This window comes from Arachis stenosperma, chromosome 1, assembly GCF_014773155.1.
Source record: "Arachis stenosperma cultivar V10309 chromosome 1, arast.V10309.gnm1.PFL2, whole genome shotgun sequence".
Taxonomy (NCBI): domain Eukaryota; kingdom Viridiplantae; phylum Streptophyta; class Magnoliopsida; order Fabales; family Fabaceae; genus Arachis; species Arachis stenosperma.
Genome location: NC_080377.1, coordinates 116,928,149 through 116,989,096, shown reverse-complemented (window position 1 = coordinate 116,989,096; position 60,948 = coordinate 116,928,149). Strand labels below are relative to the sequence as shown.

Below are 60,948 nucleotides of genomic sequence, written 5' to 3'. Positions count from 1 at the left end.
AGCTGGCATGGTCCCTACCTCTGAGGGCTGAGGCAGCCATTCCATGAAAGCCAAGTCAACTCAATTCTTTCTTCTATTTGCATTGTTCTTACACGCTTGTAGTTTCTTCTCAACCACTTCCACCACCACCTTCCAAAACCCAATGACCCCTCACTTTCATAATTGCCTTCTCAATCTCTTAATATACACTCCTTCTATTCCCTATATATATATATATAACTTTGCATGCACATCATCACTCATATACTTCTCTTGGCTTCTTTTGCTTCCTTCTCTCTCTATATACATATTTGCCTCCTATTTGCCAACCAAATCAAATTAAAGGAACCATAATTAATATGGGGATTGAGGTACTTATTATTAATAGTGTTCTCCTTGTAGGGTTTGCGGTTGCTGCATCCGCAGGTAACTTCAACCAAGACTTTGAAATTACATGGGGTAATGACCGTGCCAAAGTCCTCAACAACGGACAGCTTCTGACGCTGTCCCTTGACAAGGCCTCCGGCTCCGGCTTCCGTTCCCGGAACGAGTACCTGTTTGGAAAGATCGACATGCAGCTTAAACTTGTTCCTGGTAATTCAGCAGGCACAGTCACAGCCTATTATGTAAGTATATAATATATCCTTAATTAGCCTGCATTTATGTGTGTATCTTAATTCATAAGTTAACCATATATGCATGCATCTGATTGGTTGCAGCTAAGTTCACTTGGTGACACTCACGATGAGATAGACTTTGAATTTCTGGGGAACTTGAGTGGTGAACCATACACTCTGCACACGAATGTATTCACGCAAGGGAAAGGCAACAGAGAACAACAGTTCCATCTATGGTTCGACCCCACCAAGGACTTCCATACTTATTCTCTTCTTTGGAATCCTCAAAGCATCATGTATGCATATACCATATTACCATCTATCTTCTCTCTACTAATATTGATTATTATTAACTATAACTATATATTATTATCATCAGATTCTCTGTGGACGGCACACCAATAAGGGAATTCAAGAATTTGGAATCAAAAGGAGTTCCATTTCCGAAGAATCAAGCAATGAGGATATACTCAAGTCTATGGGACGCAGAAGATTGGGCCACAAGGGGTGGGCTTGTGAAGACTGATTGGACCCAAGCCCCATTCACAGCCTCATACAAAGGCTTCAATGCACAAGCTTGTGTTTGGACCTCTTCTTCAGGCTCCTCTTGTTCTTCAAAACAAGGCCAATCATGGTTCACTCAGTCACTTGACTCAACTGGGCAAGCAAGAATCCAGTGGGTTCAGAAGAACTACATGATCTACAATTACTGCACCGATACCAAACGTTTCCCACAAGGCCTTCCTCCTGAATGCACCCTTGCATGATCAACACGTTTCTTATCATTTCTTTGCCCTGTCTTGTATAAATTGAATAAACCAAAAAAAAACCTAGGATCTTCCGTTTATATTTTACATATACTTTATTTATTAGGCATTCTACTCTCTGCAATTCAGATTCGTTGTAATTTTTGGTTATGAATAATAAACTTGTTTAGATTGTTAAACAACATTATAAAAGAAATGTGGACTATGTTTACGAATTAACGGCTGTTCTTTCTTCTACAAGTCAAGGGTCAAATAAACACATATTAGAAGTAGAACCATGAGGTAGATGATGTTTTATCTACGTTCTTGCTTGGTCAAGACTAAAGATAATTCCTCCAAATTAATGTTGGCATATAAACTTGGCCGATTGTTGAGTTTACCTACATATATTTGAATGTTTCAGTACAAATACAGATCTAAGTAATAAGACGACCAAGTTTAATGTTCTAAACCTCTTCTGTTGCTAAACACAGTGACACAACCTCAACACAATGCAAATGAGATTCTTTGATGCCTTAGCTCGTAGCAATCACAATCACAATCACAAATTAAATGCAAAATAGCCATCACCATAAGCTATTATTATCCGGTTCATCATTCGAACGTGACCGTGGATTCATTCCATTGAATGAACTCGAGAAGAAAGCGAAAACACATGATGAGGAACTGGGAACCAAAAAGTTATGCTTTGACCAGAAAAGAACGAATTTATGTACTACTAGAAGTTGATATTACACACTGCGCTTTGTTTAAAACAAATTCTTCAATGGTTAGACACTTTTGAGATTATCACTAGTTCTGCAATTCTGTGATTGAGCTCAAGATTGAGAGGAAAGAAATGTAAGAAAAACCTTAAAATAATGTAACTATAAATCTATGGGCCATGAACACGACATAAAAGAAGAAAATGATAATTGTAAGCTCTTCCTACAATATCTATAGCACCAAAATTGAATTTTTATGTTTATGTTTCGACAAGAGAGGGCTACTTTTATTTACAGAGACAGAAACTCAAAACACCTATAAAATCAACTGCCTCAACATAAGAAAGTTATCACATATTATCTTATAATTTCACCCAGTGGAAGAACCAGAGCACTGCAAATCCAAATGCGCTTTACCTTAACACACCATGCCATAGGTAAACCGGTTGATTTCATTACGACCGAGGAATCAGCACTCACCTTTTCCGCAGACCCTTTCGACCTCCCTGTTAATCATCAGAAGCAGGGTATCATTCAAATAACACCAACACAATTTAAATCAGAGAACCATCATTCTCAATTTCTCATCAGCCTTAAACATAACACAGTGGCAAGTAGGGACGCAGCTGATTGACTCTTTCACAAAGCCCCCCATGCAATTTACAAATAATACAAATACTCTAATTACTATCCACATCTTTCAAAATGGCTCTCACAAAATTATTCTGGCTTTGATGCCGAATTCGCAATAATTTCAATTCTCTCTGATAATTGAGAGGATGAACAAGAAAACAACATAAAAATTTTGAAAATTAATAAACCAATAAAGCTTTTATCCTCCTCTAGTATGACCAAGTGATGTCTTTCAGCCACAAAACATAAGGAAAAGAATCAATGCCAAGCACTTGAAATCATTTCACTAGAACAACAAACATAGCATATCAAGCAATGATAGTGAGAAGTAGATGAACTACATATTAAACAACATCGCAATCTTGAAGGCATGGCCTCAACTCCAAGTCAATTTGCTTTCACTTGGTGCAGAAATCAATTATCACAATAAACTCCCAAGAATTTCATAATAATGACAAAAAAAAAAGGAAGACAATCATGTCAAAACAAAGTCGTATAACCATACGAAGCAAATCATGCAGAACGAGTTCTTAATTTCTTCAGTCTTTTGACAGATCCGACAACACCCTTAATGACCCTCCTCGCCTTCTTCGCTTTTGGCTTCTTGGTAGGAGAAAGCATCTCCCTGATAGGACCTGGGGGCACACCCTTTTTGAGTGCACTTCCTCTGGGAGCAGCAGAAGGAGGCAACCTCAAGCTCTGAGGAGGTAAAGGAGTGTGTGGCTTCCACACCAAGTTACTTTTCATGGAAAATCTTACCTTCTTGGCGCTCTTCTCCCCATTCATTGCCACAGCAGCGTCATCATCAGCATCTCCACCATCAATTTCAGAATCCTGGGACTTCTTTCCTTTCAAATTTTTTGTTCTCTTCCTCTTCTTAGACATAGCTCCAGCAGATGTAGAATGAGGACTATCACAGGCACTTGCAACTCCATCATCATCTAAACCTTCTTCAGCAGCAACCTTCTCAAACTGCTTCTGGAGGTTTGACATCACAGCCTCATTCAACAGTAGAGTGCCCTCATCATCAACCTGTTTGCCATTCAAATCCCCACCATTCTCATCAGCTACATTTTCACTGTCATCCTCTGCTTTGCCACCCTTCTTCTTCTTCTTTGCTTTCTTAACACCACCAACCTTATTATCCTTCTTACACTTCTTCAACACCTTACCATTAGCAAGGTCCTCACCCTCCGCCTTGGCCTCCTGAGCATCCACCTCCATGCCATTACAAACGGGAACCGAAATTGGGACTTCCTCATCATCATCCTGATCAACAGAATCCGGAATTGAGAACTCAAATCCAGAGGCGGCAGCATCCTTCTCAAGCTTCAAAAACTGTTCATGAAGCCCAAACAATACCTTCCTATTCCCTTGACAACACCCAGGATCTGAACCAATACCATAAAGCTTACCAGAAAACCCCATAACCAAACCCACAGTCCCAAGAACCGCAACATCGTCCCCCGAAGCAACCTCCTCGCCAGCCTTCCTTGCCTCCAACAATCTCCTCCCATTCTTCAGCAACACATCAAACAAGCCAGACTTAATCTTCCCTAACAAAACCCTATCAGGGACCCTCCCCATAACAGAATAAAACGGTGCAAACAGAATATCGAGAACCTCAACTCTAACAGGCAGAAACGGCCTAAGCTCCTCCAGAAAAACAGTGGCAAAATGGTAATTAACGCCATTACTACCCTGAAACTTATCCTCGGCGGAGAAAGTGCCCTTGTCCAAAACGTCGACGTACCGGCGAACAAGTTCCAAATCCCAGGAATTCTTTTTCAAGAGAGAGAAGAGAGTAGAAATAAACCTGCGGATGAGAAGGTAGAACTTGTCGAGGCGGAGGGCGTCAATGGAAGGCCACTCGCGGCGCATGGTGAGGAAGAAGGTGGAGAGGTACTGGAGAGAGAAGGGGATGGAGGAGAGAGAGAGGAGGAGAGAGGAGAGGCGGTTGGCGAGTTCGGCCTGAGGGAGGGGCTTGTCGGAGTGCCAGAAGCAGTAGAAGAGACCCTTCCAAAGCTTCTTGGCGTCGTCGTCGGAGAGGTGGTCGGAGAGGGAAGGGAGCCATGTTTTGAGGAGAACGCGGAGAGCCCTGTCCCGGGTGGTTTTGTTGCAGCACGCTAGCTGCTTTACCAGTGAACGACCCATTTGTTGCTCGGAATCGTTCTCCATTGGGATCGGGGGAACACTTGGAGATGCAGAAAACCCTAACCTAGTGGAGAGACGAGATTGACGAGCCCAGATTACAGAGGCCAAGAGGGATTTTGGGGGGTTTTTAGGGATTTAAACTTAGCTTTCGAAAAACCCTAACGCAGGGAGAGAAAATACTCTCTTTCTTTTCTTTTTTATGTTTTACTTTCTGAATTTAATTTTGATGAGTTATAAGATAGCTACACCAATAAAAATAACTTTTTATATTTGACTGCGAGAATGATAATTCAAAAAACGAATATAATTATATAACTACGTAAAATAATTTATACTATCAGTGTATTAAAATTAAATTTATTTTTTTTAAAAAATAATAAAAATAATATATTTTTATATAAATACAACAAATTATATTTAGAGTGCTAATCAAATTTATTATTTTTAATAATAATTAATTAATAATATTTAAAAATATAAATTTAAAATATATTATTAAATTATTAAACTAAAATAATTTAGATTAATGATTAAAAATAATGATAAAAATAATAAATTTTACTGATTTTTTAATTTTTCTTGTAATCTATTATTTGGATGTTGTAAGATATCTTTATGCGTTCTCTGAATATTAAAATTAGTATCCAATTTAATTTAGTTAGGTAGTAATATTATATAACATAGTGTTCAAGGTGTACTACTTAAGAAATTCATAAAATTTCCCGTATTGTAAACAAGCTGATATATGCGCTGGCCGAGATAATATAAATGTATGTTTAATTAAAAAAAAAGTCAATAAATCACATGAGAAAGACAGTTTTCCTCCAAAAAAGGCGAATAATATACATTCCTTTAGGAAATATCTATACACATTTTATTTTTACGAAACAAAAAATGAGAATGAAAAGGAGGAAGCACTATGATGCGTGAGGCACAAGTTTGTTTGATGGAGACACTAGGTAACTCGTCTTTGATGAGATAGCATTATTATCATTATCACTGAATGGAATAGGTCTTGAAACAACTGGCTTCCATTTCCATATAAGATTAGCATACTCAGGATGATCTACAAAGGGATTCCGATTATGCTGATACATTTTGCATATTCTTTCATTTCTCAACTTCTCTTCCCTCGAAGGGGGATCCACTTCGTTCCACTTCAATAATGTGGAAAGCAACCCCATTTCCCTGTTCTCTGCACCAAACACAATTGTTACTTCCCTTTCGACTTTAAGGTATAGCATAAATTTACCTTGCCCAAATAAGTAATGAAAGCTAGAGAGCATCAATTTTCTTTCCTGAAATACTTAAGCATCAATTTGACAAAATGACAGCACAAGATATAGTTAAACAGATTGAGAAGATATTTTCTTTCAGAAGTTACTATTTTTATTTTAACTTATTATAAAAGAACTAAAAACAATTCGAGAAATGAAAATCGAATTGTATTGCTTGTCATATCAGATGCCAAGTTTATTATTACACTCACGGATAAACAAAAGATGATAAAATCACTATCTAATGAAATGAATACCCTGGGTTGACAAAACCAAACACACAAGAAGCAAGATAAACCACACTGAAATTTTGAGAAACGTGCAAAGCATATACATTCCCCCTGGGAAACTTTGGTCAGCAATCTAAGCATTGCAGCTGAATGAAAAGTTGAAAACAATAGCCCAACCTACCAACATTTGGAGTATCTGAGAGGCGAAGACCTGGATTTCCCCCCGGTTGCTGAAACCCATAAGCGACTGCCATGTACATTAAAGCCCTTGCGATATCCCCTCTAACCTGAGGTTAATTAGTCTAACTTCAGATGTATATCCAAAACAAAATTTGAATAAATATGTCCATATGAACTGACATCACAGGCTCACAGCTAACTGGAAAACAGACTGATATAAGTACTTAATTCCCACCATATACCTATATGATCATCCTTTAACATCTGATATTAGCTCTCCAGGTACCATTCGAGTTACTCATGAACATCAATTAGAACGATTTTAATAGAAATCCAATGTGTCCAACTAAAATGGCTAAGCTCAGGTGCTATAATTCTGAAGTGACAAGACTACAGTGACATACGGGATATGACTGTACTGCCAAGCCAGATCTCTTTTCAATTCATTACAGGATCAGAAATTAGCTACAATTTGCTCAAAAAATACAGAAAAGATTACCCTTGCAGGCGGTGCCCACCTCTGCTTGTCTGTTTCAGTGTCCAATGCAGCTTCTTTGTTTGCTGGACTCAAACATTTGTTTGAGCTAGTCATGCATTCACCATAATACTTATTTCCCCTTGATGAATTGACTGCAAGAAGATCTCTTTTCAATTCATTACAGGATCAGAATTAGCTACAATTTGCTCAAAAAATACAGAAAAGATTACCCTTGCAGCGGTGCCCACCTCTGCTTGTCTGTTTTCAGTGTCCATGCAGCTTCTTTGTTTGCTGGACTCAAAATTTGTTTTGAGCTAGTCATGCACACCTAATACTTATTTCCCCTGGATGAATTGATAAAAATGCATAGGTAAATAAGATTGGTGAGAAACTAACATCCTACATGGAAAGTCCAACAAATTGTTTAGTTGACTCACTATTCCATCCCTGCGGTTTTCCTGACAATCGTTTTGAGACAACTCTCAATGAGTATATTTCCACTCTGCACAGAGCATACATGAAAAATCAGTTACATATCATAAACAAAAGACATTACTAAATGAAATTACAAAGTCCATACATCCCCGAAGAAGCTTCTGGATTATCAATATCAGCAGCATCAAGAATCTTGAGGGCATCCCACACCTGTAAATTAGATTGTAATAATTTCAGATCTACAGATTTTGAATGAAGTGTCGTACACAATTAAGAGGCGGAAGGACCTCTTGATAGGACAAGGAATGGTGAGGGGCAACGATGCTGTTCAATTTCTTCTTGAGTAGTTCACCTCTTAAATGCATGACAGGGTAATAATAAGCATCAATGTGCTCGCAGGCATAAGAAGTAGAGGAAGCTGGATAGGCAGAAGGTGCAGCAACGAGATTGAGAGAGAGCAAGTAAAAGGAGACAAGTCTAGAAAACCATCTCCACCAAATATCACCAAAACATGTTAGCCACCACACTTGTACCCTAAACGAAAGGTAGAAGTAGTTAGCTTCACAAGATTTTCAGAAATGTTTAATTTGGTGCGGATCTCGAAAAAAAAGAAAGATCAAACCTGTGGTGAGTAGTGGAAGTTGGAATGGCCGTGTTTCGAAGGGTTGACGTGGCAGAGCAGTGGTGGAGGATAGGGTTTGCGGTCGGTGGTGAATGGAGGTAAGGAGTGGCCATTGTCGGGAAGAGGCGGGTCGAAAATGAGGGAAGTGGTAACGGTTTAGTGCCATTGATGCTGTTCCTCATCTTCAAGGAATACCATTATCTTATCGGTACATCATAAATTAACGGAAACTCCTAATCGCGGTTTTTTTTTTTTTTTGGTCTCTAACAATTAAATAACTGGTATCTTGGCCTGCTAGTCTACGTGTGTGTACAAATGTTCAATAAAGTCAACTAGAATCCGTGTATTTTGTTTCAAAAGAAAATTAATTATTACTATTTTAGTCGTTAGTGAGTTAATTATTCTATTAATTCAAATTGGTTGATATTTGTGGGCACTAGATTTGATGGTCTCAGAACTTTTTTATTTAATTATAAAATTATTTTTTATTTTATAAATTATTATTTTATTATTCATCTATTATGTTTATTAATAATCAAAATAAAAAACAATAACAAATTAAATTTTCATTAATCGTAATAAACTTTTTTGTCATTCCAATCGATAAAAAGTTTATATTTGATTCGTGAGGGTTGTGAAATCGTATTTATTTGAAAATCAATCGATTAGATAATTAAAACAATCGATTGAATTTTAGGTTTCGCAAAAATCACTCGATTGGTCATATTACCCAATCGATTGAACGATGACTAAAATGTTGGTTTTTTAAAATTCAATCGATTTCTTATACTACCCAATCAATTGAATACTCCAAAGCAGGTCTCACAATTCAATCGATTGAATTATGTACTACGCCATTTTCAATTTTCTTATCCTTTTTATAAATTATTATCTTATTATTCATCTATCTTAACTTTAAAATTCTATCTTCAATTTTTAAGACTTTATTTTGATTTAGATACTCTAATCTTATCTTTTCTTTAATATTAACATTATAAATTAGTGAATAATCTATCACCAATTATTCAATCACACCCTTAGAATCGTCTATCAATCTCTTTATATATCATGAGAGAGTGGTGCATGCTTATGACTTGATGCCTGGGTAGTTATAATGTCTCTTGACTTATCCTTTTTTAAAATCATGTATTGGTTGGTAATGAATATTCTTATTTTTGATCGGAAATTCGTTGCTTGAAATGTTCCTTCTTTTTGAGAAATTCATATCAAACACCCCAGCTGGAAATACCGGTGGTGCAGGGATATCGGTGGTGCACGAGATATTCAATATTCCCTGTTTTAACTACTTTTTATGTCTGCTCAAATATTTTATATTGAAATCCAATTATCCTTCTGTGCTCTTCATTGTGCAGAATGGCAAATTGCCGAGTGATGCTGGTGTCATCTCCGGAGCTGTGAAACAGATGTTCGATATATTGGAGACTTAGAATGCAGAGCACAACATGAAAGTAACGTTATTAGAGTTTTACAATGAGGAAATAACGGATCGTGTGCATCTTGAGAAAACGATAAAATATGAATATGATAAGTCTAAAAGTCCTATTCCTCTAATGGAGGATTGGAAAGGAGGCTTTCATTGTTAATCTAGAAAGAATTGATTAAAAATTTGTAATATATATACTTCGTATATGTCTTAACAATATATGAACAGATTATTAAAATGCTTTGATATGTATTGCATGGTGTTTTTTTTCTAGTCGAGATTCAATAGAGAGGTCAAATCTTGAACAAATGAAAAGAACATAATAAAATGCAAACAAATAAAAAGATATAAATTTTTTTTACATAAATTAATTATATAAAATAAAATATAATTCACAAGAAATAAAATTTGTATGGCATTGTTGTTGAAATAATAAATGAAAATAACATTACTTTATCATTAAAATATGAGTTTTTTAAATTAAAATATTTCTATGGTGCATAGAAATAGAGAAAAATTATAAAAGATTTCAAGGGCAAATCCATATTGTTTTGATGACTTCAATCAATTGGGTAACACAACCAATCGATTGAATTATGAGACTTCAGATTGTTTCGAAGCATTCAATAGATTGCGTAGTATAAGCAATCGATTTAAGCAATCGATTGAATTTTAAAAAACTCACATTTTAGTCATCGTTTAATCGATTGGGTAATATGACCAATCGATTGATTTTTGCAAAAACCATGCTGTTTTGCAATTTTTAATCGATTGTTTTGTGATAACCTGTCGTCCAATCGATTGAGTTATGACCTGAAATCCAATCGATTGATTTTCAAAAAAACATTGGACGAACGTCACGGATCATATATAAACTTTTAATCGATTGGAATGGCCAAAAAGTTTATTACGATCAATGGAATATTATTTTTTATTTTGATTGTTAATAAGCATAATAGATGAATAATAAAATAATAATTTATAAAATAAAAAATAGTTTTTATAATTAAATAAAATATATGGGGTTAATTTGTAATTAAAATTAGAAAATGACTATTTAAAAATTATTATAAAACCTTAAAAAATATGTTTTGTTATAGGACCATTTAATGGTCCAAACGTTATGGGACCATACCCTTAGCCATATTTGTGTAGAGCTATCTAAGTGTATTTGACAAACACGTTGAAAGATAAAAAGTAAGTTTAGATTTCTTGAAAACTTGATCATTGGTTTGACAAATTTTTTATTCATGAACGCAGAAGTGATTTCGCATTCAAAATCATCGTTTATAAGAAACAACAATTTTAGGTTTTTGTGTTTTACCAATAAACTTTTAGCCATCAACATTTAATCTTTATTTATCTTTTACCAACTTTATCCTTTATACATGTTATTAAATTATTTATGAAATTCTTATCATTTATGTTTATATGAACTCTCTTTTTCTATTATTTTATTTTTATTTTTTGTTAATTATTTGTTTGATATTATACATTTTTATAATTGTGATTTTTTTGCATTATTTTTTATTATCTTTTTATGATATAATTTATTGATCCTATTAGATAAAGTAAATTAAACAAAAAATTAATCGTAAATAATAATAAAAAATTATAACATACTAAAAAAGAGTACTAAAAGTACTAAAAATATACTATATAAAAAATATTATCAAAATTTTTTAATTTATTTCAATCACTATCAAAATAAATATTTAATTTTTTTATTATTCTTAGTACTATTTAAAATTTATATTTTTATAGTTTTAATTAAAAATATATTTGTCAATTTTTATATGTTATTTTTATTTTAGTATATAAATATTAATTTTATTATAAAATTAATTAATAAAATCTATTTAAATATTTAAATTAAAATAATAAAATAATATATAAAAATTATTTAAGTTGATGTCTATTTTAATAATTTTTTATCTGAAAGTGATTTTAAATAGAGTAATTTAAATAATATTTATTTTATTATAATTTATTTTGATATAAAATTTATCAAATATAAATTACTTTAATATAAACTTACTTTTCATCAAAATTAAATTTATAACCTCAATTTTACAAAAATTTCTGTTTATAAATCGTAATCTAAACACACTTAATTCTAATTGTGTACCCAAATTAACTTACAAGTCAATTAAGCATTTTTTAAAGTTTATTTATGGTTAAAGTAAAGGGTAACCTGAAATGAAAGAGAGGTGGGCTGCTGAATAGGTGGGATGGTCATGTGAGTAGGCGTGCAACGTGGACTATTGAAGAGGTTCATAGAATGTGACAAGAGCAGCCGAACCAATATATTATTATTAGGCACCACCATTACCATAATACTAAGAATGAATTAGGAAGAAATGAATTAAAGTAGGATATATAATAGGGATAGAGAGAAGCCAAACCCTCTCCTTGGTAACACTAACACATTCTGGAGTGTGTAATGCACCACCGCAAGACGCTTGGCACAACGTGTTTTCATATACTATATACTATTAATCGGTGTCTCTCTTCTCTTTTAATTTCTAGCTCCACCACAACCATATCATATATATATATATAAAGACATTCACACATTAATTATATAACCGCTTTTGTCTCATCGCCATATGGATTGGTGGCGTAAGATCAGAAGAACTTGGTCTGCGCTCTCTACAAGAATCAAGCTTCGCAAATCTGGTAGCTAGCTCCTCCTCTATTTATCTATAGCAATCTCTTGTTGTTATTAATTTTGAATTAAACAATTAAGCACATTAGTATGTCTTTGAAGGAGTACACAACGATGGGGTTGAATACGGCGGCGATGTTGGGTTGCTGAAGTTGAGAGATGATGTGCAAATGTGTGGGTACAGAGATGTTGAAGTTATGTGGAACATGTTGAGTATAACTCTACACCATGATCAAGTGGAAGCCACCAACTCAACTACTACCTGTTGCAACCGTAAATCCATTTCCACTGCTTTAATTATTAATTTCTGAACCTCTGTGTATGACAAAGTTTTGCAGTAGAATATATGTATAGTGTACAATGTATTTTTCTTGCAATACATGTATTTCTTATAGTAAGTAATATATAAGAATAAGGATAAGAAATTAAGAATGAAACTTTTGTTAATAAGAGGGAGAAGAAAAAGTTGAGTTTGATTGCTTCGGTTCATAGCATCTCCATTGTTTGTTATGACTTGCGAAGTAGGTGCCGCTGGGGTAGGTTGGTACTCCCACCAAGTACAGTGTATGCAAGTTACAAGTTACCAGGAGTGGCAACGGAGCGGGTAGGGGCGGGTTTTTGTTTTATCCAACCTGCGGGTACCTGCTCCGCCTCTACTCGCCCCTATAATTATTAAAATTCAATAAATAAAATTAAAAATTTCAAAATTTATATAACTATCATCACATACATAACATAAATTAAAATAAAAATTTAAATATGATACAATATTATTAATTATTTACTAATTATTTTACATATATTATATATATTATATATTAAAATTATATATATTATATATATAGCGGAGCGGGTATTAGCTAAATCCAACCCTGCCCCGCTCCTCCAAAAACTCGCCCCGTTAAAAATCCCGAGCAGGTAGGGATGGGGTGGGTACCCGCGGGTTCGGGTGGTATTACCATCCCTACAAGTTACAACGCTTAAAATGACTTTACTTTCGTCTTTTCTTTAGGGTGGATACGGGTCGGTTTGGTTCGAGTTCAAGTGAAATTAAAACCAAATCGATTAAATTTTAATTGATTTGGTTTGGTTTAAATTTATGTTTTTTTTGTGCATGTATCCGAATTAAATCAAATCGATTAAATTAGATTGGTTCGATTCGGATAATTGGGTATCCGATTACTTTAAAATTTATTAAAAAGACTAAATTTTTATTTTAAAAATTTAACAAGTACAATAAATATTTAACATTAATAGAAATAATCCAAATATATTAAATATCAAAGACATTAAAAACTAAACTCATTAAAATTCAAACATACTAATAGTGAATAATCTTTATCTAATGAAAATACAAAAGTGCAATAAAAAACTCACAAAAAGTTATATATATATATATATTTGTTTTATTTAATTAATATATTATTAGATTCACGGATTGATTTGAGTTTTGCACTCTTAAAATTAATATCCAAACCAATAATTAACAAAGATTATTGATTTGGTTCGAATTGGACCCAATTATCGTTAATTTCAGAACCAATTTATTCGAATTCAAACGGTAATCAAAATATCTGGTAATCAAAATATCTATTATCCATTCTTCAACGTTCCACGCTTTATTTATTTTTTTATTTATACATATTGTTGGCACAAATATAAATATGTAATGCAATGAAGACATGAGAATAACCAACTGTGATTTTTTATATTAAAATATATATTAAAAATAATTATATTAATTTATATTTATACATAAATACATAATAACTAATATTTAGTGTGTATTTAATATTTTTAAAAGATAATTATTATTTTTTAATATTAGTGAAAAATAGATGTTTTCAATTTTTTAAAAAAAATAATGTGAATAATTATTTTTTAATATAGTTTTTGTATAAGAAACTTTTAAATTAATTTGTTTATGTTTTAATTTACCTTATATTATGTTTTTTAAATTAACGGTGATTAAATTCTAATCTTTTATATCAATTTTTTTTTTAAAATTAAGTTGATAAAAAATGACAAAGAGATAGTCATACTTATATGAAACTAAAAAGTATTACAAAATATTGTATGATAAAAGGAAAAATCTCGTAGCAACTATGCAATTAAATATATAAAGGAAAATTATATGATACTTTCTAAGAAAATCACCATGGTATATTGTCTCTTATGTGTCAATAATAAAATTGGAGCATATTTATTTTAACATTAAAAAAAAGATTAAATTAAAACAACTGACTTCAAATTTTAACATCGCAGGATTTTTACAAAATATTGCAAAATATTACAAAATTTTGTATGATAAAAGAATAAATCTCGTAGCAACTATGCAATTAAATATACAAAGAAAAATTCTATGGTACTTGTTACGATGGATAATCAGAAATTAATGGACTGGATTTGTTGGACTGGTCCAATCGTCTGATGGAGGAAGTCTTCGACTAAGTCCATGTCAGAGAGCCTCTATCTGACTTGTATGTATGAAGGAATGGGGGGTAGTACATATAAAGACACTCCGATGCTTAAGTTAGCAAGAGCCTAAGCAGGTTTAGAGAATATTGGAACTTAGAGATACCTGAAGGATGTTATTGTATTTATAGTGGTGAACCAATAACCACCATTGGAGTAGTTTCATCTTTTAAGGAGGATAACCGTCTTTTTATCTTAAGAAAGTTGAGATATGGCTCCTGGAAGTGGGTTGAGAGATTTTAAGGGCAATTACTTATTTGAATAAGTGTTATCTGCCAGCTAATCTTCGATCCCAACTTTCTTGGAGTGAAGTCTGTGTTGAATCCGACCTCTTGGGAAGAGGTCGGTTGCATGGGGAGGCCAATCTATGGATTTAGCATTTTTTTATCTTATTTGGACCTGAGCCTTAGTATTAGGTCAGGGTATGAACAGTGCCCCTACTCGAGTCCGATCTCTTTTACTTAAGAGTTGGATTCGAGTATTTGAACTCAGGCTTGTAGCCGACGTGAAATAGGAATCGATGTGATTAAAAAATTTTCAACTGTCGCGTCTAATCAAACATCGCGTCCATTAGAGTTTTTCGTATTTACACGTGGGGTGGCAGTTACATTGGTAACGGTGCCTCTCTTTAAGGATCGCGTCAATTTACTACTATGCCCCTAATGTGTTTATAAATGCTTTTTCCTCTCTTTCTTTGTTTTCTTTCTGAAAAACTTTTTGCCTATACTCTCTGTTTTGAAAGAAAACTTCTTCCTTCTTTGAGTACCTTAGTTGCTGTCGCACCTGTCCTTCTTCGCAAGCAAAGGTCAGTTCTTTCTCCTCTCTTCTCTTATTAATGAATACTTTTGTTTGTACGTTTTGTTTAGAGGAGCATTTTATAGCGTGTTCGTAGTGAACCGGACTGTAGGCCTAGTGACTCTGTTTTATTGAAGAACTTACTTAGGCCTTTTTAGAGACCTGTTTTTTATCCTTCCCATTTTTCTTTGTAAGTTTCGTTGTCTTTTTACCTACTGTAGAGGATGTCTTCTATTGAGTCCCTTTCACTATGGGTGGACGTTATAGTTCTCGGAGAGGAACCCTTAGTGGACACCAACTATCTCTCCGAACTTCGCGTTCATCATAGTATTTGTCTTTTAGAGGAGGATGAGTATAAGTACGAATTGATTGCCCTGGGTCCTGAAGACTCGGCCTGTTTTGGGAGGGCTGCTGATGCTGGCCCTCATTTCTTTTTCATCTATGAGAGTCTTTTCACCCGTCATGGGTTGTCTCTTCCTTTTTCTGACTTTGAGATAGAAGTTTTGAACCATTGTCGAGTTGCCCTTACTCAGCTCCACCCCAATTCTTGGGGTTTTATGAAAATCTATCAACTTGTCAGTCGAAAGTTGGACTTTCCGATCTCCACCAAAATCTTTTTCTATCTTTTTCATCTGATTAAATCCTTCAGTGGGTAAAATAATAAGCAGCAGTGGGTGTCTTTCCAGCCCATCCAAGGTCGGAAAGTTTTCAACCTTTTTTATGAATCCTTTCATGACTTTGAAAACTTTTTCTTTAAAGTTCAAGTCGTAGACGGTCACCACCCCTTTTTCCTGGACCAAAATTCTTCTCCTTGTTTTCCCCTTTATTGGTTAGAGGCCTCCCCTGTGGATAAATATGCCGTGGATGACCTGGACGAGGTCGAGGAGGCGGTTGTGGTGTTTCTCCGAGAAGTTTGGGAGAGTGCCCCTTATCTGGACACAAAGAAGTTCCTCCAAGGGTCTTCGGGCTTTGTTCGGGCCCATATAGGTAGATTTGTTGTTGACTTTCGATAATTTCCGACTTGATTTTGGTTGCTTCCGACTTTGAGATCTCTTCGAGTTACTATTTCCGACTTCTTCTGATTTGTGGATTAATTCTTTGTTTTCCTCTTTTTCAGAAATGGTGAAGACAGCTTCTAACTCCTCTTACCAGAAGGTCCAAGATGCCAATAAGAGGTCTCGGACCCGAGTTGACGCCGCCAAGGCTGCTGGCACTCTTCCTTCTAATTGACGTTTGATTATTGGGGCCCGGCCTGTGAGCCCCTTGTTTTTTAAACAATTTGATATTTTTGTTTGTTGTGGTGGTGGTTTGCTCCTAACATGTTCTGGCCTTTTGTGGCCGTAAATGAAATTAGAAATACCCTTTTTTGGATAAGGGTTTAGTATATCTTTGGTGCATGCATGCCTTTTCAAGTTTTTTATGAAAACCCCCTTTTGATATTTTTTTGTTTTTGAAAAAGCCTCTTGTCTGGGCGAGCTGTGTTTTGTCTGATCTATTTTTTGGATTTTCAAAGACTTGACACAGCTTCTGCCTTTTCCCTTTTATCTCTTTTTGACATTCCTTATTTATTCAAATTTTCCTTATTTGAATTGTTTGTAACTTAGGTTATTTTCGCGATGCATTTCCATTTTTCTCGATTTTTCTGACTTGTGAGTCAATAATTTTCCGAATTTATCATGATCTGCTTTCATAACCTCTTTACACCAACTCGTACCTCGTCGTTTTATCCTAACGACCTGCTAGGTCGGTTCATGGGATTTTCACGTTTTGTCGAGTTTAAGTCGGCACGTTTCGTAGAAATAATAACTTAATGGAATTTACAAAGAGATGTAGAAAAAGATCTTTATTTATTTTGCAAAGGTACCTTTTGCTACCAAGGGTTTAGAAATTGTTGCCCCTTAGCCTCCACTTTGATGTCTCGTTAAAAACCCCCTTCAGGAAAACCCTTTCTTTGGGAAAAAAACCATGAAGTCGGAAAAAGAGTACATCAGAGAGTGGAGTTTGCTTTTAATTATTGTATCTTTTCATATTACAAGCATGTCACAACCTAGGTAACTCGGTGCCATTTAAGTCGGTCACCTTGTAATAGCCTTTTCCTAAGACCTCAAGAATTTTGTATGGCCCTTTCCAATTAGCAGCGAGCTTTTCTTCCCCATACTTGTTAACTTCAATGTCGTTTCTGATCAAGACCAAGTCATCAGGAGTGAAGCTTCTTAGAATGACTTTCTTGTTATAACTATTTGTCATCCTTTGTTTCAATGCTACTTCTCTTATCTGGGCTTGTTCTCAGACTTCAGGGAGTAGCTCGAGTTCTTCTTTGTGCCCCTGTATGTTTCTAACCTCGTCGTAAAAGCTCACCCTTGGACTTTGCACGTTGATTTCAACTGGTATCATGGCTTCTATGCCATAAGCAAGTCGGAAGGGTGTTTCCCTTATGGCAGACTGAGGTGTGGTCCGATAAGCCCATAGTACTTGAGGAAGCTCTTCAACCCATGCTCCATTTACATCTTGCAATCTTTTCTTCAACCCAGCCATTATGACCTTGTTAGCCGCCTCGGCTTGCCTATTTGCTTGTGGGTGCTCTACCAAGGTGAATTGATGCTTGATCTTCAAACTGGCTACCACGTTTCTAAAGGTAGAGTCGGTGAATTGAGTGTCATTATCAGTGGTGATGGAGTGAGGTACCCCATACCTTGTGATAATGTTCTTGTAGAGGAATTTCTGACTTTTTTGGGCAGTGATGGTGGCCAATGACTCTGCTTCGATCAACTTCGTGAAGTAGTCTACCCCCACTATTAGGTATTTTACTTGTCCAAGTGCTTGGAGAAAGGGTCCTAATAAGTCCAATCCCCATTTTACAAAAGGCCATGGAGAAGTTATGCTGATGAGCTCCTCGGGGGGAGAGACATGGAAGTTCGCATGCATTTGGCATGGCTGGCACTTCTTCACGAATTCGGTGGCATCTTTCTGCAAGGTCGACCTATAGAACCCAGCTCGGATTACTTTTCTAGCTAACGACCTAGCTCCAAGATGGTTTTCGCAGATACCATTATGAACCTTTTCTAAGACTTCTATTGTCCTTGAGGTCGGGACGCACTTTAACAATGGTGTAGATATTCCTCTTTTATAGAGGATACTTTTAACCAAAGTGTAGTTTTGTGCTTCCCTCTAAATTTTCTTGGCATCTTTTTCCTCTTTGGGTAGGACGTCGAATTTTAGGTATTCTATTAGTTGGCTCATCCATCCGATGTCTAATCTGGAGACTTCAAAGACGTCTTGCTTGGCCTCTGCTTTTACCACAGAGGATTCTTGGAGAGTTTCTTGGATCAAGCTTCTATTATTCTCCCTGACTTGGTACTTGCTAGCTTGGAGAGGGCGTCCGCTCTGCTGTTGAAATCTCGAGTTATATGTTTGACCTCGGTTTCTGCAAAATACCTGAGATACTCCAAAGTTTTGTCCAAGTACCTCTTCATATTGGGATCTTTAGCCTGATACTCTCCGTTTATTTGTGAGGTCACCACCGGAGAGTCGCTGAATACCACTACTTTCGTTGCGCCGACTTCTTCTGCCAGCCTTAACCCTGCAATTAAGGCTTCATATTCTGCCTGATTGTTGGAAGTTGGAAATTCAAATTTGAGGACAACTTCTACTTGCGTTCCTTCTTGGTTGACTAATATTTTTCCTGCACCGCTTCTGATTTTGTTTGAGGATCCATCTATATATAGCTCCCATGTAGTGGAAGCTTCCTCTTTATCTCCTGCATATTCTGCTACGAAGTCAGTGAGACATTGGGCTTTAATTGCCGTCTGAGTTTTGTACTTTAAGTCAAACTCGGATAGCTCTACTGCCCATTGAACCATTTTACCCGCAATATCTGTCTTCTGAAGGATTTGTTTCATGGGCTGGTTTGTTCGAACCCTTATAGTGTGAGCTTGAAAATAAGGCCGTAACCTTCGAGAGGCTACTATTAAGGCATACGCAAACTTCTCAAATTTTTAATACCTTAATTCAGGGCCTTGTAGGACTTTGCTGGTGAAGTACACGGGATGCTGCCCGACCTCGTCTTTTCATATTAGAGCTGACGCTATAACTTTGTCGGCTATGGACAAATACAGGACAAGTTCTTCCCCAACCTTAGGTCGGGTCAGAATGGGAGGTTGGCTTAAAAATCTTTTGAACTCCCGGAATGCTTCTTCGCACTCATGAGTCCATTCGAACTGGCATCCTTTTATTAGTATGGAGAATAGTGGTAGGGATCTTAATGATGATCCTGCCAAGAACCTGGAGAGGGTGGCAAGTCGGCCGTTTAGCTGCTGGACTTCCCTTAAGCAAGTCGGGCTTTTCATTTCTAGGACTGCTTTACACTTGTCAAAATTGGCTTTGATTCCCCTTTGTGTAAGCATAAATCCTAAAAACTTTTCTGCCTCCACCGCGAAGGTGTATTTTACAGGATTTAGTCTCATCCCATGCATCCTTATGGTGCTGAAAACTTGCGAAAGGTCAGCCAGGAGGTCGGCCTCATCCTTGGTTTTTAGTAGCATGTCATCTACATAGACTTCCATTATATTCCCAAGATGAGGTGCAAACACCTTATTCATCAGCCTTTGGTATGTGGCTCTTGCATTCTTTAGCCTGAAAGGCATAACCACATAGCAATAGTTTGCTTTTGGCGCGATGAAAGATGCCTTTTCTTGATTCGGCTTATACATCGGAATTTGATTATATCCCGAGTATGCGTCCATAAACGACAAGTATTGATACCCGAGCTGGAATCTACTAAGGTATCAATGCTTGGAAGTGGATATGGGTCTTTAGGACACGTCTTATTCAGGTCGGTATAATCGACGCACATCCTCCACTTGCCGTTTTGCTTTTTGACCAGCACTACATATGCCAGCCACGCCGGATATTTAACCTCTTTGATGAAGCCAGCTTCTAGGAGGGCTTGTACTTGCTCTTCCACCACTTGAGCCTGTTCAGATCTGAGCTTCCGTCTTCTTTGCTGAACAGGCCGCGATCCGGGGTATACTGAAAGCTTATGTGACATGAGTTCAGGATCTATCCCTGGCATGTCGGAGGCTTTCTAGGCGAAGAGGTCAGAATTTTCCTATAGGAGCCTTATAAGTTCCTGTTTCAGATATTCTTTTAGGTTGGCTCCTATGTTGGTATTTTTTCCTTCCTCTTTTCCAATCTACACCTCTTCAATTTTTCTCCCGGGTTGCGGTCGTAATTCTTCCTTAGCTCTAACTCCTCCAAGCTCTATGGTGTGAATCTCCTTGTCCTTTTCTCTCAGGTTTAGGCTTTCATTGTAGCATTTTCTCGCCAGTTTCTGGTCTCCCCTGATGGTTGCTATCCCCTCTGATGTTGAGAATTTCATGAAAAGGTGGGGAGTGGATACCACTATTCTGAGCCGATTTAGGATAATTCTGCCTATTAGGGCATTGTAGGCTAAACCCACATTGACGACTATGAAGTCGATGTTCAGAGTTTTGGATTTTGCCCCTTTTTCAAAGGTGGTATGTAAGGGTATGAATCCTAGTGGTTTTATTGGTGTGTCCCCCAACCCATATAGGGTGTCAGGATAAACTTTTAACTCCTTTTCATCCAACCCCAGCTTATCGAACGCTGGTTTGAATAGGATGTTGGCTGAGCTTCCTTGATCTACCAGGGTTCTATGAAGATGGGCATTGGCAAGGATCATGGATATCACAACTAGATCATCATGTCCAGGAATAATTCCTTTCCCATCTTCTTTAGTAAAAGAGATGGTAGGAAGGTCGGGAGCTTTGGCCCCGACTTGGTAGACTTCCTTCAAATGCCTCTTGCGGGATGACTTTGTGAGACCGCCTCTACCGAATCCTCCCGAGATCATATGTATATGTCTTTTTGGGGTCTGTGGTGGTAGATCTCTTCGGTCCTCGTCGTCTCGCTTTCTCTTGCCATGATGATTCGACCTTTCTACGATATATCTATCCAGCCGACCTTCTTTGTCCAGCATTTCTATCACGTTTTTCAGGTCGTAACACTCATTCATTGAGTGACCATAAATCTTATGGTACTCACAGTAGTCGCTACGACTTTCCTCCCTTTTTGTTTTTGATGGGTCTGGGGGGGAGGTAGCCTTTCAGTATGACAAATTTCCCTGTAGACATCAACTAGGAAAACTCGTAGAGGAGTATAGGAGTGATATCTTCTAGGCCTTTCCGGGCCGACTTCCTCATTTTTCTTGGGCTCTCTCTTTCTCTTTTGACGAGTGAGAGTGCCCAGGTCGCTAATTTGGCTCTCGGAGCCTGGTATTTTTTTCCATGTTGATGTACTTCTCAGCTCTTTCATGTACATTACTCAAAGAGGTCGGATGCCTTTTTGAGATGGACTAGGAGAATGTGCCTTCCCGAAATTCATTTACTAGGCCCATGATCACTGCCTCCGTGGGCAGGTCTTGAATCTCTAAGTACACTTTGTGGAACCTTTCCATATAGTCTCTCAAAGGTTCCTCGACCTCCTGTTTTACACCCAGGAGGCTCGGTGTATGCTTTACCTTATCCTTTTGGATAGAGAACCGCATGAGGAACTTTCATGAGAGGCCGTCGAAACTAGTGACTGACCTTGGAGGGAAGCTGTCGAACCACTTCATCGCTGCTTTGGTGAGAGTTGTCGAAAAAGCTTTGCAGCGAGTAGCATCAGAAGCGTCGACCAAGTACTTCCGACTTTTGAAATTGCTTAATGGTGCTTTGGGTCAGTGGTTCCGTCGTAGAGGTCCATATTAGGGCTTTTGAAGTTCCTTGGAACCTTTGCCCTCATGATGTCCTCGCTGAATGGGTCCTCTCCTCCTAAGGGAGAGTCTTCTCAGTCGCTGCGAGAACTTTGACTTTTAAGAGCAGACTCCAACCTTAAGAGCTTTTCTTCTAGCTCTCTTTGTCGCTCGATCTCGTTTCTCAAGTTTCTCTCTGTCTCTCGTTGTCGCTCCAGTTCTTGTTCCAACTGCTCCAGGTGCCCTTGGTGACCGTGGAACAATCCCATGAAATCAGCTGCATGGGATTGTCCCTCCTTTTTGAATTCGCGCCCTTCAGAAGAGTTTGCCTTTGGGTCTTTCAACCCAGAGGTGCCCTCTCTATGCTGGTTGGTCACCCCTTGATGGGTGACTATATCCGCGTCGTGGTTTCCAACGTCATGATTCTCTTGCTTAGAATCGGACGCTATGTGGCCATCTTCGTGTGAATCGTTCGCCATTACTGGTTGATCTCGCAAGTCTCCGGCAACGGCGCCAATGTTACGATGGGTAACCGGAGATTAATGGAGTGAACTCGTTGGGCTGGCCCAATTGTCTGATGGAGGAAGCCTCCGACTAGGTCCGCGTCAGGGAGCCTCTGTCCGACTTGTATGTATGAAGGAATGGGGGTAGTACCTGTAAAGACACTCCATTGCTTAAGTTAGCAAGAGCCTAAGCAGGTTTAGAGAATATTGAAACTTAGAGATACCTGAGGGATGTCAGTGTATTTATAGTGGTGAACCAATAACCACCGTTGGAGTAGTTCCACCTTTTAAGAAGGATAACCGTTCCTTTATCTTAGGAAAGTTGAGATATGGCTCCTGGAAGTGGGTTGAGAGATTTTAGGGGCAGTTACTTATTTGAATAAGTGTTATCTGCCAGCTAATCTTCAATCCTGACTTCCTTGGAATGAAGTCTGTGTTGAATCCGACTTCTTGGAAAGAGGTCGGTTGCACGGGGAGGCCAATCTATGGATTTAGCATTTTTTTTATCTTATTTGGACATGGGCCTTAGTATTGGGTCAGGTTATGAACAGTACTTTTTGAAAATCACCACGGTATATTATCCTTACGTGTCAGTAATAAAATTGGAGCATATTTATTTTAAAATGATAAAGGAAAAAAAGATTAAATTAAAACAAATGATTTCAAATCTTAACGATTTCAAAATGAGAAAGTATAAGGAGCCAATGGAGTATCTATACAATGTGTATAATAGGAGTTGAGGAATGTTCGATTCAGTAGGATATTAGATGTTTATTATCCCTGGTACCCGGATGGTTATTCTGGATAGTATAGGTATATTGTGTTTGAGAAATTAATAGTATTTTATCTTGGATGTTCATTTTTTAACTTATATTAAGCTAAATAAATAGCCCATTATACACATTGTACAAATACTCTATTAGCTTCCTAACGGGATTCTTTCAAAATTTTTAGTCATGTTGGAATTGCTACATCAGTAGCATCATCATAAATAAATGAAAATAAATTATTATTATTAAAATTATATTAATTTAGTAAAATTAAAAAATATTCAATAAAATTATTTATTATATCATTTCAATAATTTTATCAAATTTAATTTTAATGAATATAAAATTAATTTATATATTTTATAAACTAAAATATCAATTCTTAAATCTTTTATATTAAAATTTATAATGATTAATTAAATTATTTAAGTTTAATTATTTATTATAATAAAAAAATAAAACGAGAATTTAAATTATATTTGTACAAATAACAACGCTAGAAAATTTATGCAAAATCAATAGATTAGAGTCAAGTATTAATTTCTCGTAGAGCCACATTTTTTTGTCATACTAAAGATATAACATATTCAAATTTTTTTAGTCAATTTCATTTAAAATGTAAATGAGATACTTATATATCTATTTAATTTTTACGATAGACTATTGAATAACTAAAAAGACAATGTTTATATTTTATTTTAGATTATTTTAAAAAGTAAAATCGATTTACATAATTCATTTAAATTTTATATTTTAACAAATTTTTAATAAAAAATATGAATTTTTATTATTTTAATTAATTTTATAATATAATAATAATAATAATAATAATTATTATTATTATTATTATTATTATTATTATTATTATTATTATTATTATATTAGACATTAATAGACTTTTTTAATATTTTATTTATATTATTTTATTTATCTTATTTATAGTGTAAATGAGATATATTTATATACATCTTGTTTTTATTATAAATGGAATAAGTAATATTACATAAATTAATAAATACTCTTACAATAATATATTTTGATAAATAAAATACTTAATTTATTTATTTAAAAAGATTTCTCAAAATTTTTATTATTATAACAAACTATTGTTTAAATAAATTTAAAATGTATTAAAAATTAGATTAATATGATGAATTTATTAAAATGATTTAATAATAATTTCTTTTTTCCTGAAAATTATGCAAATGGATTTAATGGTTACTTGATTAATTTCTCTCTCTCACGGACTTGATTTAACATTTGAGATTATTTTACTTTAATTTAATTTTTTTCATTAAAAAAAGTCTCCAATCTTTAACAATTGACGGCTCAATTTTATGAAAATGGAGGGTATGTGTGTGCTATACTTTGATATGGATTCATGGGGACTAGACATATATGTGGGACAATTTTTTATCAGTGTAATATAAAAGAACTCGGACCGTACGTGTTCTTTGGCTTTAAATTTTTCAATAACAAATCGCACAGTTCGATTTGTTTGGTAAGAGAGGTAAAAATTCGGATAATTGAAATCGGACCCTACAATTTTGTAACTAAGAAATGTGATTGCAATTCGCATGGTCCGAGTTCGTAGCTGAGAATTTGAATTGGGAAACAATGAACTCGGACCCTCCGTTTTATGGAAGGGTTAAGACGAACTCGGATGGTCCGAATTCGTTTCTTTTTTTTTGGTCCAGGTTAATCTAGTCGAAGGGTGCGAGTTCGTTAAAGATGGTGATATAAAAGTGTGAAGTGAACTGGTGGGAGCTTAGTGGCGTCTTCCTCCTTCTTGATCGTCTGCTTCTTCTGTTTCTTCTATCTGGTTTTTTCAGTTTTGATTTTGAAAATCTAGTAGCTAAGGCTAAGGTTATGCTTCTTTTGTGGTGAGTGAAAAAAATGAGTGACAGAGTATTACTAAAAATATACTATTTTGGTCAAATTTTGTTACAAACGATTGAAGGAGTAAAATTTATTTGTGAAAACCCACTAGATGTTATTATTCCTTTTATTGTCTCTTTTGAAGAGTTCAAAGGTGTAATTTGTGAAAAGATTGATTCTGAGAGGGCAAGAAAGATATCCTGTATTCTATACAGATATCCCATACCAGTGTTTGGTGGATTCGTCCAGTATCAAACCAAATATATGACGGACAAAGCGAGCATGTAGGAGATGTTTTCAATGTATATTGAAAACCGGTCTCAGATCTCGTTCATCGAGTTGTATGTTGAGTTTGAACAATCTGAGGCTGACCGGAATATTCTATGGGAAGATTATAATAGTGACAGTGAAGAAGAGTTCGAAAGCAACTATGAATTTGTTATTCCAGATAGAGATGAAGATCAAGGTGACAGAACCATCGCCCCAGATGTGACAGAAGTGCCAAATGCACTCGCAAACGAAGTGCCGTTTGAGGAGCCATCATTCATGCGAGTTTTAGACTTGGAAGCCATGCATGTTCCGGAATTTCTGGAATATATGACTGCAGGTACGTAATCGTGGTATTAGTGTTTTTTTTTAGACATTGATTGAGTTATGAATAATTAACTTTTTATTTAGCATTATTTAATCATCCGTAAATGCTCCTCCACCCTATCGTTGTACCGATTCGGAGGAACTAGGTACCACATGTCAACCTTCTTAATTTCTACAAAAAAAAACATAATAAATTACTAGTCAGATAATTAACAATTACTAACTTACCATCATCAATCATTTTACTGAATTCTTATATAACAAATTCTTCTACCTTCTAAAATTATTTAATTAATCCTTAAAATTATTCATAACTGCAAATAAAAATCATTACTAATACATATATTCCTAATCAAAATTCTCAACAATATTACAACATCTAGAATAATATCTAATATTAATTACTCATTTGTTAAACATTTTTTCCTCAATAATAAAAAATATTAACAATCAGTATATGCCATCATTCATATTCTAACAACGGTAATAATTAACTTGCTAATAATAATTACTACAATTAAAAAAATTTAAATATTGTCATAATAAAAAATCTAACATGCCTTAATTAAAATAATCCTATTAATCATTCAGTATTTACACTTTCTCACAATAACAATAACATTAACATTTAACTTTATTGATAACAGTTATAGTTAATTTTTTTAAAAAATATTTAAATATGATTAACTTACACATAATTATACTAAAAATTAATAAAAATTTAAAAAAATTACATTCTCTATTGAATAACCATTCTGTTTACTTTTTTTTTTATTACAGTCGAAAACTAACAACAATAATAATAACGAATTTCCTAATAATAATATTTATAATTAAAAATCTGTAAAAAAATTTTAGAAAAATCTAACAAATATTAAAAAATTAGTCATAACCATTCTATTTATATTCTTCATCTGTATTTTTAACAACAATCATAATAATTAAATTTTTAATATTAATAATTATAAACATAAAAAAATTTATAAAATTTAAAAAAATAAAAAAAACTTACGTAATCAGGATCACTGAGATAATGAATAATATGAAGCTCAGATCGATCAACATCTTTAACTTTATATTTTTTGGGCATGATTATTTCTCTTCCACCATGCAAAACGTAGCTACGCAGAAAGGAAGAAGGAGGTGACTCAAGCTGAGAGTGAAATGTGAGAGAGTGAATTGTAATCGGATGGTGAGAGAGGGTTGAAAATCTTTGTTTGTTTTTTAGGGGCATCGTTTCGGAAATCAGCAAGAGAGCGACGCGTGTGAAGTGTGGCTTCAATTCGGACCGTGCGATTGGTGTGATTGCAAATCCAATGGTCCGTGACCTATATGAAACTCGGAGGGTTCGAGTTGCAACCTGCCCTGAACCAAATGCACGCTACTCGGACCGTGCGTGTTGTGCGTGGAACTCGGAGGGTCCGAGTTGTTTCACCCCTGACACCACAATTTTGTGAAGCACTCCCCACTCCCATTTCAGAGTCCTACACCTTCTGTGCATCCATATGTAAATTAAAAAGCGACAATTGACCTATAAAAATAGTATGTTATGTTAATTTTCTTAGTAAGCACCATATAATCTCTCTTATTTAAAATGGTGCCCGAGATTTATGCCATATATTAATTTGATTTCTGGAATTTTAGTTACAATATTATCATCTTTGAGATTAATCTCCGAATATCATATCGGTCTCTCAATTTTTCTCGACGGTATCTTAGCAAATAAAGTAAGGTGAAGCACTTCAGTGCCACACTAGACACGGTAGCGTTTGGTGGAGAGACAGAGACAGAAAGACTGAGACTGAGAGACAGAGACTAAGAGACAGGGATTGAAATAAATCTCAGTATTCTGTTTGGTGCAAAATGGGAGACAGGAGTTGAAACAAGAATGAAACTCTAATTTAATTTGCACAAAGGATAAAATTGGAATTAATTAATTGAAATGAAAGTATTTTAGGTATAAAATGTTATTAAAGTTTCAGTTTCCATCTCTAAAAATTTCAGTCCCCTGTGTCCCTACTTTTTGGAGGTACTGAAATACTGAAATTTTGGAGACAGAGACAGAAATTTTAGTACCAGTCTTTGAACTAACAAACACGATACTGAGTCTCAGTCTCTCAATCTCTGTCTCAGTACCTGAAAACAAACACTACCTAAGGTAGCGTTTATTTACAGAGACTAGAACTCAGATTGGGAGACAGAGACTCAGTATTATGTTTGTTGAGCTAGAGACTGGTACTTAAATTTCTGTCTCCGTCTTCAAAATTTCAGTATTTCAGTACCTCCAAAAAATAGAAACACTGGAGACAAAAAATTTTAAAGACGGGGACAAAAATTTTAATTATAATTTGTATCTAAATTACCCCTATTCTAACTCAATAATTCCAAAATTACCCTTAGTGTAAATCAGGGTTTCTCTATCAACCCTCGTAACTCCATCTTCTCATTTTTCTTTGTTCTTCAGAACAGCCACTGCAGCCTCTAGAGCACCATCTCAAGAGCAGCCACCGCGTCATTGGCCTTGCCACTGATAGGTAAGTGATTTGTCGCTTACAAGTTCATCTTCGTATCCCCCATCTTCTCATCTCCTCTTTTTCTCCTTCACAGAAAAATCAAAGAACGAAGCTGTCGCCTCTCTCCGGTTGCTGTCGACGTCAATCATCAACTCCTCGTCCTAACTGCTCTAACCCAGGTTAGTTCTATACAAAAGTTGTTTACTTTACTGATTCCTTTCATTGTTTTCGTCGTGCCCTAATTTATAGATTTGTCGTGACTTAGCAATGGGACTTTTATCTTCTTCTGATATTCAGTTTGATCTGTGGATTTAACCATTGTTTGTGTAATGCTTAAATCAAATTTGTTTGTTTTTGAAAGGTGTATTTGTACTCAGAACCTCTTTGCTTGGTTTGTCATTATTTTGTTAGTGGTGTGAAGTAGTAGCACTGAAGTTGAAGAAATTATTTTGGTCCTTCATTCTTCTTCATTTCAATTTAAGTGTATTCTTTGACGAGAATGAAAGCCAAGCTAACTAACCCATTTATTTTAGCTTTATAACAGCATTAGTTTATGATGTTTACTTCCTTTTTTTTTTCTCGTAAGAACTAAGAACTGAACAATCTGGGATCAGTTGTTAAGGTTGGTCAGTTTGATACCAAGGTCAGTGATTCATTTTGGCTATTTTAGTAAGTTTCCATGTCTCTGTTTGGTTTTTAATACTTGTGGATTAGTGCAGCTTCAAACCTCTATGGGTGCAGCTTTATATATAACAGCATTTTGGTTTATATATTAGAACTATTGCTAGGTAGGCTACAATTCTTAACATATCTATTTGAAGAAAAGAATGTTTGTTCTCTAAACTGGTAAGTGAAATTGTTGAATGTACATGATATGGCTTAGGTGATAATGACGACATAGTTATTTGTGTCAAATGTGAACCACTTCACATTTTAATTACCAAATCTTCTTTTTTGCCTTTTGAAAGACTTTGATTTGCTTAAAGTACCTGAAAAAGTCACTTTCAGTTTACTGATCTTGCTATCTAGGGATATTATTGTTTTTGAATAATTTACTTTTTTGTAAGGGTAAGAAAATTATCTATGGGACCTTCTTATTCTGACTAAACATAACTATCAAAGTGGTTGTATATTGCGGTCTGCATTGATGATTTAGCCGTGAAAAGGCAGTTTATATGGCCTTCATTTTGGCAATTGTGTGGTTAAATACATGGCTGGAAATGGTTTATATGCAAATTGGCTTGTTTGGTGCATTTAAATTTAGTATAAGAAATGGAACTCTATAAATGGTTTTTGTGTGGTTAATCTCTTTCTGCTTACTTAGTCAACTTCTGTACTTCTGTTTATTGAGTAATCTTGTACTTCTATTTAGGCCAAATCACCAATCTTGTTTTCTTCACTGAAATTCTTGATGGCCTTCTCAGTCTCCTCTATGTGTAGTTAACCAAGCAATACTTAATTTCTACAAGAAGATCTGGCGTCAGCCATGAAGCCATGGAGCATCTTCTGCTGGTTTCCATATACATAGGAAAGCTTTTGTTTGTTGAGCATATCAGGTTGGTGGAGTTTGAATCACTGGAGAGGACAACAGTATCATTTTTCAATTTCTTCAAACTTTTAACATATAATCCACTTGCAAGTAGTGCTATGAGCAAAGCAAATCCTATAAGAGGCCCTGCAATAGTTTGAAAGTTTTTGTTGGTTTTGTAAACCAAAAATGTTTTTTGCATGAATGGTTTGTCGAAAAGGGAGTGGAACAACATGTATGGTTATTAGACCATCAATTTAGGTGGCTTAATATTTTATGACAGTAGTCTCTCTGTGGATCACAATTCTTACAATTGTAAATTTAAGTCTTCCTTGCTTCTTTGTTGGTGATTTCAGCATGAAGTTTTTTTGTTATCTAATCATTATATACTTAAAAAAATACTGAAACATATACTCAAACTAATTTATACAATTTGTCATTTGCCTGTTTCAATTCAAGTGTCAAACTACAACTTAAACAATAATACTATGACCAGGACAATACAGACTACAGAAATAAAAAGTTGAAAGACTGCTAACAATTTCAAAAATACATCATTATACAGATTTTCAACTCAGTCAATCGACTTCAAACTGGAATTCAAATGACAAGATCGATCATCTGCAACTTCAGCATGTTGGACACTTGGACCTGCCTATCTAAACCATGTGCAACTTCAAGTCATACATTCACAGCTTCCTACATTAGAAAACCATATAAGTAGATCAACTCACTAAATCAATTTTATTAGACTCTTATATTGATTATTGCATACCATAGAAACTAATTTTGGATTTAACAAGTTTTGGAAAGTTAACTAGATTCGTTATTCTGTAAAATGTTGAATAGTAAGTTAAGACCAATTCAATTAAGTGAGTTAGTCACTTGTTTTATGAACCTTCGGGTAGCTACTAATTGGTAACTTATTAATTGGTAATAATATTAAGTAACCATAAGTTATAACTGATGAAAAGTTAAGCAAGAAAGTAATTCAGTTATAATTTTTTTAGGGTAAATAAAATTAAAAGTCAAGAACTGAGGTAGCTTAATTATTTCAACCATTGCAACTAGAGATATAATAATAGAATGCCATAAAAGAAAAAAAAAAGAGAATTCAAAGGGGAATAGGGCAATGGCAAGTAGTATTTAATTTTTACACTACATCAACACCTGAACTAAGTTAACTTGAGCAGTTTCCTACCAACCTCAATTCCCCAATTTTATTGTATTAAAGACCACAAAAGGTCACAGGTTCATGTGAATATGCAAACAAATTAACAGACAAAGGCAAATTAGGAAAATAACTATTTCACTTTTCTAAAATAATTTTAAAATTTTAAGCAATTCTGAACTTGGGAAAACAAAAAAAGAGATTCGAACACGCAAATACAGCAGGTTCCAAACACACTAGGCTTCGTTCCTACAATATGCAAATAAACACATAACAATCATACCTTCCATAAGTGGACTCCTAGACTTCTATGTGTGCCAGAACATTAGATGCAAATAAATACTCCAAGACTTGAAGACCTGATATTCAACCAACCCAGTAGAAGTTTACATTTTTATTCTCTAGTTTTAATAGAAAAGAGCAAAAAGAAAATATAGTAGTGATATAATCCACAAAAATCTTGGGAAGGAACCAACTAGCGAAAATATAACTCTTTCTATACCTTTTTTCTAATAAGTCATTAACTACAACATAACTCTATCTATATACCTTCTTCATTTGGTTAGGTGGCTTTATCAAGAATTGAATTTAAGAAAAATGTGTTGTAGAATGCATGTTCATAATCAAGACTCAATATACCAAATCAGATTAAGTCAACACATGCCAAAACAGATATCAATATTGTACTTCACGAACTTACCTAGTTCGTTGAGAGACAAGAGACACAGCTCCGAAAAGATGGCGATGGTGGCGGCGCAGACCCGGAAGCACGCAATCCGCAACAATGAGAGGACCGTTGGAGGCTTCAAGACGCGATTGTGAACCACTGGAGACAGGCGCGCCGTTGTTGCTCGGTAGTATTCGGCTTTTCTGCCGGCGATGGAGAAGACCGAAATATTTGGGGAGAGGAGACAAGAAGAGGTCTGGAGTGGGTTACGGTGACATTTCTGAAAAACTGAAATCTGGATTTGGGATTAGGGTTGCATACAAAATTTAAGAGTATAATTGTAAATTTAATAATTTTAGTATCTAGTTTTAATTCAAACCAAACAAGATAATGATACATAATTCAATTTTATACACCATTACGCCAAACACAATACTAAGATTTTTTTAAGTTCTTGTCTCTCACTATCTCAGGTAGCGTTTGGTGGAGAGACAGAGAGAGAAAGACTGAGACTGAGAGACAGAGACTAAGGTAGCGTTTGGTGGAGAGACAGAGACAAAAAGACTGAGATTGAGAGACAAAGACTAAAAGCCAGGGATTGAAACAAATCTCAGTATTCTGTTTGGTGCAAAATGGGAGACAGGAATTAAATCAAGAATGAAATTCTAATTTAATTTGCACAAAGGGTAAAATTGGAATTAATTAATTGAAATGAAAGTATTTTAGGTATAAAATGTTATTAAAGTTTCAGTCTCCATCTCTAAAAATTTCAGTTCCCTGTGTCCCTACTTTTTGGAGATACTGAAATACTGAAATTTTGGAGACAGAGACAGAAATTTTAGTACCAGTCTCTGAACTAACAAACACAATACTGAGTCTCAGTCTCTCAGTCTCTGTCTCAGTACCTGAAAACAAACGCTACCTAAGAGACCGTGATTGAAATAAATCTCAGTATTCTGTTTGGTGTAAATGGGAGACAGGAATTGAAACAAGAATGAAACTCTAATTTAATTTGCACAAAGGATAAAATTGGAATTAATTAATTGAAATGAAAATATTTTAGGTATAAAATGTTATTAAAGTTTCAGTCTCCATCTCCAAAAATTTCAGTCCCCTGTCTCCCTACTTTTTGGAGGTATTGAAATACTGAAATTTTGGAGACAGAGACAGAAATTTTAGTACCAGTCTCTGAACTAACAAACACAATACTGAGTTTCAGTCTCTTAGTCTCTGTCTCAGTACCTGAAAACAAACGCTACCTCAGTTTCTGTTTTTCAATTTCTGTCTCACAAACAAACGCCACCTAGTTGAATAATGTTATTTATTTTTGGCGTCTAATAAAAATAGATACAAAATCCTTTTGATACAATACAAAAGATGTAAAAAAAAAAAAAACAAAAAAACAAAAAAACAAAAGACGCCAACATATATGAAAACAACTTGGCATCTATTTTTATTGGATACAAAAAACAAACGATTTCGTTTTATTAGCGTTTAATGTGGCATTAGAATGATAATTCGTCACTCTAATAACTGAATTACTAGGAAAAAAGGGTAAAAAAAACTACTATAATACCCAAAATTCAATTTTAGAGACGATAATAATGTAATTAAAACCAAAAAAATAAATTAATATATAGCAAAATTCTGATATATCACTTTAGGAATTTATTCCAACTATCCATTCAATTGAGAATAAAATCTGTCAACACAATTCATGCGTTTGTAATGGTTTTACTATAATAATAATTTTCATTACTTGCTGAGTAGAGACTAGAGAGAGCAACCAGGGGAAAGATGAGAGTAGGAAAAAATAGAAAATGCATCCTTTCAATTTTTTTAACAATTAAAAGAGTAAAATGTGATTTTTTACCATTAATTTTATAAATAAAATAAAAATAAATATAAAAGAAAAAATAAAAAAAGACACACTAAAAAAAATGGAGATAATCTATTTTCAAAATAAATATATATAGAAAGCACTATTTTCGGTTTATACTTTGAATAATTTAATACAAGAGCATAAGAATAAGATAATTGCTAGTTGCAGGCATTACAGATGGTGCTGAAACTAAATGCAATTGGTTCGCTTTGTCTTGCGTGCCGCTCTGAGAAACAGAGAAGTGGAAGAGAAGAAAATGGATGATCAATGATCTTGTCAACTTCTTGCCACTTATGTGGTTGGTATACAGGGAATGGGCCCCACGTTTCTAACTTTAAGCTTTTCAATCATTGCCATTTTCAATTAAGGGTGTGTTTGGCAAACACGTGGGGAAGGAGAGAAGTTCGTTTGAACTTCTTGAAAGTTTCACTTTAATGTTTAATAATTTTTATTTTTTTGAACACAGATTCTGCATCTGAACACACGTTTAGGATAAGCTAAAATTTGTAGCTTCTGCGTTTCACATTCATGATTGCTGATTACCATTAGAAAATCAGGTAAAAAATTTATTTCTTTTTTACCAACTCTGCCCTTCATTTTCTTTTGATTCTATAAGAATGATACCAATAACTATTATTTCTTTATAGTTTTTTCGTTCCAATTATTTTTTATCAAAATTGTTCAGATTTGTTCAATATTTTAATATTTTTATGATTTCTAGTACTCATTCTTATATTTTAATTTTTATGTTTTTTATTATATTTTTTATTTATATTTTTTATTATATTTTTTATTTATATGATAAATATTTTTATGGAAAAGTCTACGGGGCCAGCAGTTTTATTGAATTTTGGCCAGCATGTAACCAACAGAGAAAGGTAAGCCATTGGATGAAATCTCACACCAATCTCACACCATCAAATCATCATTAATAGCTAGTTGATGGCTAACAATCACAAAAATTGCTGACCCCTAGCATTGCTCTATTTTTATATTATTTATGCAGGGTTCTGATTTTTCACATTATGTTTTTATATGAATTTTTTTATTATTTACTATATTATTTTTTATATGTATATTTTTTATGAAATCTTTTTTTTTTATTTTTGGTTGGCTTTGTTCATATGATTTTTTATTTATTTTATTGTATTTCTTTTATTTATATGACAAATGTTGTTGACTTTTTTTATTTTTTATAGTGCTCTAATTTTTTAGATATTTTATTAATTTTTATGATATTTTTATTATTTTTTTCATATGAATTCTTTTTTTATCCTTTATTGCATTGTATTTATGTTGTGTATGAATTTTTTTTATTTGATTTTATTCATATGAATTTTATTTACTTTTTATGGTATTTTTTTGGTTCATATAATATATGTTGTTGGTTTTATGAAATTTTTATTATTTCTTATTTGTATGATTTTTTTTCTATTCTTTTGATGTATTCTATTTTTGTTTTGTATTAATTTTTTATTTTTTATTCTGACTTTGTAAAATTTGTAATTGTAATTATTATATACTACGTTTATTATCAAAATTTTGTATAATATAAATTATGATCCTATAAAAAAAATAAAAAAAATAAAAAATTAATTATAAGTAACAATAGAGTCATAAATAATAAAAAATTTATAGTCCAAAATAATACTAAATTAAATAATACATACTAAAAAAATTATAGAATATTTTCTTTTTGTTTGACGTTATAAAATTTATAGTACTCTCTTTTATATTTTTATTTTTTATTGTATTTATTTTATTTATATGATAAATCTTTTTTATATTATTTTTTATAGTAGTGTTCTAATTTTGTAGGTATATAAAAAAATTATTTAAATTGATGTTTCTTTTGTAATTTTTTAGCTAAAAGTAATTTTAAGTAGTATAATCCAAACAACATTTATTTTACTATAATCAATTTTAATATAAAGATTGTCAAATATAAATCACGTTAATCAAAACTTATTTATCATTAAAATCAATTTTATGCAAATTTTTATTTACAAACTTTAATCTAAACACACACTAAGTGGAGACAACTAAGATTTGATTAACTTCCTAAATCCTAATCACGTTCCATTCCTCATTCGACAAATCGCCACAAGTTTTCAACAATCCCTCTTAACCATTTTCTCTTTTGTTGCACTTGCTCATCAATCACTTAATAACTAGACAAAAGCAATGCCATCATTATTTCGGTATCTAAAGGGTTGATTAATACCTGCATGTGACATTAGCCTAATCAACTTACTTATGTTGAACCAGCTCTCTCTAATTTAATGAACTTCTCCAAAATGCTCAGGCTAAAACATGCTCTAAATTATTAATCTTTTATATTTTACTTCTTTATTTATTCCTAAAATAATCACCACAAATATATGTACATTATCTTAACCTTTTTTTTTTTAATTACAACTTTCTCTAAATAAGGTAACACTATAATGCGCCAAGTGATTGAGGTTTAGCACTATACAGTGTTTATAATACCTTGCATGTGACATTCGCCTAACAATCAACTTAATTATGTTGAACTAACTCTCTAAATTAATGAACTTCTCCAAAATGCTCATCCTAAAACATTTTTTAAATAATTAATCTTTTATATCTTACTCTTTGTTTTCTTTGTTTTTCACGGTATCTCCACCCGATAGACTAATCTGTCACAGATCAGAGTTTTTTTAAGGGTTTGTTACTAACCAATAAATTGCTATATGCACAAGGCTGGACACTTGTTTAAGTAGATTAGTAAGCTAACTACTAGACCAATCCAACTTAGTTTTTATATCGTACTTTATTTCTTTTTTTTGGTACTAATATAACGGGCCAAGTGATTGAGGTGGAAGCCCAAAATTCTGGGCTGACCCTGAATAACAGGATTCGGAAGTTACTTCAGATTCAAGTCCAAAAAATAGTTGAGAGTTTTGCGGCGCAATAAGGAAACGAGAGTTTTGAGCCCAAGACCAAAAAAAAAGAGTGGCACACTCTAACAAGAGAAGAGGGTTACACACAAGCTTGAATCTTGCTGAATCGAAGCTGGGAAGGAGTGAAGAATGGCTTACATGAGCATGGGGGAAGCTCATAGAAGGATCACGGAGTACCTCAACCGTTTCTCCGACGCTGTGTCGTCCCAAGACGGTGCTTCGTTGAAGTCACTCTTCGCCGTCTCGTCCGACTCCCATTTCCTCCTCTCCCTCGCCGACGCCCTCAACATCTTCCACGACGCCCCAAGGCTCCTCAAGAACTCCGATAACTACGGCCAGTACTCTGACATCATCCTCCCACTCTTCCGCTGCCTCCAGAGCTACCGTCAATCGAATTTGCTCGAAGCCTACACCGCCTTTGAAAAAGCCGCCAAGTAACCCTTCCTTTCCTATTCACTTTATTTCTTCATTCGAATTTTTATCTCGTGGAATTTATTGGTGTGTGTTTCAGTGCGTTTATACAGGAGTTTCGAAACTGGGAATCTGCCTGGGCTATGGAGGCTTTATATGCCATTGTTTATGATATTAGGGTTCTTGCCGAGAAGGTATCGATTTACATTTCATTCTTTTTCTTCTTTTTTCAAATATTCTGGAAGTTTTCTGTGAGGTTTTGTGCTATTCTAGGCGGATAGAGAGTTAGCTTCCAATGGGAAATCCCCGGAGAAATTGAAAGGAGCTGGTTCCTTCCTTATGAAAGTATTTGGTGTTCTTGCGGTATGTATTCTTCTACATATCGGTTACTGTTATATGTATATATTGTGTGAGTGAGCAAGGGGGAATCATTGCACTCACTTCTTTATTGGCTTGCTTGCAATAACAGGGAAAAGGTTCTAAGCGTGTTGGGGCACTATATGTAACTTGCCAGTTGTTCAAGATTTACTTTAAGGTATTTATGGTTACCTAGTCCTTTTTTCCACTCTTTTTTTTTCATCTAATCTCTTGATAGTTGATACACAATGCTGGTCCAAATCTAGAGCATCTGGATTTTATCAAATGCATGATATGTTTACTGGGGTCACAAAGAAAGGTTCTGGCCAAGATTAAACTAACTGAACATTTAGGAAGTGTGGGGTCACTTTGTAATAGTTACTATAACTGTAATCCGTGTAGACCATTTCACGAACACATCGAAATACTTCCACCTGCGTTATAAATTTATTTACATTTTTTGCTTGGAGAAAAAATTATACCATAGTTATATAGCCTGAAACATCACCATAAGTAAAATTCATACTGGGTTTGTCCAATTGAACAGTGTTTCATGTTGTACCGTGCTTCATATTATTGACATCTTTGTGTTAATTTATAACTTGAATTTTTCTTCTATAAATGGTTTTGTAGTTGGGTACAGTTCATCTTTGCCGTAGTGTGATACGAAGTATTGAAACTGCACGCATATTTGACTTTGAGGAATTTCCTAAGAGAGACAAGGTTAGATTTTGATTACTTTATGTATGCATCTTCTCTATATGCATATACAATATATTCTCTAGATGATTTATATTTTTAATGTGTTTCAGGTTACTTACATGTACTATACTGGTCGTCTTGAAGTTTTCAATGAAAATTTTCCTGCAGTAAGTAATCCACATTCGGTTAAAATTATTTACAGTGTCTGTGTTGTGATACCTTCTGCAATGTTTGTTGGCTTTGTAGTTTTCTGCAATTTACCTCTGATGTATGTAGTTTTTAGTTGATGCTAACTTTCAATAAACATTTCTGTAAGCTTGCAATATGTTAGCTAAAATAAATGAATGCTGAAACCTCTTCAATTTCAATGTGCACCTTGACAGGCTGATCATAAATTATCATATGCCTTAGAGCATTGCAACCCACGGAGTGAAGCCAATATAAGGTTTGTTCAGGTGTGCCAACTGTGTACATTGTATTTGAATGAAGTGGGGTTTTAGTAGGTTGTCTAGGATGTGCTTGCAGCCATAAAGCCACCGTAAAAATGCACCTTTATTTAGATGAACAATCCTTAAGCATTGGTCTGAGGATGATTGGATAATTGTTTTTGTTTCACACAGGATGATTCTTAAACATCTTATCCCGGTGAAGCTTTCAATAGGCATATTACCTACAAATATGCTTTTGGAGAAGTACAGTCTGCTTGAGGTATGTTACAACCTTTCCATTAACACACTCATGGTAATGGATGTATATTTTTTGTTTCATAACCAAAACAAGAATATAAGGATATAACTGATAATTATTAGTGGAAAGTAGTGAGATGATTGCAATAGATTAGGGTGGCAAATGCAAAATAACTTATAAGTTAGGGTGGTTGAATCAATTATCTTACATTGTTAGTTGTAGCCAATTATACTTAATGACTGCCAAATTGAGAGCTAGTTCAGACAGATTAGAACAGAATGAACATATAAAGAAAATTTTGCATGCTGCCCTATTATTAATGTGGTTATTTTGGTATGAAATTGAAAGGTAAATTCAAAAAGAAATCTTTGCAGATTCCTTTGATAGGTCTCATTTATAGTTATACAAAAGTTTGTGTGCCTATGAAGTTTCAATATAAATAATATCCTCTAATGTTGGACAGTACAGTGACATTGTGCAAGCTCTCAGAAGGGGGGATCTTCGGCTTCTTCGGCGTGCACTCCAAGATCATGAGAACAGGTAGGATTGCTCATCCTTGTTTCCTGATAAGGAATTTGACAACAGAGAACAAATAGAAGGAAATGATAATTGTATTTATCACTGAAATCAGTGAAGAGGAATTTAGAAGAAAACTTATGAAAGAAAGGCAAAAAAGAAAGGAAAACACAGAGCACTGTCGAGCAGCTCTACTCTCCCAATTCCAACCAATATTCAGCTTACCTCCTTAACTCTCACATCCCTACAAATATCCCCTTCTCCCCCTTAACGGTTTTATGCACTCACATGCAATCATCACATTCCTCACACACTGTCCAGCTTAGCTATCAGTTAGAGACCCCCTCAGCCACCACGGCATTAGTCATATTTCCAACACTACCTGAAATACTCTTGAATCTCCTTCTTTTGTTAACTTTAATTCCATTAGGAGCTCTGTCCCTAACAGAATTGTTCCAAATTTGTTCTAGACCCTGGAGACAATAATTCGGTTCACATCTTTTATAGGTTCTTGAGATCAGGCGTATATCTTGTCCTAGAGAAGTTGGAACTTCAAGTATACCAGAGATTAGTAAAGAAGATGTAAGTATCCATATTCACCTTGTATCTCCATTTCACTGTATATGTGTGTTGATAGATGATTCTGATATTTACTTGAATCACTGATTTCAAATGGCAGTTACATTATTCAAAAGCAGAAGGACCCAAGTAAAGCCCATCAGGTGAAGTTGGATGTTATTGTTAAAGCATTGAAATGGCTTGAAATTGACATGGATGTTGAAGAGGTTATCTCTTTAAATTCTTCTTTCCTTTCCTATTTCTGCTTATCTCTTTCAAAATTAAACAAATCAAATAAATAACATTTTCAGAGTTTTTTTGAAAAAAAAAATAATAATAATAAATATTTGATGCTTTGCAGGTAGAATGTATAATGGCCATTCTGATATATAAGAATCTCATGAAGGGTTATTTTGCCCATAAAAGCAAAGTGGTTGTATTGAGCAAGCAAGACCCTTTTCCCAAGCTGAATGGAAAACCTGTCAACTCCTAGGATAGGGAGAAGAAAAGTCATGGTGACGGATGATGGCGTAATTTTCCATAGGATTGTAGCCGAAAGTTCCTTTTATTGGATTTTGGAAAATTCCCAAACGTGTACTAGTGCATTAAAATATATTGTGGTATATGATTAGTTATTTTATAGTAGTGGCTTTAAGGCCAATTTATTCGTTGTTGTTGTACCCATAAAATAACGCGATTTTGATCGGTATAAATGAAGATATGAAAGCACTTCGGGTAAATTGCGTTGAAGCAAAAATTAATCTTTACTTAAATTTGTGATTTTTATGGTGCACGAAGATCGTCCAAGATCCATGAATTATAGGACTCTTAAATAGACTAAGAAGATGAAAAGAAGAAAAACCATGTGGTTGCTAATTAAGTGACTTGTAGTGGTTGTGGTAACTTTATCTACTGCTAGGGTCCAGGGATTCGATGGTTTTTGGCATTACAGATATAATTCAATAGAAACAATAACTTTGTGAGTTGGCCGGACAAGAGAGTAATGAGCTATATTGTCAACTTCAAGCAAAAGTACAACAACTGGCATAATTCAAACTCCTCTGCATTGATGGCCAAATAGTGAATATTTCATCTCTTGTTCAAAATTAAAATGCTAAGCTGCTAGATGTTACCGATTTTTTTTTGTTTGTCAGCAATAGATTAGGGATTTTGTATCATCATAGATAAATAGTACTTTCAATACAGAGTGTGGTTCAAGAACCTTAAGGTCTGAGATTGGAAGATTGAGTATAATGTTTGGTTGTCAGAGATTATAATTAAAATTTCAGTTTTGGAATACAAAATTTTAATCTCTTCAGTACCTCCAGAAAATAGAGATAGAGATGACTGAAATTCCTGAGAATGGAAACTGAAACTTGTGTAACATTTATTTTAAAAATATCATCATCTAACTTTTCTAATTTTTATTTTACTCCTTTAAGCATCCTTATCTTTCCAACCTTACCTCCATTTTACCCCTAATCCTCACCTCATTATTACACATACTCCTACCAAACAAGATATTGAGGTATAACTCAGTTCTATATACTTTACAACAAACATAATACAGGGATTTAGTTTAGTTTCTGTCTCTAAGTCTTAGCCTCTCTTCCGAATGCTGCCTAACTCTTGCTAGATGTTAACGGTTAAGTTATTGAGTAGAAGAAAAAGGCATTTCGGCTGTACACAGTGACCCACTTGGAAGTTTGATGTGTTGAGTATTTCTCCCGTGATAAGTTCGCCACAAATATGCACATGCCCAGTCAGATTCTGCTGTTAATATCACTATCCTTTCTTATGTCTTCATTTGCCATTACGTGGCTCTTTCTCCCACGTTGATTTTCAGTATAGAAGAATTTACTCATCACAATTGCCAGTACCTCACTCATTCAGAGTCACACACAACACAACCAAGAGATATCACATGTTAGGAGAACAAAACTTGAGTACTCAGTACACAGCTAGAAGGACATAGTGGTTCTCATTGTAAATGAAGGTTGCTTTTGAAGAATTAAACGGGATAATATTCTCGCATATTCCTTGTGAACGGGGTAGAGGCATGTTATATACATAACACTTCAACATTTATATCCTCCACATACGCTACAAATGAAGAGCAGAATATCCTATTCAATGAAAGATGTGATCATGATCTTTTCCTGTTCATTTGAAAAGGGGAGGATCTTGATCGTTTATTTTTCCTTTTAAATTAATTTTATAACCAATCACAAGGTGTGTGTATGTGTTCATTCAATGGGGTAAACAATGAATCTACATAACACCCAAATGCTGAGGGTGGTAGGTAATTATACAAGGCATGAGTCATCACCAAACATAAAAGTTATTGGAAGAGCAATGCCATAAAATGTACTTGATTGCCAAAAACAAACCAGAGTTTATAAAATGCTAGTTTGTTAGTATGGTCATGTAATAGAACTGGCCTTGAAACACTAAAACTTTGGTATGGACTTTGCACGCAGGAACCTTTTGAGAATGGCCTTTTCCTCATCGATTTGTTTCTTCTCTGCCCGGTCCTTAGGTTTCATTTTTCTTTTCTCTTGCAGCATCCACAGGAGCACTTCACGTTGTTGTTCCTCAAGGAGAGGATTGCGCGCTGCCACAGGCGTCGTGGCAGGGATCAGCAGATCGTCGTAATTCCAATCCACTGAAGCTGTGATAGGATCCCGAGGGACTTCAGAACTTGCTCTACCCTTGTGCAATCTATGTGATTTCCTTCCACGATTCTCCTTCAACTCTCGCAATTGCACTCCGGCGAATATATAAGCTGCCGGGAATACATATCATGGAGCAACAAAGCAGAATGTGATCCATGAACTAAAGCGAGATGTTAGTCATAAAATTAAGGCATCCATCTAAATAATTTTCAGAACATTAACTGTTGCAATGAATTATGCTTACGTTCTTTTATTTGGAACAGGATATAATCTCATGCTAGTTCAACATCATAAAGAGTTAAGGCCAAACTAATATAGGTTGAGAATTTTCCATCACATGATGAATGAAATTATGAAATGAAATCATTAATTTGGCGATCAAGGTTAGGATGAAGCAGGTGCAAGTTGGGGGTAAAACACACATGTAAAAAAAATTGAAGAATGTGACAAAAGTTGTGTTTGTCAATATATCAAACACATGCAAGGCATGAAAGCATAAGAAGGCAACGAATTCGTGAGTGAGAATATATGAGAAGCTAAGTAAGCATGGATTATAATATACGGCAGTAAAAGGATGAAATAGAATGTAATTAAGAAAAAGAAGAAATTAAGAAACCTCCAAGGGCGAAATTGAAGAGAAGGAGAAGGCGCCAAACAACCTTGCAGCGCCTCATGAGCAATGTAGTAACTTCCTGTGGCTGTTGCTCACTCATCTTCTCTTCTGTCTCACAAATCTCAATCAATCAAACCCCAAAACAATGCTCCAAGCCTCCAATCACATTCTTTACTTTGCTAATCTATTCATCTTTTCTGTCTCTCAAGTTAAAATCTCTGATATCTATATATAGGAAGCCTAATAAATAAGGTGGCAGAAACTTTGGGTTACTTTTCCAATTAGATTTGATCCACTTAGAAACATTTCTACAATACAATCGTTTGTTAAACCTAATTATTATTATTGCAGTCCAAGGGATTTGATACAAAACTCTCCTTTCAGTATAAGTTCTGAAATTCACTTGCTTGGATTTTCATCACTTTTTTCATTTGGAATTACTTTTCCCATTCAACTCAACAATATTGAATGGTTTTTCTCTTTTCACTCAACAATATCATTTAAATATTACTTGGTTAAATAAAGGAATAAGTATTGTTTTGGTTCTTAACGTTTAGGATTAAAATCGAAACTGTTCCAATGTAATTTTTTATTTAGAATAATTCTTAATATTTTTTTTCGTATTAAAATCGTTTTTTTAATAAATTTTTTTATTTTATTACTAAATTATCCATATTTTAATAAAAAATTATAAAATTTAAAAAAAAAGGACAAAAGGGAGAGGGGAGAAAAAAAAAGGGGAAATGACACGAGGGGGGAGAGGGGGAGATCGAAGGAAAAGGGGAAGGGGGAGTCCCGGCATCCCAGCGCTGTCGTCATGAATTCCAGTGCCGTCGCCGCCACCTTTGGGTCCTTTGCCACTGAGCACGAGTCAGCGAGAGAGAAGATCCGAGAAAGAGAGAGAGCGTCGGTGGAGGGGAGGAGGTCGCTGCCATAGCCGCTGCCAGCAGAACCGCGAACAGAGAAAGACGTCGCCGGTCCACCCACGAGCCGCCGCCAGCAGAATCGCGAATAGAGGAAGACGTCGCCGCCGTTCATGCATGCTTCTCCCGCCGTAGAGTGCATTGTCGGGAAGAGGAGCCCGACGAGAGGAGGGCGACGTGCGAAGGAGAGAGAGAGGGATCTGAGGCTGAGCTGGGTTCCTACCACCGCCGATCTGCCCAGTTGCAGCTGCCACTGCCGGATGCATCTGCTTCTTCTTCTGCTCCTGTGTCTGTGTTTGTTTTTGCTTTTACTTTGTTTCTACTTTGCTTCTGCTTCCGATTTGTTTATGCATCTGTTTTTTCTTCTGCTTTGACTTCTACATCTGCTTCTTTTTCTGCATCTGCATTTTCTTCTGTTTCTGCATTTGTTTTTGTTTTATTTCTGTTTCTAATTCTGTTTTTTATTCTGATTTTGTATGTTGATTTTATTGTTGAATTGATGTTGTTGATTCTGAATTTGATGATGTTGAATTTGATTTTGTTGAATTTGATGTTGTTTCTGCTTCTAAATTTGATTCTGATTCTGAGTATTAATACCTGATGAGAATAAGGGAGGTGGTGGTGGTGGAGGAAGGGAGGTGCTGATGGTGGTAAAAGTGCTAGTGATGGTAAAAAGTATTTTTGTCCGTAAAAAGTTAAAAAAATAATTTTAATACGAAATAAAATGTTAAGGACAATTCTAAATAAAAAAATTACGTTAAGAATGGTTTCAATTTTGACTCTAAACATTAGAGATCAAGACAATACTTATTCCTTAAATAAAATAAATTCATCTTTCTTTCACCGGGTATTAGAGTTCGATTTTTGTTTAAATATTAAAATTTTAAATTAGTTATATTATCTATCAAGTGTCTACAAGTCAGACATATTTTATACAAGTGATTCAAAAATAAAAAAGTAAACATAATTTTTTTTCCTTTTTATATTTTGCAATTTTGGTCCCACTAGGTACATTGAAGGAAACATTGGTCCCTAGTCATGGGTGATAAACTAATAATAGATACAGCTCAACGGTTCCAACTTCCAAGCTAGCTAGTGAGGCTTTCTATGATTGGATGAAATTTTTAATTTTTTTAAAAATATTATTTATATATTAAAATTAACTATTGAAATTATATATTTTGTCAATAAATACACATATTATATAATTTATTTTTAATATATAATTTATATTTTAATATATATTTTATACTAATAATTTATTTTGATAACTATTTTAGCTTATACATAATATAGTCGTTATTTAAATGTTTGCATAACTACATCCCATAACAATAATATTAATTAAACCACTATATATACCTTGGGTACAATAAGAATTTGTTTAACCCTCAAGTGTATGTCTTTACACAAATATAAATAGGAAGAGAAAATTGATAACATCAACATTAGTTTGCAGATATATAAATTACCCCATTATTTAAATATGTAAAACTGCATGTGCATGTGCATGTGAAATATATATAACATATAGCTCTATAGAATCATCACTGTCATCATCATAATACAGGGAACCGACTGTGTAGCACACGGGAATAAAATTAAACGAGACTCCAAATTAAAGAAGAAGGAATTTGAATAATACTTGAAGGCCTTCCATCTAGCTTAATAAGCTAATTGAATGTTTATCTAATCATCAAGAGGTTAGGGTTATTACAACATAGAAGTCATTAATTAATGAAATATGTTGAAGACAAGAGATGGAGAATTCATTGTCCTTATTCTTCTTCAATTCCAATAGTTTCGCCATTATCACTAATATTTTTCTAACAAATTAAATAAACTAAACATAATTGATTTCATAACACATAAGATAGGATATATAATATCATGTTGCCGTACAAACACAAAACATTCACCTCATAATAGTCAATTATGATGATATGTATATAATTGTAATTAATTAAGATGGCATTGCAATATGATCGAAAACCCTAATTATTATAGTAATTATTCATCCAAGAAGAAGACCATAGGATAAGGCCATGAGAAGGATCGCAGCTTCTTTCTCGTCCTGAGGGAATACTTGATGAACAGCCAAATTCTTGCTTAATAAGCTTAATCTCAAATCCTCGAAACAATAATCATGTTGATGATGATGATGACGATGATGAGATTGCTTCCCTCTCCCAGCAGCTCCAAGCTTATTGCGCTTCTTTTTCATCAACTCGCTACTGCCAGTTTTGGACTTGAGCTGCTTCTCTTTGCTTCTACCAAACTTGTTTACCTCAGCCGCCGCCAGTGTGGTTCCATTTGCCGCCGCAGCAGCCATGGCGGCACGCCTCGCCTTTCTTTGTCGTATACCGCACGCATTGCAAAGTGACTGCACCAATTCACATAAAATTTCAACTTAATTGAGTTAATTAATGAAATGAATTAGTAGATATTAGGGAAATTAAAGTACCTTGGGGCCTCTTGGTCCACTTCTCCAGAGAGGAGTCTTAGTGGTGTGACAATCAGAGCAAACCCTAACAGTAGGAGCAGTGGTATTACTGTTGTGATTGTTGTTGTCATCGTCAGTTCCAATAATAGGAATCTCTTGTTCCTGTTGTTGTTGATGATGATGATCGGATACCATCATCTTGCGCATCATCCTCATCTTGGAAGGCATCCACTTTGGGATCACTTCTTCTTCTTCTTCTTCTGCTTCTGCCTCATCTCGTTTCTTATTCTTCCAAATCAGCTTGATGATTCCACTGCCGTGATTAGGTTTTTCTGAATGATCCCGTGATCCACTACTACAATTAGCATCATCAATCTTCTCAACCTAAATTCAAAACAATCAAGACGATCATCATCATTTCAAATAAAACAAACAGATATCATCAAAGTCACATATATACCTTTTGATGAGGTAGGGGGTTGAGGAGGATTGGAAATGAAAGAGAAGAGGGTTGTTGTTGTTGTTGCTGGTGTTCTTGGTCATCATCATGGCTTAGAGTTAGATCTTGATTGAGATCAAGAAGAGTAGTGGTAGTAGTAGGCATCATGGAAGAAGAAGAAGAAGAAGAAGAAGAAGGTATGATGGACGCATATGCATAAAGAAAGAGAGAGAGACAAGAAGGATGAGAGAAAGGGTGCAAGTGATACGTTCTTCCCTTTTGTCCACTAATTAATTATTCATGAAATACATACAAGAGCAACCAGCCGAGAGGATACAAGGCTAAAGAAGACCTAATATATATAACAACCATCCTATTATATATCTAACTTATATCCTCGCCCACAAAAAACACCAATCCTCTTTAATCATAACTAATATGGATATTATTATTATTATGAGGAGTATTAGGATTAGTAGGTTTAGTGATTTGTAGGTATCAATTAATCATTATTAGTATTTTTATAAAAATGTTATTTGTATATCAAAATTAGTACAGAATAATGGAGAGATTGAACAAGATGTAAATCATAGAATCCAAGCAAAATGGCGGAGTGCATCTGGTTTTATATGCGATAAAAAAGTGCCTTTAAAACTTAAAGTAAATTCTATTGCACTGCTATAAGACCAACTATGCTTTATGGTACGGAGTATTGGGCAGTCAAAAAGAAGCACGAACATAAGTTGAGTGTAACAGAGATGAAGATATTGAGATAGATGAGTGGTCATACGCAATTGGATAAAATAAGGAACGAACATATAAGGAAGAGAGTTGGAGTGGCACCCATTATGGAAAAGATGGTTGAATCGCGTCTCAGGTGGTTTGGACATGTGAGAAGAAGACTGATAGAACACCTAGTCAGGAGGGTGGATGAGATGGAAGATGGACAAGGGGTGAAAAGTAGAGGAAGACCTAAGAAGACCATCCATGAGGTGGTCAAATGAAATCTACATGTAAACGGTCTCTTTATAAATATGATATATGACAGAGCACAATGACATCATTTGATTCATGTAACCGACCCCACTAGTGGGACAGGACTTTGTTGTTGTTGTACATCAAAATTAGCCATTAAAATAAGTCACTAATGTATTTATATACAAATACATGTGTGATTTAATTTATTTTCAATGTGTATTTATTTTCTAGCATGTGTAGCATAATTCGTATTTTTAATGGTATAAAATTATATCTAATAGTATAAAATTATTCATTTTTCTTTTATTAATTAAGTACTGGTCAAATTTTAATAAAAGTGCTGATTCCTAGACTTTCTCTATTATTATTATTATTATTATTATTATTATTATTATTATTATTATTATTATTATTATTATACGCACACCACGTTGTATCTTTTTTTTTCTTTCCCACCTTTTTATGAAAATAAAATAAATGTGTAACCATGCAAAGGTGAATTATGGAATTTTTTTTGCATGACATATATATAAAGGAAAAATTAAAGCCGGTGTACAGTACAAATATATCTAGCTAACATGAAATTCAGACAAGAGTTGCTTCTAAAAAATATAATTTAGGCAACCTAATATAATAATGATATGTCAATAGCCCATTTACAATTTAAACTTATAATTTTAAAGTCACACAGTTATATATATTTAAGATTTCATTTAGTATATGTTTATATATACACGCTTTAATTCAGTAGAGATGTTTTAAAATGATTTTTTTTTCTCTTGATTGGTGATACGAATTTAAAATAAATAGCCTAAGCACTAAGTTACTCTTTTGTTTAATTTAATATTATAAATAGCTAGTAATATATGTGAATTTGTAAATAGTATGACAAAAAAAAATCTAAGAGAATATGTCTTTCTTTTTGGTTCACTAAATTATTTTTTATAAAAAGATATATAAAAAGTGATTAATTTAAGTGAAGCATTTGATCATAGGGTATAGTAAGACATTCACGTGAATTGATGAGAGACAAATAAGACTAGTTAAAAGGACAAAATATAAAAAGGAGTGTGTGAAATGCTACTGCGCTGACCCCATACTTATGACAAAACCTTATCTCTACACACAGTTTTTTTTTACCATTGCAATTTGCAACAACATTATTGATTGCACTCTGTATGTATGTGTTGTTTTTTTCACTCATTAACTAACTCTGAGTTCGAGACTTTCTTTCCATATATATTTCTTGCTCGAGGTTTTGGGTAAGGTTAATAATAGGTGAAAAAGAAAGAGGTTGCACGACAAGTTGACAACACCGTTGTTCATAACCTTAGCGTTGCCAAAAATCATTCAATGCTGTCTCTGCCAAAAATGGACAGCTTCAATCATAATGAGAATAATTTTTCTTTATTTTATATTAATACAATAATATAATATGAGCGAGGCGGCCACTCCCTAGTTTTCTTTTCTTCATTATTTTTCAGGTCTAGACTAATATATAATAAGCTTAAGCTAAGTGACATTATGCAAGTGCGTAAAATTTAGGTCGGACCAAAATGTAAGTAATCATATCGTTTAAACATGAAAATTTTTAAGTATATCGGTTGACTAGTATTTTAAGTATATCGATATTTTAATAATTTTAATTATTAAATTTTAATTATATATTATATATATTTTTATAATTAAAATTAACAATTAAAAGTTACTGAAATAGCGATGTATTAGTACATTTGACAGTTTCCAAACATTACTCAGAATTGCGAAATTATGCATGCAAGCTGACGCGTAGCATCAACAAGTGTATATGTACATACATATATCTTCTGGATCTTCATAATACAAGTAATAAAAAGAGAAAAACATGGCATAATGATTTCCTTTACATATATACATTAGAAAATATTAGGATAATATTTTTTATTAATATTAGTCAATATTTAGTTAATATTTTAGTTTTATATTATTAAAAATTAAAATTTAAAATTTAAGATAATAATTAAATATTAATTAAAAATAATAAATTTTATTAACTATATAATATTATTTTATATTAAATAACACAATCAAACTTGAGTTATATATATAAGTAGAGTCTACAATAAGATGGTTATACAACTAAAATTGTTTTTAAATATTAAAAAATATTACTTTAATTTTGACAATATTTATTAAGAGCATGTTTGAGAACAGCAGAAGTTATTTATTTTTTTAATTTTTAAATTATGAAAAGTCAGGATATACACGTTTGTCATTATTTAAAAAATATTTTTATTTTTTCAAAAAATTAATTCATAACTTTTTAAAGAAGTAGAAATATATAACTTTTTCTTTTCAATAAGTTATTCTATAATTTTCCTAAAAAATATTGAAAACAAAAAAATTTACTTTCATTTTTAGCTCTGTGAAAATGTTTTATATTTCTGCTAAAAATATTGGCTCTCCACTACCATTCTCACACCATCACCATTTTCACACAAGGTTCCATCTGTTAGAAGCACTGACTTTCCACTATTATTTTCATGCAATGTTTCATCTGTTGGAAGTATTGGCCCTCCACCATCATTTTCACCTAATGATTCATCTGTTGAAAATATTGACCTTCCAACACCATTTTAAAACAATATTCCATCTGAATCACCTATTTCATATATTTTTTCAGTTATTATTTTTTATCATTTTACCATTCTATTTTTATTATTAAATTTGTATTTTAACATTTTGTGTGATATGAAATCTCAATTTTAATTTTATTATTTTTACATGTGATTTTATTTTTATATAGCTTGCTATTATTTTTATAATTAGTTATAACAAGTTCTTGAGTTATTTATTAAAAAGCTACAATTTTAAAATAAGTACTTTTATAACTAAAAATTCAAACAAAAAATAACTTATTTATAAGCTGCTATTAGTAAAAGTCGTTATACGTTAAGCCCTTTTTCCAAAAAAACTTATTTAAGTTATTTACTCAAACTGGACCTAAGTATTGTTAAAGTTTCATAATTACTATAATTAATTATCTACTATAATAATAATATAGTCAATATATATATATATATATATATATATATATATATATATATATATATATATATATGTGTGTGTGTTGTATACTTGTATTTATATTATAATAAATTAATTTAACTAAAAAATTAATTATATTTTAGTTAACCTTAATTAATTTTTTAATTTTTTATCATAAGTTTTATACTTTAAATTTAAATTTTAAACTCTAAATTTTAAATACTAAATTTTTCAAAAAGTGACGGTTAATAAAATAATTTTGATAATAAAAAATTAACTGATACTTAACAAAATAACAAATTTATTCTTCATACCTAGCTTATTCGACCAACAAAAATAATTTCGTCTGTCGTATATATATGGCTTTATCATATGTAAAAAGGAAATATTAAATCCTAGTTATTTTGGTCTTCAATAACCGGCAGAAAGGTTATTAAAAAATTCTTAGATACTTTTAGTACAGATTATAATTCTTGTATCGATCTATCAATTTAATAACAAGTTATTAATGAATATTTATAATAAACTTACTTTAATTTATGTAGTATAAATTAATTATTAGAGAGCAATTTTTTTATTTATTTTGAAAACATTTAAAAGTGTCTGAAGATTTTTCTATCCTCCAAATTAAAAAGATCCTTGAAAGGTACGAAACTTGTGTCCGAGTTGGTTGAAGGAAATGGATGAAGGTGAGATAAATCAAATAAATTTAATTACCTGACACACATATTGATTTGCAAATTGCAAGTGCTGGATTATGACCTAAACCAATTAGCATCATGTGTTTTGTGTATGGTTGTGTGTAAATGAAAAGAATGATATGACAAATAAATGGACGTGGAGTCATATATATGATTGCATCATTGATAAGGGTAACAAATAATTGGTTGCTATACTCACTAGCTACTATTAGTAAGTACATACCCAACAAGTCAAATTAAAGAGAAAAAAAATATCCCAATTCAGACGACATAGATATATATATATATATATATATATATATAATAAAACCTTTTTCTAGCTACTAAGATTTTATCCGAAACATGGAATATTGAATAGACTTTTCTATGATCCCAAATTAATATAATTAATATGATTGCAATTGTATGTAATTTATATGATGAGAAAGTGGGCTACGTATGCGGTTTAGAAATCACTCCTGTAAAATGTGTCAAGACTGTGGCTGATGGGGACATCATAGAAATGATAACGTAATTTGTGTCTTTAATACAAAGTGAGTCCAAGATTATGGTACTTTTCAAAATTGGCAAGGGGGGGCCATTTCCTTTCTGCTACATGACACTATTTCCCCTCAATGCCAGAACTCTTCATGGCCCCCCTTCTCTCTCTCCGATCTCTCACAAGATTTGAGGAAGGGGGGTACATATCTATCAGATCATGAAATGTTACATCTTATTTAGCTTTTTTTAAGCGATTATATAATTTTTAAATTTAACTATTTATATAGAATAATATTATAGAAAAGTTTTCAAGTATATTAATACATTGATGTTTAATTTCAGTAATTTTTAACAGTTGATTTTAATTATGTATATTTTTTATAATTAAAATCAAAGTTAAAAATTATTGGAATACCGATATTTTTGTGTACTTTCTATTTTAGTATCAAAAGTAATTAATCAGATATAAGAGAAAATAATAATCTTATCTTTTATACTATATAAAAAAATTTATAATAAAAATAATTCTATTATATATATATATATATTCATTTGCTTTTTTATTTATTAATTTAAATGTTTAAAAAACATAATATTATAACATAATATCAACATTTTTATATCTAAAAGATCTATAATTTAATTCTTGTTATTTTTTAAAAGAAAAAAAAAAGAAAACATATTATAAATATAATTATTCATCTCTAGTGTTATATGAGTATATTTATCAGGCAATGATGCATGATATATATGGTTTGTCACGAATTGAATGAATGCAGTTTTGTGGGGGCATATGAATATATGATATGCAGCACGTACATACAAACATATATCATCTTCACCATCATTTATTATACCCATCATCGTGATTCCTTCCGGGGATCGGAAACTACCACACTGATCATGACTACACACACATACATAATATATATAAGACTCTTAGCTTCAATCCACAAAGGAATAAATATGATGCGTGCCTATATACACAATAAAATTTATTTATGATCAAAAAGACAAAATTATATTATATACATTATTTTATAGATAACTAAAGATTTTTAAGTGAGTTGAGAATATAGTTAAATTAAAGAATCACTTTTAATACTTAATAAAATAGATTATGCAGTATATTAAAATTAAAAATTATTTTTGTTTTTATCTCATTCTGCAGTAGCAGAACAACAGAACATAACAAAAATAGAAATTGCAGAAGGAAAAGTCTAGGGGCCAGTAGTTTTATTGAATTTGGGCCAGCATGTAACCAGCAGAGAAAGGTGAGCCATTGGATGAAATCTCATACCAATCTCACACCATCAAATCATGATTGATGGTTAATTGATGGCTAACAATCACAAAAACTGCTGGCCCCCTAGCATTGCTCATTGCAGAATTTAAAAAATGAAAAAGAGTAATACCATAATATATTTTAGTTTGACTATAAAATATAATATACGTACGTCCAGTGACGGATCTAAAAATTTTAGGTCGTAGGGGCATATATATATAGCACATAAAAATAATAAAAAAAATTGTATAAACATATCAAAATATATAAAAATAAATAACATAAAAATATTAAATAATTTTTTATTTATGAATTATTAATATTGATATATTAATAACTAATAACGTAGTTATTAATTCAATTTTTTATAAATTAACTACATAATAATAATAATAATAATAATAATAATAATAATAATAATAATAATAATAATAATAATAATAAATTTGAGTTAAAAAATTCAAGGATATAAATTTTAATTAAATAAATTCTTAATTTATAATGCTATTGCTAGTAATGTTTTATTTTTATTAAATTGATTTAATGAATATTTTTATTTATACTTTTAGATAAAAATTAGAGTTTAATTTTGATGTACTGACGATATAAAATATTTTATATGGTTGTTTAATTACGTATGTTCTTTTAGATAATCATTTACACGATTAATATAAAAAATAGTTTTTTTTATGATATGACATTACGTAATTAGATACACGTGTAAATTTATTTTATACTAATAATATATCAAAATTCAATTCTAAAAATTATATATAAAAAAAGTTAGCTAACTTATATCTTAAGAGAACATGTTTAGAGTATAATAATAAAATGTTTTTAAACTTTTAATATAATTAATATATTGAAAATTAAAAAAAAAATCAATAATTTTTTGTCAAACATTTTTTTTAGTATTTTTAAAATTGACTCTTATGGCATATGTTAACAAAATTTTTAAAATATTTTAACACAAAATTTAATAGGTAATTTTTTTTAATGTGGGAGCAAGTATAATTTTTTAATGGGGGCATATATATTTATACATATAGTTTGGTATACTTTTTTAAAATGTTAGTGGGGGCACTTGTCCTCACAAGTTATATAGTGCATCTGTCTCTCCATACGTTCAATTTCTACCATAATAATAATAAAATTTTTATTATAATAAAAAAAATACAATTATTAATTCCAAGAAATCTACTTTTATAACACATTTAAAGTATCCAAAGTTTAATAACTTTTTAAGTGTAAATTTAACTTAGATAAAAAGAACTAAATATACTCTAATTTGAGTATACTTTCGAAATCAAACTCTCAAATAAAATATTTAATGACTTTGTATGCACTTTGCTTTTTGTATTTTTCAATGCAAGTTTAAATTTAGATAAAAAAAAATAAGAACATAATCAAGTAACAAGAAATGATGGCTGTGTGTATGAGGACAAATAATGATGCTACAATTGTTTGCCTTTTTCATTAAGTGAATTTTTCATATATAAGATTTTGATTACTATTTTCAATGGTAAAAACTTTTTTTATTTTATCAAACTAGCTGCTTGCATATTCAATAATTGTATCTCTTGACATTGAAGGGAATTTTTTTTTTTTAGCTTGAAAATGTGCAACAATTTTCTTCTTGCATAATGATTTGATTTTTGCAAGATTTAACAATTAAAAAATAAGTATAATAGGAGATTATTAATTATATTTATCATCACAAGATAATAACTCAATTTTTGACCAACAAAATAAAATTCGGTTCGTTCCATCTTAATCTATTAATAGGAAGAAATTAGACTCTACCCAGAGCATAGGTTTACGCAAGTTATATTAACTACCCACTTATTAATCTGAATTGATTCATGTGAGGTGACAAGCCTCACAATTGTTAGAGTTTTATATGCTTAAAACAAACATCCATAAATCATGACAATATCAAAGAGGTTTTGAGGAATACGGCATTCTTATATATGGATGGATGGGAACTCATATAAGTGTTCTTCGCTTTGACTTTTTTGCATTAATTTTACAATTTTTATCCTTATAATTAAAAGATGCAATGGGGTTCTCTTGTAGGTCCAGATCAACTACCTTAAAAAACAGCGGTCAATATAGATTTTTTTTTAAAAAAAGGAGTTAGGTGAAATAGGACTCAACAATTGATACACATACATATATAATTTTTTAATAAATAATTTATGTTATTAGTTAATAAATAAAAATCTTACATTGATGCATGTATTAGCGAACTTTCTCTTTTTGTTTTGTTTTATTTGTTCAAACTACAATATAGCTTTTAAGTTTTAGTTTTAAAATTTGGACTAATAATAATAATTTCGAAGTCTTAAATTCTAGTTTTATGCTTGAAGTAAGTATTCTGGTGTATGTATTCTTTGAGAGTAAAGGTTCTTCAATTATCTAAGAGAAAAAGAAGTGTTTATTGTGATGCTAACTTTTTTTTTTTTTCTAATTTCTATTTGTAGATTGAAATATATAGGTAATTTGAATTTGAATATTTGCATGCCTGTCATGATCATAGGGGAGAGAGAGAGTGTCGCTTTTTAATTTTCATATTGAAAAAATAGTGGTGTTATTCATCATTATTAGAGTTTTAAGTGTTGTTTAGAGCAACTCCAATGCTAAAAAATAGAGTTCCTCTTCTGACATATGGAGACTCAAGTACCATTGGAGTGAAAAGGGAAAGAGGACTCTTCACGTAGATCAAGGTTGAGAGTCCCTCTAAACAGGGACTTGCAACAACCAATAAAATCATGCTATGTGGTAAGTTAATAAAAAAAATAAAAAATATATTAAATATATATTAAATAATTAAATTATAATTAATTTATTAATAATTATAATAACTTATTATATTAAATATTTATATATCTATTTAGTTAATTATTTATATTAATTATTTAATAATTAGTTATATTAAATTATAATTAATATAAATAATTATGTTAAATCAATATCAAATATTATTTATATTGTTATATTAAATTATAATTAATTAAATTTATTTTACATAAAAAATAAATTTAATTTTTACATATTATAAAATAAATTTTAGTTGGATTATTTATTTTTATTTATAAAATTTAAAATATTAACCAAATTTAAGTTATTTATTTTAATATTTTATAATATTAAATTATTTTAAATTTATAAATTTAAATAATATTATTATAAAAAATAATAATTATATTAATTTTAATTACTTTAATTAATTAATTATGTAGGACCACAATAGGAACTAAAGTTAGTTCCTTCTAATGGAGGAGAGAGAGATTTTTTGAGTTCCTATTTACTGGTAATGATGCAAAAGCTGACGTGGAGTTACTTTTTATAACAGGTGGGCCATAAATAGGGATTAGAATGAGTTCCCTACTGGAGATGGTCTTAGGGGTGTGGAAGACAACTCAACAAATCAGAGAGTTCGATTTACACAAATCGAATAAAAGATAGGTATTGATTTAAATTAGAGAGTCAAATTTGAGTCAATCAAACGACCAAATTTAAATTCACAAGATCGGATGAACGCGAATGTCTCCAAAAAACCAAGTCTTAGATTTATGCAAAAGACGAATCGATGGACAATGTTAAATCAGAAAAAATTTGACGGAGAAAAATTGCTCCTCAAATCAAACTCTCGGTATTGTAGTCAACAACACGTGTCGCGCACGCAACTTCTTATGGGATGCAGAGATCCTCTCTTTTTTCTCTTCTTCGAACATTGATATCTCTCACTTGCATTCCTTTCATTCTCTGTACCATTTTCATCTCATCAACCTTTATATAATAGAAAGTTTGAGGTTTCAACTCATACACTATCCAGTAGTCTATATCTCGTCGGATAGCATAATATTTGACTCTCGCAATCACATCTTTTTAAGAATTAAATTTTATTTCCACGACGAGTTCATCATCTGCCACAACAAGCTTTCTGCCATCACAACAACACCATAATATAAATTTAAAGAGTACGTATACATATATATTAATTAAAGTAAATATATTTATAATACATAAGATCAATATATAGTTATCTAATATACTTATATATTTATATAATATATACTTGTATTATTACAAATATAAATATAAATATATAAATATATAGTGTGTATAAAAATATAAATATATAGTATATACTTATATTACATATTTATATATTTATCTAAACGTATAAATATATAAATATACTATGGTATGTAGAAATATGAAAATATATAAATATATATAGTATATTCTTATATTATATATTTATTTAAACGTATGAATTATAAATATACTATAGTATGTAGAAATATAAAAATATTTTTATATATAGTGTCCGTATTATATATTATAAATACATATATATAAAAAAATAAAGTGATAATTAGTTTTCTGAAAATTTTGATTTTAGATTAATTAATCTTAAAAAAAGTATTATTTGATCTTTTATATTAGTAAATTATAGATACATGATGTCCTTCTATCAATTTATTAACTAAAATTTAAAGGTCGGAGATATTTATTATACGTACTATTAATTACTTTGACGTGTCTATTTATGAAAAATAATTATGTAGATAATAACTTTTAGAGTGAAACTTCACTTATTTTAATAGAATTTGTGATAAATAGAGAGCAACTGATAAAAGGTATATGAAAATTCAAAAAATAATAAATGTTTCACTACCCAAAATTATATCGTTTTCATGCTCACGTGAAATTAACAAGACATGCACCATTGTAAATAATGAAATAAATGGATAATTTTATTTCGTTTTGCACTATTCATTGATAGAAGAACATGCATATCCATTATTTGCTGTCTTGAAAGACCTAATTGATATTTTTTTTAAAGACTAATTAATCAAAATCAATATTTTTCGAGGATCTAATTGTTATTTTATTCTATAAAAATATATAATATATATTCATAATTTAAAACTTTAAAATTTTAATTATGAAAATACATATATAATATATACATTTTAAATATAAGAAAATTGAGAAATTACACGTACAAAATAAATTAAACAAATAAATAATTATAATATTTATACTAAATATCTAATACTATTTTATTTTATTCTACAAATGTAATTAGTCATCACTAATTGTATAAAAAATCTAATAATGATAGTACTATTTTATACCAAACTTAACTATTTCTATCTTGTAAAGCTACTGTATACTACTCTAAATTATATACCTACATTCAAATATTCAAAAATTCTAGTGTATGCATAGCTTTCAGATTCAACGTGCGCATGAAAGAGAACTCCTTAAACAAATGCTGGTTTACTAATACATTTATCACCTCTGCCACATCTATCTCTATGGTGTCATCAACTTGATCGTCGTCTTCATTTGGATCAACAATGTCGTATTTGTTTTTGAACTCATCTTCGTTGTCACTGTTGTAATCTCTCCATTCGATATTTCAATCGGCTGTACATTGTTCGAACTCAATGTACAGCTCGATAAATAATACCTGTGATCGAGTTTCATAGTAGATTGAAAACATTTCTTGCATGCTCGCATCATCGGTAACATACTTCGTTTGAAAATGAACAAATTCATCAAAGATTGATACAAGATGCCGATACAAAATATCCGATATCTGATATCGTCTTCAATAAATAAGGATTTATCCTCTCACACATAACACCTTTTAATTTTTCAAATGATAATGTAAAAGAAACAATAACGTCACATAAATTATCGCATGTAAATCTCTCTCTCATGTATTTGTAACAAGATCCAACCTTTTTTATATAATTTTATAATTGTAACATAACTCTATCCTCCATTTTTTTAAACTAGGGACACTCACTTACTTTTCTCAACACTAATTTATATTAACAAGAGCTAAATAGAACAAAATGAATCAAGAGAAAAGAAGAAATAGAAGGTGAGTTGAAGAAGATAAAGTTTGCCTTTTGAAATTGGTTCACAAGTTATATATACATTACAAATCAAACTTTCAGATATGCATATCTTAATTTAAATTTTTTTAAATCTATAATTCTAACCCACCGATTTGGATTTTTAGAATTTTTGAATTTTTTTAACCATAAAATCTATCTACCAATGTGCTACGTCTTTTAAAAAAAAAAATTGACCCACATAATATCTAGAATTTGATTTATTCATTGCTTGAATTTGAGTCCAAATTGGACTATAAATTTTGGTGATTGTTACGATACGATAATAAAATCATACGTACCGATATATTTAAAATACGGACAAGTAATAATAAGCCATGTGAAATTTATTTTTCACATCAGCATTTAATTTTTTTTAAAATATATATTATATCACCACTTTTACTAATACATCCTTTTAATTAAATTAAAATAAAAATATATTTTTTATTTAATTTTATAAAAAGTTTTAAACATCCTTTCTTTATTTGATTAAACAAAAATATCCTTTTAAATTAATTAAATTTTAGAATTTAATTAATCCTAATTTTATAGTTTCAAATAATTAAAACAACAAAACAAAAACATATTAAAAAAATAAAAATTCAAAATTGTTCTTCGTCTGTGTTAAACATATTAAAAAACAAAAAAATTAAATTATTCTTCATCTGGGTTTAGAAACCTTCTCGTTCACGCCTCTGAAGGTTTCAGTATTCTTCATCTTCTTCTCTCCTCTTCCTATCCTCTCTCTCCGTCTCTTAACTGTTTCCAGAAATCTCCTTCTCTGGAATCCGTCCATCGGAAAGTTCATAAATTTGCCGTCGTTGGAAGATCAACGCTTCTCCGTCATTACCTCGGGGTTCGACTCTAGGGTTCATACTTTGGGATCTGATTCGTGGAGAAGGATTCAGCACTTTCCTCTCAGCAGCACTGCGTGTTGTCCTGGAAGATTCGTGAGCGGCATGCTTAATTGGTTGGAGAAGAATCGGTTCATTGTTTCTCTCGATTTGGCATTGGAGTCGTATCGACGAATTTTGCTTCCTGATTTTGGAGGTAATAATAGTGATGAGTTTGAATTGACATTAGAGGTCTTCAAGAACAGTTTATGTGTTCTCTCATGCTGTAGCCATTTCACTGATGTTTGGATCATGAAGGATTATGGAATTGCAGTCTTAGACTAAGCTGTTGTGTGTACCTGATTTGATATATTATCCTAAATTCCTTGGATTTGATTTCAATGTTCCGCGCGCTACGAGGGCGATTTGTATTTCCAACGAAGATGATGAGATACTATTGGAGCTGTGGTTGGACATGGAGCAGAAGTTTGTTGTCTACATCGAGAAATTCGGCGGCCGCGTAGCTTCGGAGGTATATGTTGAGAGTTTGATATCGTCTTGTTTATTATGATGCATTCTGTTGTTACTTGCTGCCAAGGTTTTTCGAAGAATTTGCACATTTTTGCTTGTAGGTTTGTGAGAATTACCGAAAGCAACATAACTGGTATGCTTGTTTGATTTAGCCTTGAAGAAATTATATTACTTTTTCATGGTTATTAACTTATACTCTATTATTATATGGAGTATTCCATAGAGT

General features: G+C 32.5%; 6 protein-coding genes across 7 annotated transcripts; 2 read left to right on the top strand and 4 right to left on the bottom strand.

Moving 5' to 3' along the window:
- The first annotated feature begins 219 nt into the window (after nucleotides 1–219).
- Nucleotides 220–1,582, top strand: LOC130967477 (probable xyloglucan endotransglucosylase/hydrolase protein 23). The gene is made up of 3 exons (XM_057892346.1): nucleotides 220–605; nucleotides 699–892; nucleotides 976–1,582. The coding sequence occupies exons 1-3, from the start codon at nucleotides 339–341 to the stop codon at nucleotides 1,361–1,363; spliced, it is 849 nt and encodes a 282-aa protein (XP_057748329.1). The 5' UTR covers nucleotides 220–338; the 3' UTR covers nucleotides 1,364–1,582.
- Nucleotides 699–5,055, bottom strand: LOC130967455 (uncharacterized). 2 transcript variants are annotated; one of them, XM_057892325.1, is made up of 2 exons: nucleotides 3,460–5,055; nucleotides 699–2,573 (listed from the first exon to the last, which is right to left on the bottom strand). In XM_057892325.1, the coding sequence occupies exons 1-2, from the start codon at nucleotides 4,876–4,878 to the stop codon at nucleotides 2,544–2,546; spliced, it is 1,449 nt and encodes a 482-aa protein (XP_057748308.1). In that variant the 5' UTR covers nucleotides 4,879–5,055; the 3' UTR covers nucleotides 699–2,543. The 2 variants fall into 2 exon arrangements, with proteins under 2 accessions (XP_057748308.1, XP_057748298.1); XM_057892315.1 differs by having other exon boundaries at nucleotides 3,206–5,054.
- A 557-nt stretch (nucleotides 5,056–5,612) lies between these two features.
- Nucleotides 5,613–8,327, bottom strand: LOC130984509 (uncharacterized). Its single transcript, XM_057907591.1, has 8 exons — nucleotides 8,077–8,327; nucleotides 7,742–7,988; nucleotides 7,600–7,664; nucleotides 7,421–7,521; nucleotides 7,250–7,310; nucleotides 7,041–7,185; nucleotides 6,543–6,648; nucleotides 5,613–6,049 (listed from the first exon to the last, which is right to left on the bottom strand). The coding sequence occupies exons 1-8, from the start codon at nucleotides 8,256–8,258 to the stop codon at nucleotides 5,772–5,774; spliced, it is 1,185 nt and encodes a 394-aa protein (XP_057763574.1). The 5' UTR covers nucleotides 8,259–8,327; the 3' UTR covers nucleotides 5,613–5,771.
- Nucleotides 8,328–36,713: 28,386 nt separating this feature from the next.
- On the top strand, nucleotides 36,714–40,610 carry LOC130970932 (enhanced ethylene response protein 5). Its single transcript, XM_057897081.1, has 12 exons — nucleotides 36,714–37,073; nucleotides 37,151–37,244; nucleotides 37,324–37,413; nucleotides 37,520–37,585; nucleotides 38,041–38,130; nucleotides 38,220–38,276; nucleotides 38,493–38,554; nucleotides 38,730–38,817; nucleotides 39,260–39,336; nucleotides 39,820–39,894; nucleotides 39,992–40,097; nucleotides 40,232–40,610. The coding sequence occupies exons 1-12, from the start codon at nucleotides 36,769–36,771 to the stop codon at nucleotides 40,361–40,363; spliced, it is 1,242 nt and encodes a 413-aa protein (XP_057753064.1). The 5' UTR covers nucleotides 36,714–36,768; the 3' UTR covers nucleotides 40,364–40,610.
- Nucleotides 40,611–42,005: 1,395 nt separating this feature from the next.
- LOC130963151 (uncharacterized) lies at nucleotides 42,006–43,840 on the bottom strand. Its single transcript, XM_057889303.1, has 2 exons — nucleotides 43,162–43,840; nucleotides 42,006–42,655 (listed from the first exon to the last, which is right to left on the bottom strand). Exons 1-2 carry the CDS (start codon nucleotides 43,256–43,258, stop codon nucleotides 42,321–42,323), a joined length of 432 nt encoding a protein of 143 aa, XP_057745286.1. The 5' UTR covers nucleotides 43,259–43,840; the 3' UTR covers nucleotides 42,006–42,320.
- Nucleotides 43,841–45,934: 2,094 nt separating this feature from the next.
- LOC130940110 (putative GATA transcription factor 22) lies at nucleotides 45,935–47,297 on the bottom strand. The gene is made up of 3 exons (XM_057868163.1): nucleotides 46,985–47,297; nucleotides 46,546–46,908; nucleotides 45,935–46,464 (listed from the first exon to the last, which is right to left on the bottom strand). Exons 1-3 carry the CDS (start codon nucleotides 47,129–47,131, stop codon nucleotides 46,096–46,098), a joined length of 879 nt encoding a protein of 292 aa, XP_057724146.1. The 5' UTR covers nucleotides 47,132–47,297; the 3' UTR covers nucleotides 45,935–46,095.
- Between the last annotated feature and the right edge of the window lie 13,651 nt (nucleotides 47,298–60,948).

What these genes read in the sequence shown, in the direction of transcription:
- LOC130940110 (XM_057868163.1), bottom strand. Translation starts at nt 47,131, where the DNA reads ATGATGCCTACTACTACCACTACTCTTCTTGATCTCAATCAAGATCTA. An exon ending in ACCCCCTACCTCATCAAAAG is followed by an intron (nt 46,909 to 46,984) that starts GTATATATGTGA and finishes TTTTGAATTTAG; the next exon opens with GTTGAGAAGATTGATGATGC. An exon ending in GTGGACCAAGAGGCCCCAAG is followed by an intron (nt 46,465 to 46,545) that starts GTACTTTAATTT and finishes GAATTGGTGCAG; the next exon opens with TCACTTTGCAATGCGTGCGG.
- LOC130984509 (XM_057907591.1), bottom strand. Translation starts at nt 8,258, where the DNA reads ATGAGGAACAGCATCAATGGCACTAAACCGTTACCACTTCCCTCATTT. An exon ending in ATTTGTTGGACTTTCCATGT is followed by an intron (nt 7,311 to 7,420) that starts AGGATGTTAGTT and finishes TTTTGAGTCCAG; the next exon opens with CAAACAAAGAAGCTGCATGG. An exon ending in CTCAGATACTCCAAATGTTG is followed by an intron (nt 6,050 to 6,542) that starts GTAGGTTGGGCT and finishes TGTTTGGTGCAG; the next exon opens with AGAACAGGGAAATGGGGTTG.
- LOC130963151 (XM_057889303.1), bottom strand. Translation starts at nt 43,258, where the DNA reads ATGAGTGAGCAACAGCCACAGGAAGTTACTACATTGCTCATGAGGCGC. An exon ending in CTTCAATTTCGCCCTTGGAG is followed by an intron (nt 42,656 to 43,161) that starts GTTTCTTAATTT and finishes TATTCCCGGCAG; the next exon opens with CTTATATATTCGCCGGAGTG.
- LOC130970932 (XM_057897081.1), top strand. Translation starts at nt 36,769, where the DNA reads ATGGCTTACATGAGCATGGGGGAAGCTCATAGAAGGATCACGGAGTAC. An exon ending in AAGTATTTGGTGTTCTTGCG is followed by an intron (nt 37,414 to 37,519) that starts GTATGTATTCTT and finishes TTGCAATAACAG; the next exon opens with GGAAAAGGTTCTAAGCGTGT. An exon ending in TTGACATGGATGTTGAAGAG is followed by an intron (nt 40,098 to 40,231) that starts GTTATCTCTTTA and finishes GATGCTTTGCAG; the next exon opens with GTAGAATGTATAATGGCCAT.
- LOC130967477 (XM_057892346.1), top strand. Translation starts at nt 339, where the DNA reads ATGGGGATTGAGGTACTTATTATTAATAGTGTTCTCCTTGTAGGGTTT. An exon ending in GCACAGTCACAGCCTATTAT is followed by an intron (nt 606 to 698) that starts GTAAGTATATAA and finishes GATTGGTTGCAG; the next exon opens with CTAAGTTCACTTGGTGACAC. An exon ending in TGGAATCCTCAAAGCATCAT is followed by an intron (nt 893 to 975) that starts GTATGCATATAC and finishes TATTATCATCAG; the next exon opens with ATTCTCTGTGGACGGCACAC.
- LOC130967455 (XM_057892315.1), bottom strand. Translation starts at nt 4,878, where the DNA reads ATGGAGAACGATTCCGAGCAACAAATGGGTCGTTCACTGGTAAAGCAG.